The sequence below is a fragment of the Lipophrys pholis genome (genome assembly GCF_963383615.2).
Source record: "Lipophrys pholis genome assembly, chromosome: 21".
Taxonomy (NCBI): Eukaryota; Metazoa; Chordata; class Actinopteri; order Blenniiformes; family Blenniidae; genus Lipophrys; species Lipophrys pholis.
This window is the reverse complement of record NC_137649.1, coordinates 16,591,972-16,662,924: the sequence shown is the minus strand read 5'-3', so window position 1 is coordinate 16,662,924 and position 70,953 is coordinate 16,591,972. Positions and strand designations below refer to the sequence as shown.

General features: G+C 42.2%; 1 protein-coding gene and 1 long non-coding RNA gene across 3 annotated transcripts; one reads left to right on the top strand and one right to left on the bottom strand.

Annotated features, from left to right (window-relative positions):
• Positions 1-43,384: 43,384 nt before the first annotated feature.
• LOC308126752 lies at positions 43,385-51,596 on the bottom strand. The gene is made up of 4 exons (XR_013936458.1): positions 51,385-51,596; positions 46,400-46,547; positions 46,004-46,229; positions 43,385-45,654 (listed from the first exon to the last, which is right to left on the bottom strand). It is a non-coding gene; the product is annotated as an uncharacterized lncRNA (long non-coding RNA).
• vegfab (vascular endothelial growth factor Ab) lies at positions 51,388-64,186 on the top strand. Of its 2 annotated transcripts, XM_080491356.1 has the most exons (8): positions 51,388-52,160; positions 54,165-54,207; positions 55,053-55,249; positions 56,230-56,306; positions 58,234-58,266; positions 60,655-60,729; positions 62,310-62,453; positions 63,911-64,186. In XM_080491356.1, the coding sequence occupies exons 1-8, from the start codon at positions 52,107-52,109 to the stop codon at positions 63,927-63,929; spliced, it is 642 nt and encodes a 213-aa protein (XP_080347482.1). In that variant the 5' UTR covers positions 51,388-52,106; the 3' UTR covers positions 63,930-64,186. The 2 variants fall into 2 exon arrangements, with proteins under 2 accessions (XP_080347482.1, XP_080347483.1); XM_080491357.1 differs by lacking the exon at positions 60,655-60,729.
• The last annotated feature ends 6,767 nt before the right edge of the window (positions 64,187-70,953 follow it).

Below are 70,953 nucleotides of genomic sequence, written 5' to 3'. Positions count from 1 at the left end.
TTAACCCTTGCTTAACCCTTAACCCTAACCCTAGGGCTTTTTATGATCTAAGCTGCATGCTATGAAAACACTTTAAATACAGATTCACATAAAAAACATAAAACCCTAATGAGATCACTGTTATAAGTGAAACAATTTAATCTACAACGAAGATCAAAACATAGCATGCCCGTGCAGGGGAAATAGCTCTCTCAGCCTCCAACTGTGTAACACCGCAAGCATCTTTGGATCCTAAAGATATTTTCATCCTTGTGTTGCTCTTGTTTGGATTTTCAGAAACAGGGTCATGGTACAAACTCCTATTCATGCCAGCCTCATGAGATTAAAGTATGAGAGGAACCGAGGAGCATTGTAGGGACACGCCAAGCTCTTCCAACAGAAAGCACAAGATACAGGTAGACTTTTCATGCACAGATAAAGAGGAAGATGAAGTGTTTGATGTTGGATAGTGCTATCAAGGGAACACTATGCTATTGTCCACTTGTCATGTTTATGTTTGCTGTTTTTTCAAGAATTATCACTTGGCTTTATCTGCTTGAGTGAAAGAAAGATTGAAGACATTTTATGTGAAGGTGCAGTTTCTGCAGAGAGAGAGAGAGAGAGAGAGAGAGAGAGAGAGAGAGAGAGAGAGAGAGAGAGAGAGAGAGAGAGAGAGAGAGAGAGAGAGAGAGAGAGAGAGAGACTGCGCAAACATGCTTCCTTGCGTTGCTCTATAGCTGGACGAGCAACATAACAGACCCAGACAGGGAAATTAAAATAATTAATCTCTCCTTGGTTGTCTTTTCAGTGTGATCTGATGTGTTTCTAATTACAGACAAGCTGTAAACCACCAACACTGAGGTTGGAGGACGACCACCTGAGCCACATCTGCAATAACAATGTTGTGTGACAAACAACCGCAATAAAGAAGGCAGCAGCAAGGATCGAAGTTAACATTTTAAATATTGCCTATTTACCATAATAACCAGTTATGAAGAATCCTTCAAGACCTGAAATGAATTTTAAAAAATCACTTTGCAGAAATTTCCCACACCTGCCTACAACTTTTACATACTTTTACACCCTGTGTGTGTGCATGAATGTGTGTATATGTGGGTCTTTTCTGTCCACAACATGGTGAGTGTACGTGATTCACCGTCTCTCTGTATAGCCTTCTCATATTGTCAGCTTGGATCAGCTCCAGTGCCTTGCGCTCTGATGTTAGATATAGATTATAGATAAAGGGTGGATGCTTGCCTTGTTGGATGGGCCTTGTATGTTTTCTGTTTTTGCTGTACTGTCTGCTTGTTGCTGAGGAAAGTGACGAGAGCTTCAGTCTCAGTGTCTGATTCATGTGAGAAGAATCCAAAGACACAAACAGCTTGAATCTTCAAACACAATGCAGACAGCAGGAGAGTCAGTTGCACATATTTGAATCCATTCCGAACAGCAGATTCCTCAATGGTGTTTGCATTTTTTGGGGCATTTTGTGCTGTGGAAAAGTTAACTGTTACAATTGCCCCCCCCCCCCCCCCCCCCCCCCCCCCTCTACACATTATTAGCAGGTGCAGTTGTGGGAGATGGTGCCAAGTTATTCAACGGTCTGCCAAGAGACATTAAAAGGAAATTTGGCTTGTAAATGTTTTATGAGACAGTAAATGCATTCAAACCTGGAGGGAAGACGCTGCAAATTCGGAAAGTAACACTGGACATAAACATAGCTTTTATTTGTTTGAGAGAAAACTCTGCAGGGCACCTTTGATACTAAATATTTCTGGGACTGCCTCGTGTGTTCCCTTCACAGTCGGCTCAGCACGAGCTGTGAACACAACAAAGTGAGGGCAGGAAAGACACGTTACAAGCATGTTTGCCATCACGGTTCCTTGGTTTCGTGAGCAAAAATGTGAACAATTTCTCAAATGCCACCGAAACTGAGAAGTCGAGCGAAGCTGCGCTGTGGGACGCAAATGTGCTCATCTCATCCCCTGAGCGGAGAGTAGATAAATAGAGATTACGGTCAGTCTGCTGCCACAAAGGACGCATTGTCTCAGTGATCAGGTCCCTCCGTCGAGGACACTTAAGCGGTCACATTCCTCGAGAGAAGCCCCAAAAAAATGTCATTTAAAGTGTCTGGCCACCTCCTCGCCGGCTTTGATATTCAAATGAAACATGGCCCTGTGCAAACAGGACCCTCAGCTAAGGAAGAGGGGGTGAGTAAATCAGATAGGATTTCCCTGAGATGAAAAGAGCTTGTCTGACATTTTCACAGCGAGCGCTGAGGGACCCTGAAGCAATGTTGGTTCGATGTCATGGTGGGAAGTTATTGCTGTGTGGAAAAGGTTAGCATCTTCACCCCTGCTTTCCTGGATAAACTGCTGAAACACAGCATGGCGTGAGCAGATGAGATGAGACCGGAGCGAGGATGAGTGGGCACGGTCACATCTCACAAAAACAAATCCAACCCACCCCACTGCATTCCCCTTTTTATTGTCACACTGCTCCGTTTGTTTTGCTTCTAATGTTTTGGTGGACACTAAAGGGCCCCTGGCGATAGCTTCTGCTGAAGAGTTTAAACAAAAGAAGACCTGGGACAGGGTCATCATAGCAATACCGTGGGATCTGAGCAGTAAGTTTTTAACATGGCACTTGTAGTATCAATTTCTTCTAACTTGCTGTTTCCCTGGATTTCCTTAGGTGAGCTCCGCAAGTTTTCCCCATAATACTTGATTCTCATGCACAATGAATCTGTGGATTTGCTGCATCCAAACTGATCATCACGGTCTGGTATGCAATTAAGGCAAAGCTGTCACTAAGAGGCTTTCCTGGCTGATTAACTTGTTAAGCTTGCTGCATCCAAAGAAGTCAACTGAACACAATTGGCCTATTTCAAGGGAATTAGTTCAGTTTAAGGCTCCGATAGCAGTAAAATGGGGTGAAGAAACAGACTTTATTGACCAGGGAGCAGTGATCAAAGTCTGCATAGGCAGTCGTTCCTGATGTGGGGTAAAGCTTTCGTGCAAGTACGAGGAATATTTATCCATCTGAGTATCAACAAACTCCCCCTCTCCCTACCTCTTCTTTCTCAGCCCTCTCACTCACTGCCCTTCCTGGAGCCACTCACTTGGGTGTACGTGCTAAGCAGCACTAGCGTCACCACCACCGCTGCTCTTTAAAAGGAGGCTCTTATCCCCATTTGTCATACACTTGGCTTACTGAGAGCCCCAGCCTCTATCCTCGCCCTCTCTTTCTCAATCTCTTAGTAGTACTGTGTTCACACTTGGTGGCCCAACAAAAATAAAGACAAATACAAGATCGCACACAGACACACACATACGTGTTTTCATGGTTTCCAGGTGCACTAGCTTACGCCGATTTCCTGAGGAATTACCTTAAAGTCAGCAAGTCAGCTTTAACTACTACTTACTACAAATTCCACAAATAAAAAAAGAAAAAAAAAATTCCTTTCGGGTCTCACGCACAACACAAACATACACTGACACACAACACACACATTGTCTTTCTCATATACACACCGATTGTGTGTATGTGTTGCTCAGCCTGTGTTCTTTGGCTCCTGAGTGCTCCACTCAAAGTCCTTCGCACCATCTTCTTGCATTCTTCTTCCTGCTGGGATGACGTTTTTGTTTTAGTTTGGCACTGGACCTCCTGAGGTCCAATCTCCTTTGGGTGAGTTGTGTTTGTCTGACCTTGAACAGGGTCACCCCCACACCCCCCAATGGCTAACAACCTAAAAGTCAGTTAGAGCGCGGGGGGGGGGGGGGGGGGGGGGGGGGGGTGGTGTCTGAGGCGAACGGACATCAATTCATTTTCCATCATTATCAATGCCTTGTGTTGAAGACAGATCTCGGAATTGCAATTTCTCCTACTCTCATCTGTTCAGAATGGAAGAATCACAATGATTGAATGCGTAAACGAGTGATGCATATGAGGATGTTTTAATATGATACAAGGGTATGTCATTCTGGGCAGATGAGTGTAGCGCAACTCAGACTAGGTTCTCACCATGGCTGCTGCTGCTCTTAACTTCCTTGTTGTGTGCGTTGCTATGACGCCCTGCAGCAGTGGCATTCTCACGTAGACCAGATGGTTTCCCCTCAACTGCGGTCGTTTTCACTAAAAAGGCTGTCTACAGGTGGTCATGTGACTTATGGGGTGACTATTGCTGGAACAGGACCTGCCACACCACATCTTATTAGATATTTCTCCAGCAATATCATGTTATATTCACTCTGACCTATTCAGTTTAGGGCTGCAGTAACTCACTTTTACTCGTGGATAGCAGATCTCACAAAACAAAACAAAAAACATTGGTTGTGGTTTGTGTGCTTTTGTGTGCAAAGTATTTCATTTGGCTGAAAATGATCTTGAAATGCAAACAACATTTTTTTTTTAGTACTGTGGACTTCTTTGTTTGCCAGAAAGGGGGCTTGTTGTTGGAGGAGCTGTCTACTGGTGAGATGCTTCAGAGTCAACCAAAACATTAGAGATCGTACACAGTAAAACCAAAACAATCAGCTCAAGGACATTGAAAAGCCTGGTAGAATTGAAGGGAAATTCAGAGTGTAATTGCAACGGTATGAAAGTTCTTTTATTCATAGATTTATTAATCTATTAGATATAAAATCCCATGTTTCCTTTGTGTGTGTTTGCAGGTAACTCCCTTGGCCTCGCTATGACTTCTCTTCAACAAGTATATTTATGGTCTGATATTTCTGAAGTTCCCCATCAGACTTTGTGCGCAGACGGCTGGCATGCAATGTCTCTTATTTCCTCACTGCACATTTCACCACAGCCATTCTTATCTCAGCATGGCCTCTACATTCTTGCCCTCTTTGTGTAGGTGAGAAATTCAGGTCAAGCTGCATTGTGAAATCAAACAGTTTATGGTATTACCCCGGCTTGCTTTTCAGCAAACATGCCTGAATCACATAAACTCGCTTATTTCAACAACGAGTAAACTGGCTTCCACGTCACTGTCTCCTATCGTTCGTAAAACATTAAACATAATGAGATTGCAGTTTCTTTAAAAGTTGATATTGTCATTAGTCTGTCTCCTACTCTCTTATCGAGTCACATGCAAAGCTCGGAGCGATGCACGGTGGTGCAGTGGTTGGCACTCTCACCTCGTATAGTGAGAAGATCCATACTTGTGTGGAGTTTGCACGTTCCTCCTGTGCATGTGTGGGGTTTTTCCACATCACTCGGATTTCCTTCCACAGTCCAAAAATCATTCCACCACACATACACCAGATGGGATGAAGCTTCATAGTGGCTGGATGGAAGAGGCTCAGAGAGAGAAACTGGATTTCAGACAGGTGGAGCCCAGCAGGGGGCAGTGGTGATTGCCAGGTGAAGCGCTGCTCCTCTCACTCTCACTGAAACCGCCTCCAACCTTCTCCTTAATGTTTCTCTGCAGCAGCCTGTCAGCCAGACCTTGAGTAATAAAAAAAAAAACCAACAACATATTGAAGTGGCTGTTATCAACACAACAAAGACACATGTTCCCCAATAGGCTCATGCCGCTTTCAGACATCATTATGTAATTTTGAAAGTGTTTATCTGTGAATCTTTAAAGATTTATTTGTAAAATGACACCAAAAGATTATAATGACCCAACACGATACCATATGTTCTTTATAAGTGCAATAAAAAAGAAGCACTTGATATGGGTTTTTTTGTTGTTGTTGTTTTTTTTGCCCTAACAACTTCTCTCCCACTACTGAAACATGTTATGTGGTTTCCCTGATGGTTAACATGACCTCCACCCCTTCTTCTCTTCCTTTCCCAGCTAGGGGTCATTCATGAAAACAACTTGAGACTGGCTTTTTTTCTTATTTTTACTACAGCCCTTTTTGTTGTATTTTTACACCAGGCCCAATACATCTTATCTACTGAATGAGAATGTAAAAACCCTACCCGCTCGCCCTCCCTCTGCCTCCCGCTGCCCTCAGTCTGCCTTGCCCCAGTGACAAGAAGTCATACAGTGAACTGCAAACAGTCAAGAGTTTTCTTCAGTCTTTATGCATCGTGCTTAATGAGGAGACATTCAATCAAACAAAGGGACATGATGCAACAAAAGAGTGGACGCTGAAAAGAAGTAATGCTGAAGTCCTTCCATCTCCCATTCACCCGTATGTATAAGGACTGCGCAGTCAAGCACAAGGCAAACTCTCCAGTAAAATTCCATCGCTGGCAAACATTGGACCAAGAGCAGTCAGAAAGGAAGAGCTACTTTTTCCAAGTAGTCTGCCGCTTTGTCATCAAGTAGCAGGACACTCACATGTTTAATTCTTTCCATTCACGTCCAATAATGACTTTCTAAAAAGAGCAGCGTGTGTATTTTTACTGCAGTAGCAACCTGTTCGCTGGCCGTACGCATAAATAATTCCTTTGGTTTCATGATTCGGATGTCAATAAAAGTCTCTTATATGATGAGATTATTTGAAAACCGATTACCAAAGGAGGTATGAGGCAATTTAAGAGATGAAATTCCATTTACTTTCCCTGGAGGAAAGTCATCCGACACAAATACATTTTCATGATGTGACTTGACTCAAACATTAGTTGTGGCAGTCTTCCTGTTAACCTTTGAGTTGACTGAAAACCACAGCACAGGTCTGAAAGCATTCCCCAGAAATCATACGAGAAAATGTTCTTGGCACTCTGCTCTTCGACTTTGGAACACATGCCAGTCGAGTCTTTATCAAATCTTTTGGTTTCTTGCAACCCTGGCTGAGAGCGTCCCCCGGGGAAAAGAACAGTGGTCCCGTGGTCAAATTTATGAAATATTTGTTTGATCAGCGCAAAATTGTTGTGTAACGACTGCCCATGCAGAGAAGAATCATGAAGTGTCTCTCTTGTCAGTTACGCAGGAATATCTGATTACAAATTGCATTAAGTAACACGAACCACCAGAGGATTTCATCAGCAAAAATCCTGAGTGCAGTAAAAATAACAGACGACCATTATATTTGTACTACTTCTTCACATTTTAATGGTAGAAAATGCTTTGGTGGAATAGAATAGAATAGAATAGAATAGAATTATTAATCCCAGAGGGAATATCTTGTAAACAATGAATGTGGCTGTCATGTGAGGCGCTCAATCCATCCAATGGGAGCAGGTTGGGGGTGAGTGTCTTGCTCAAGGACACTTCGACAAGTGGACAGGGGGGAGATAGGGACTTGAACTTACAACCTTCCAATAGAGAGATGACCACTCGCCCAACTGAGCCACAACTTGCCCTATTGTCCACATGTGAGCCTTCCTAGAGACTAAGCGCGGTGAGCTGCCATTACGGCACTCGGAGAGCGGGTCAGAGGAGGAGTGGTGCTCAGGGGTCCACAGTGATAACCCGCCGGCTGTGAGAATCGAACCCGCAACGCTCTGATCCCAAGTCCCAAGGAGTGAGTATGAGTGTGCCTGTCTGTTTCTCAGTGTTTGGCCTGTGGCCTGACCGGGGTGTATCCTGCTTTCACCCAGAGTCAGCTGGGATGAGTTCCAGCACCCTGCAACCCCGAACAGCATCAAGTGGCAGAGAAGACAGACAGATGTCCAACACGTGTCACTAGGTTGCTGTTTGCGGTACATGTAGTAGACGGATATTGCATTGTATTTGGATTGAGTCAAACTTTGGACATAGCTTGAATTGATTTGAAGAAGTATTTATTTAAGGCTGTTTTGTTTCTTTATCCCATGGGTCATTATTTTTTATTAATTTTTTTTGTTACTTCAATCGTAACACTCACATTGTGTTCAGTGTTGGAAATTAGTTTTGGATTGACGCATTTGAATGGAAGTTTCCAAACTGTCCTCCAGATGGTTTAAATTTATAAAACAAATCTGGCTGTTTTTACGTATGTTGTATATTTGTGATTAGAGCTGGACTGTTCTGTGAGTTCTTGTACTGGCTCTGACTCCAGACCAAATCGCCCTTCTCTGCTCTGCGTACGGGCACTTCTCTTCTTCTGTTACCAACCTCATTTATTGTGTATCCATTGAAGACCTATCACGTGTCTTTGTTATAGACGTAGGCTGATTTGCACATTTTCTCTGATAAAATTCTGATGGAAAACTAAATAGTTTTCTGTTTGGTAGCAGTTTGCTCTGACAAAAGTTTAGACTTTAACATCTGGCTGACTTAGAAAGGATGCATCAACTCCCATAAAAGAAAGCCGCAAAACAAAACAGTGTCCGAGGAAAGAACCTGGAAGCAAATCATTGTTATGATTATTGAATCCCCCAACAGCTCATAAGAATCACATTTAAAAAGATCATCAGCATCTGTAAATACACACAGAGGACTTGCATCAGAGGGACTGACTGAAAAGCGAAAATCTAATAAGGTTTGACTGGAACACATGTTGTGCCCTCGTCCCACGCTGTTGGCTGTGCAGTCTTTCCCTCGCCGAAATGCTTGTTTTAAAAGAACCTGTCCAACTGGCAGGAGCCCATTTACAAATGTGGGATCTTTTCTCTTTGTTGTGGTAAGTACAATAATCCCAAGCACCAAGGAGCTCACAAGGGACCTTCGTGGGCTTCGATGGCGGGGAAAGAGGAAAGGATTAAAGACAGGAGTGAACAGAGAGAAAACAGAGCAACACAGTGAAACGCCAGGAGAACAAACACAATGTCCTCTCAGCTGATTTAGGACTCTTTGTGTCAGATAAACACCCTGTTGTCAGAGTCTCCCCATATGCTCGTGAAGAGGAAGAAGAAGAAAAAGAAAACACAAAAGCATCAAAGAGCCCGGACCCTCATGTATCTTACATTTGTGTTTCATTTGATCTTCTATGTTTTTGACCCCACAGCTGTTGGTGAGAGGAGACAGACAGGCCTGGGACGTCATCCTGGTGAGGGTAATCACGGTCCTTTTCACTATTTCACAAGTATCTAATATTTGCACAGCTTTACAATCATAATTATATGTAGTAGTAATGCTAATAATTGACAGTAGAAATATATTCTTGTGGTGCCTCTGTGGGCCAAGTTTGAAGTGGATTGTCTTTCAAGCCCAGTAATGGTGGTTTTATCCCCCAACCTGTCCATGTGTCAAAGTCTCCTTGAGCAAGACATTCAATTCCAACTTACTGATGATGTACAAGCAGCCTTCAATGATGTGCGAGTTGATGGGTGTATATCCTCATGTAAACTGTGTTGAGACCCGTAGATCATAAAGAAAGTTAATTCCATCCATTTTTTTTTTTGTATTATTATAATATAGTATAGTATTATTATACTATATTACTTCTGCTGTTCTTGTTAATCTCATTAATGCCTTTGTTCATTTGCCAATCATTTTACAAACAAATATTTACTTCATAAAGTATATCAACAGAAAACTGCACCATTGAGCAAAGCAATAGGATTTTAAATGAAGTCTGTTTAGAGTTCTTATTCTGTTTAATTGTGCTGAAAAGTAAAACTTAGAACTTGCGCCGTTCATAAGTCCTACATCACTGCATCTTCCCCTCGTGTCCTGCAGCTTCATCCTCATCATCCTCGTTCCTACGAAGTTGCCATCTCTCCTACACACACGAACAAACCATCTCAGCTTCATCACTCTCAATTCCTCACCAAACTCTCCCTCTACTGCGCTTAAATCCTGTCCTCCGATAAGTTACGAATGCCTCATTTTGTGTTCAAAACTGAAAAAAAGTTGTTTTATTTTTCATGATTCTATACTTTGAAATGTGTCAAATCCAAAAACAATATGTGGCACGTGACAATTATCAGTCTTTTAAAGGACGCAGGCCATTTAAAAAGGATTCAACCTGATTTGAAAGACGACATTGTGAAATCATATGGACGACGTGTCTCAATCAACAAGGGATTACTGTTCATGAAGCAACATTAAAAAAACACACACAAACGCACAACTGGCAGACCAATGCATTATTCTCTTTATATTCACGTGAGATGACTTACATTTAAGCGGAGGATCTACATTCTGATACAGCACTTATTATTTACATTTACAATTAAACCAACCAAACAGGGGAGCAACTGCCTGTAGTATGGATTATATATGAAGGGAACATTTTTCCACGGTAAGTGAGGAGCCCTGCTGGTACGCACCACACCACCTGGTAGACGTTAAAGAGATCTATCTGTTGCTAGTTTTAAGTGTTCTGTGTGATTTGGTCACTACCGGAGCTCATCTTCTGCTGATCCCCAGGAAATCTGCAGATATTTGATCAGAGGAAGGTCACTTTGAACGTTCAAAAAGCAGCCGCGTCTCGGCTGCGTGCAGAGCTCGACTTTAAATGAAAGCCACACCAAAGACCGTGACACTAATAAAGGCAGAAACAAGACGCTTGTATTTGTGTACGTCTATAAATACATTGATTTTTCTTGAGTTGGCTTGATAGTGGGCACATTTTCCATGAATGCAGTTAATTACTGAAAAAAATAGATGGAGAATTCTGTCATGATCCAGCATAGAATGGATTCTCCCCACAATTTATTGAGGTCCATGCTATATTTATGTTGCTACTTTGGCCACCGCCACAGGCCAGTTTGGAATTCCAATGCCAATAGAGCTAACTGCTACATATTTTTTTTACTAAGTGTTACTGATTCACTCGTCCTTCAACACCATAAAAACCAAGTCGATTTCCCAGGTTGTCAAACGTTTCCCGAAGAGACTTGACAGTCCATCACAGAGCACTTATGATTCAAGCCCTGCTCATTATTACACGTTTAAATTTGTCCCGTGCAATTTGACAGTATGGTCAGTAAGTGGACCTCTTATATTTGAAGTAAAAAAATAAAAAAATAAAAAAAATTACTCCCTGCAGCAGAAATGTGGCTCTGATTATTGAACCTGTATGCGGAATGAGTGAGTCGGAGGGTGAACCTTGGCAGGTACGGGTGTAATGTGGAACAGATATGCTATATCTTTAACTCAAATGGCCACACTTACAAAGAAGACATACTGTTGTCATCATCGAGAAAATGATGTTAAACTCTTGCGCCCTGGGCTGTGAACGCTGCTGTTCAAATCCTGAATGCAGACAACAGTCTCTGAGGACACAGACAGTATTACCAGCCTGCTGGAGGAGATTCTTTTCCCTGAAGTAATATCTGCTTAGCCTGAAGCAGTGAACCATCCGCTGACAGGGGGTATAGAGCTTGCATGCCACTGGTAATAGGATAGTCCGGCATCATTAACTCATGCACTGTCAAAACATTTGCAGGTCTTTCACAAGTAAGTGAAGGCTCCTACGGCGTTCTTTGGTGGAACATGGCATTTTTTGGCTGCTTATTCTGCACAAAACCAAATCTTTCCACCAGGGTTTGAAGCACAAGTGACTTTATTTGTACGTTTTAGTGGGTTGTTTACGATGGAACATTGAATCGTGATTTAAATGTCTGTGTGGCAGCTGCGTGTTGTCTCCGTGCATGTGTAGGTTTTCTTTGTTTTCGTCCTGTGATTGACAGCCTGTCCACACGTCCCCTGCATGAGCCCAAAGTCGGCCCACCACAGTCCTAAAACAGATGAAGCAGCATCGAATAAATGGATGGATGCTTTTGTCAAATATTACATATCAGTTCAAATATAAGGACTTCACTGCAGTGTTCATAAATCTTCCGCATGAAGCTTCTTGAGCTACGAAGTCCGTACATTCAATTTAATTCAGTTCAATTCAATTCAATCAGCCCTTGCAATGACCCGAGTTGTCGACCAGCTATTTGCAGTGTTAATGAAAATGAGCCCAGATGTAAAATATCGGCCTCGGCCGCTCTGTTTTTGGTCGCATTCGGCACGAACAGCAAATAATTCCTGTCAGACGTCGGACTCTATTTGCTGTTTCTGCATCGTCCTGCTGAGAATTCAACAAAAAGCTGTCAATCCGAGCACTATGTCGAAGTCCCACGCAACCTCTAACCTGACCATATACAGTATCCGAAACTGGACTCTGAACGTTTCACTGGGACTTCTGCCAGACTGCAATCACCCGGACTGCCAATCAAGCCAAACACCCCAGGAGTCCATGTTTTGTAAGAGCTGTTTGTTGGTCAGATTATTGTTCTTAAACTGAGCTTTTCCAGGTACACTCAAACAGAACAGTTCACTTCATCAAACTGAAATTGTATAATAGCCGAAACACTTGTAATATGTTTATATAGCCCATACAACGTCCAGTTAGGAGCACTACAGCGACAGTTATCTTTTGTCCCACACAAGGGGTCTAATGTTCTTACCTCATTCACAAGATATGGCTGAATCCCAACAGTGAACTGAAGGATAATGAAAATCACAATAACCTGTATCCCCATTGACTTATTAAGACATGCACGCAAGGATGTTTATGTTGTATTAAATCTGTATTATTATATCGGTTTGGGACATAGTAAAAATTTAGGGGGACCTCAGGGCACATGTCTAGGGGCTCAGCCTTCACAATCAGCTTTTAAACATGGACGTCAAACAGCATGCGTACGTCTGTGATCTTTTCGCCCGGACGGGGGATTCTGGTGAATCTGCTCCAAGCGCGCCATGCCTCTGTGGACTGGGGCCCTGCTGGAAATTAAATTACCTCTTTTTCAGAAAGGCACGGTGGTCACAATTTTTTCAAAAAACAGAAAGAACAATATTACTTTTTTGATAGCTAGAGATAATGCTGATTATTCGGCACATGCTCCCTTTGGCTGTTGCAGGGTATTTTCTTAAACGCCAGTTTAACTTCCATGCTTCTTGAAACATACTGAGGGCATGTTTTGTCTGCATGGTATAGAACGGATCATATATTTTCACGGATGTTCGTCCAACTTTCTGGCTGTTGCGCAGCAGTGACTGCTTGACCTCTTTAAATCACAGAGCTCTGTTCAGTTCCCAAAACACATGTGGAGTTTAATAAATTTGCACTCATGTGTCCAGTTTGTGTTCCGTCTTAATTTACAATGTCAAAACTAATTTGGGAGTTTATATTTCTTAATATTGCCTGATCAAGTAACAAGGAACTTTATGAATGCTCTGGAAGCTGTTGAATATCTGAAAGGGCATGTTGACAGTTATGATGATACTGTAATGTCTTAAGAGCGTCGGCTCAAGGGCGGGCAGGACACACCACACCACTTACACGTCCATTTCCAAATCAGACAAATATGAGTCACCGAACACCATAAGAAGCAGTAAATGGTGAGAACCCATGCAGGCACAGTGAGGAGACGCAAACTCAACACACAATGGTACTGGCCGAAAATCGATCCCAGGTCATGTTGATGTACTGTTACAGTCAGTCACCAATACACCGGCAGCGGCCACGCAACCCACCTCCACACCTTGAGGAGTAATTTAGGGATTGAACCACATACTTATATTTGGTTCACATATTCATGATCTATTTCATAAATTTGTTAATTACTTTAGCATTGTTCACCTTGAAGTTCACATTTAGGACTCACAGCTAGATGTCTGGTCAGTTTCTCAAAAGATTTGCTCCAACCTCCCTTGATTGGGTGATTCACCCAAATCCTGTCAATGTGCTAAAAGAGTTCAACTTAAAACTCCTGAACGTTCAGATTCTTGTAATAATTTCATGCGTTTACATCTTCAGAAACTCTCTTCAGAAACAGTACTTGACATCCTTTCATCCATTATCAGATTACTTTTAGAGTATGTATGCAGTGACATGTTATTTTCAACACATGCAGAGATCCATGGTCTGAGCAAGGGGTGTCAAACATACGGCCCATGGACGATAATCAGCCCGCAACACGATATTTGCCAGCCGTGAGAAATTATGACATGAGCTGCAATATATTTATTTGACCACCAGGGGCACACAGGGTTACTTAGAAATTCTTTTCTTTCCAGTTCAATTTGTATTATGTGGTGAGTCAGTTCTGGCGACCAGGATTATTACACAGATGTAGAAATGTGTCTATATCAAAGACAATTTCAATCAGCAACATGTGGCCAAATGTTTAGTTTTTTTTGCCTTTGAAGATGTAAATGGTTTAATAAAAAATCTACTTTGCTCTGGAAGTTGTAAAGCAAATGTGTAAATAGTGAACTGAGTGAATTCTGGTATAATAATGTTGACATTGCAGTTCTTTTATTCAAATTTCAGGTTTCACATGCATTGTACAATGATGGATATCTTAATAAAAAAAGACACCGATTTAGATTATAATGCTATTATTTGCTGGCCCAGTCCACTTGAGATCAACTTGCACTGTATGTTTGACAACCCTGGTCTAAACGGTAACGTTTTTAATTTCATTTAACAACTAACTTTTGTCACCAGGTGGCTCTGTCAACTTTCTCTTGCTGTATGTTATGTCATTTAACATCAGCTTGTGTTGTGACTGCATCGTTTTCTAGTCTAGTTTTTTTTTTTACACAAGCAGAGATGTAAAACAATGAAATAAATCAGATAACATACGCAAGGACATCAATCATGGTTGAGAAATCGAGGCGTGTTCATCCAGTTTTCTCAGGATCAGATAACCAGTGTTATCTGATAAAGCATAGCACACTAGGCCGTTTACTTTAACCATCTTCGAGAGTACTTATAAAAATCTGCCGATGGTCTGATTTTTAATGTGCGTGTGAACTTTCTCACTGACCTTGGTGATAATCTCACTCTTGGGCAATACATTTGTTTCTGTTAAAAAGGTTTACAAAGATCTATTTAGAAGGTTTTCTCATCCTGAATGTGACAAAACATGAGTTTCTGAAGTTATTGGAAGAAAAGTTAAAATGCCTCTATCATCAGAAAAGCAACCATGTTCACAAGCTGTCCGTGAACACACTTCTGCACGTTTGAAAAGTTGATTATAATCAAAAATCGGGGTGGATAGTTAGACTTCTGCAGCACGGCGATAAATAGTAAAATACCTCCAATCAAAACAATCAAAGGTCTAAAGGACAGCAAACTGACACCCACTATGAAACCAACCAATGAAATACAAAAAGCATGGTAAAAGACACATGTCTAACCGTTAATCCGACTCACATTGCGCTGGTTAAAACTGACTCATAATTTCTCTTGAGTTAAAGATATTTCCTTTTACATTAATTTCTTGTGAGTTGCTCGTCGCACACGTCTCTGCGGTTTGTGTTTTTAGCAGTCAGGAAGTATTACAAATTGTGTGAGCGATATCCTGATCTCCTGGCCAGGAAGCATTAGCACAGCCATTATGGGAGAGTCATTCGGGAATGTCAAAACCACATCAAGGCAATACGCCTAATTAGTCTGAATCTACAAAGAGGCTTCAATTTTTATGTCCAGACATTAAAGCCAGCGCGATAGTGTTTCAGCTTCCCCGTCTGAAGCTAAGTCAACATAATTCTGTGATTGTTGGTATGTTTTCCCCTCTTTCCATTACTCACTGTTCGACGGAGAATTGCTGAAAAGCAAGTCAACACTGTGCCTGGAGAAGGAGCTGTGGAGTGAAAAGGACGCCACATAAGTCATGTCTTCGGCAGAATGAGAAAAATGCTCCTTCATGTTGTGCCTCGACGGCGTCGGAAGCAGAGCCGCGGCGTGTTTCAGTTGTTTGTTTGCGTTGCTCGGGGGTCCCGGGGACGCTTCGGCTGAAAACTCTTGACAATGACATATAAGAGGAGAATTCTTTCAAGTCATCGGCCCTCTCTCTTTTTGGCTCCCCATGCCTCTCATTCTTGCGCTCTCAGATATCCTGGAAACAAATGACAGCGAGGACGGACGACCCACGACCAGAGCCGCTTTCATGCTCCGTCAATCGGCACATCACAACAAATCCAGACACAACAAGAACACAAATCACACAGAGAAATCAACCCAAAAAAAACCTCAGCAAGCAAGGCCAGAAGAAAAATTGTCAGTTTATTTTAAGAACGCTTTCTAATTCAAGGTTTATGTGGAGTTATAAAATGACGTCATCGCTCATAAAATAATGAAGAAACCTAAAAAAAGAAATCAGGGTTTTATTGTTTCCTCGGGATGAGGTAAACTTATTTACTTTCAGTCTGGGTGCAAAGGTCACAAACTCTCCGGTGCAGCCCCCTATGAAAAGTTTTCTTAACCCACACACAACACACTTTATTGTACTTTTCAGCAATGTCGGGCTGGCTGCCTCTTGGCGATACTGCCCACGCTGTATTTATTTCCTGTCAGATGCTCGTCCTAATATTTCTGTCAGTCCCTGCGGTCCCACCACCCAGACAGCACAGACCCCCATTTCTCTCACCTCTGGCCCCCCACCTGACTCACCCTCAGAGACAGTGACAGCTCATTTCCCCTCCTTACTTAGTCCCACCATATTCTCCCACCGCTCCACTCTTTCTTTTCAACACTACTTTCCCATCTTAATACTGCACCTACTCCATCCACACCCTCTTTCTCTCTTGGCTTTCACATCTGGGAAAAGTTAGGGGGGGTGGTGGAGAAATTTCAGCTTTGTGGTCATTTAAGTTAAAGCTAAAAGGAAGAGCTTTCTTACGATTCTAGACAGAACTGATCATTAACCTTGAAATATTATCTTTCAAAAAATACGTCATGTCAGGATCCAGAGAGGCCATAAATTAACTAGTCATGTGATTACAGGGATCTTGTTATAAATCCTAGCCTGTGGGTGTGTTTGATAGCATCATAAGGACTATAAATAGAGCTAATTCACGATTGGGAAAGAACAGCGGCATGCAACAAATCAACAAGTGCTTTACTGGAAACTCACAGACATGTTCAGGAAAAGGGGTTATCGCCTACATTGATAAGAGGACTGACCAATTTCTTTGGAAATAAAGCTTACAGCATCATCAATATATTGCATTTGCCTTTGTAAAAGGCTAAATATATACATATCAGCGTACAAGCTTCAGTAGAGCTCAACTCTATATTGTGATGACTAAAACGCAGTGACAATTTTGGATTCTTTCAAATTACATTTTTGCTATTTTTCCAATTTTATTTATTTATTTTCTAGACCACATCGAGTAAAATTTAGCTGAAGCAACTAAAGCACATCATTGTCAGCGTGTTTTCAAAGGGCTGGTCCACCTATCACTGGTAGTCTCCCACATACCGGCTGATAACTGCCTCCTGATCCAACTATTAGTCCATATCTCTGGGAATGATAAGAACTGACAACGGAGCTGATACCATTCAGGGGGTGTTCAACTTGATACCTGAGGCTTCATCTAACTGCTGCAGTTGAAAAAAAAAGGGATTTGTGTAAAAGGGGTGAGGAATCGGAGGTTTTAGTGATTGCGTGTGCTCTTGAGTTAAGAGCTGAAAGCATTAGAAGAGGCTAAAGACTTTCCCTAACTAGGAGCTGTGTTACAAATCTGCAAAGTTATGAGGAAATAAGACCGACGTTAAGGACCTCCAGGTGAGCTTCACCTGGTTGAAAACGTTGGGACCACCTCAGTTGAAATTAAGACGCGATACTTAGCCGCTGTCCTGAGGCTGCTGAGCACATCTGGTTAGAGTGCTGTTAAAGGGAACCTGTTAAATCCATTATCATCGCAGAGTAGCTTAAATTACAGCCGGAGAACAAGAAAAAAAAAAACAGCTGTGAGAGTGATAACCTGTAAGAAAAACTCCATCTAACGCTCACTGACACAGGCCGGCAGGTTTACAGGGTGAGAGATTGACTACCCGTTGTAAAACACTATCAGGAAGGGTGTGTTGCTTTGTCAGTCAGACTGTAATGCAATCCTAATGTCACAAGGCAAGAGGGAGAAAGTGGGCAATGACTTTATGGAGTCGTGCTGCAAAGAAGCAAAAAAAAAAACCCTCTGAGAAGGTAGCACTATCGGTCAGATCAGCAAATTACACTCATTTCCATCCAACAAAGTGTGTTTGGGTATATTATGTTATTCTTGACATATGGTTGCTCATAGGAAACCCAGAGAGAGGAAAACCCCCTGAGCTTGCACCGACTAAAAGCTCCGTCCTTGGGGGACGTGCTTTCCAGGAGAGAACTCGTGGGGCCTGACTGGAGGCCAGAGCCGGGACCGCACTCTTAAGGGGGCCCTTTGGTATTTGAAGGATGGAGTGATGACAGTGGGACGTTGTTTGTGTATAAAAAGGAAACAAAGTGAAACAGCTCTGAACATGTCAGCCCGTCTGCTGGTCACCTCAGAGAGAAATGTGTGTTGACCCGGCACAGGCAACTACAAGCCTGGAAACAACACTGCTCCAGTGTGCGGAGGGTTGTGTGCACACATCAGTGATTTGCTGCCTTTACTCTCGGGTGTTTTCTTAAACGTAATTATTCTCATGTTGCAAAACCCAGCTTAGGCCAGCCAGTATATTTTATCTTTAAGGTAATTCTTCGAAGTTTCTATAACTGTTCTGTGGCAATTTCTGTTAATGCTGTTTTAAAAAGAAACAAAAACATACCATTGTTTATTGTAGTTTTTAATCTTTGTGAAACACTTTAAAAGGCTTGTGAGAAAAGTATTTTTTAGCTGAGTGGGGAAACGTGACCATTCAGATTCTTGGTGAACATTTAGTTGGGAATAACCGTTGTACCTATAATAACTGTAGCTGGTCAGGATTACAAAACCTCAACTGCTTGGTTTAACATATATTTTAACCAGAACTGCAAAGTCATATTGTGGTTAGCACTCTTGCCCATTCACGAGAATGTGGCAACTTTGAGTCGTTGTTTGGGCAAAGAGCCTTTCTGCGTGGGGATTTCAAGTTTTTCTTTTAAATGTGTTTTCTTTAGAAACTCCAGTTTTCTCCACTCGTTCACTCCTCGTGAATATGAGTGTGTTACTGTCTGTGTCTCTGTATTTGCCCTCTAATAGACTGGCCGCCTGCCCAGTGTGTACTCACCCTTCACTCATTCAGCTGGGAGCAGCTTCAGTTCCTCACAACCTTTGTGTGGATTATCATATCTTAGTTTCTCAATCTCAAAATGAAGAACTGATGAGAATATTTCCAAGAATGACAGCTTGACTCAAAGTTCAAGTTTGAAATGGAAAAAAATAAAATAAAAAAATCAGAGCATCCTTCACACACGCTCTACATTTGATGTCAGTATGTATACTTTCCTTTGTTTAACTAACAACATGAGATTTTAGATCGATCCATGTCTTGTAAACAACATCCATCTGGGGATTCATGCTGTTCAAATCAAATGACCCAGTTAAGCTGGATGTCCCTGTGTGACACTCTGTATGCTATATTTACAGCTGCTCTGCCATGCACTGGTCATCTTGGCTCCAGCTGCATCGCAGGGACATCATTTTGATCAACATGTGGTATTTTATCAACATATGGTACCAGTAACCCCCCCCCCCCATCAGAGTGCATGATCAGTCCCGTGACCCATTGTTTGAGCACGGCGAGAGACACGGACCATGGAAATGTCACGATGCCTGAGCCGCTCCAATGATGAAAACTATTTACAGCATCTGTCAATCACTTCTGTTACGAAAGCCTCACAAGTACACACCGATACACATGAATAGTAATACACTGTGCATTAAGTTCTCCCCTGTAATGGTTTGTATTGTGGCGCCGATGTCAAAGTCACCTGTTGGAGGTGCTGATCAGGTGGTGCAGGCAGCTGCGGCACTATTTTAGTTAGATAATAAATAGGACAACATAATACAGGCATGAAAAGGGGGTTCACCACTTCATCTGAATGGGTCACAGTGTCTCCATTATGTTGAATTTTTGGATTCTGGTAAAAACATATCCTTGAATTTTATATCTAAGGAAAGCTTTAGCTCTACAGTGAGTGATGGGAATGTATAACAACAAGCAGTGGTCCCAGTGTACTTGTTCAACTTTTTACCTGAACAAGTCTGGAGTTGCCTTTGCTGAACTTTCTGGCTCAACAGGGATTAAAAAAAAAAAAAAAAAAAAAAAGGTCTCTAAGTTTGCACGGAGACATTTTATCCTTTATGCAGCCCATTCCAAGATCTTTTACAGCATATTCCCCTAATGAGGTGTCGTTTAGCCTCCTGTATATGTAAGCTGCCCACCTGTGCTGGCCGGTATGGGAAACCGCCCCTCCTCCTCCTCCTCCTCCTCCTCACTCCTGTGGGAGCCAGAGAGGGTCAGAGTCAGAGCTGCGTTTGTCTCACACTAATCCTCCTTATGTGAGAGATGGCCCTTATAGCAGGACCCAGCTTTGATCCCCCAACAGATGAAGACAAAAAACACTTAAGCTACTTAGACAGCCTCCTTTTTCTTTCACTTCCGTCTTTCGTCTCTCGGCCCGTCACTTCGCCTCGCTGCCCCGAAGATGTGCAGTGAGGAGGGGGTCAGTGAGGTTGTGCAGGGCAGTGGCCCTGAATGGATGCGTGCAGCAGAAGTGAACGTCAGTCTTGAAAGAAGTTGGGTGCAGATGTTCGTTACTCCCTTATTGGTTGGTTGATTATGTCGGTATGATTACAAAATGCAACTAATTCCACATGTACGCAAGCAAAGACAGTGGACACCGTCACAGCGGTCAGACACATGATGTGTGTCTTTTGTGTACCAAATGAACCATTAAGTAAATAAAAAAAAACAGCTGTGCTGTAACTATCACCAAGAGACACATCTGTGTGGCGGGCTGAACGTGTGAGATCAGGCAGCTTGTTTCACTCATCTGGGTGTGCTGCGATGAATATCAGTCAGCACATTTGAACCTAAAAGTGAGTTATCCTCTTCAGTTTCACATAAATGTATGTTTTGCACACAGTAACGATAATTATCGAACTCATGTGACCAAAGCCAGAACCCCTCTGACAAGGAAATGATTGTGTGCCTGTTGATGTGTTTGTTTTCAAACTGCTGTGGCATGAGGGACCTTTGCACTGACCCTGAAACTGAAAAGTATACAGATACAGACGTCCTAAACACTTCATTCAAACTCCAGGTGTCCCGTCCCCCCCCCACACACACACACACACCCACACACACACAAGATAGAAAGGGTAACACTGCCTTCAGAGAGGAAATGATGTACCTCTCCAGAGGACTGAAAATGCTCACATCCTTCACTGTTAAAACATGTATTGTTTACATAATGGCCTCACACACACACACACACACACACACACACACACACACACACACACACACACACACACACACACACACACACACACACACACACACACACACACACACACACACACACACACACACACACACACACACACACACTCCTTGAAGGTTAAAAAGTACAGCTGCTGCCAGATCCCCGTCTTCTGTCACTCTTCGTAATCAGTCTGTCAGTAGGGTAATTAACCCACAGAGTGCGACTACTGAACTGCCTCACTCCATCGAACATTCCTCTCCTCCCCTCTTTGATTCTTCCTCACTCCCCCGTGCTCTGAGACAGGGGGGAGATTGCTCATTTGCTGATCTTGAGGGTCTTTAGGAGTGAGCGTAAAAAGAAGCCCAACTTCTAGTAACTAAACTGTGGAAAACTGCTGTTTTCTAACCCGAACCCTAAGATTTTAGCCAGAGGTTCACGCCAGGTCAAATCAACTCAACATTTCTGTAAGGTAGCGTCAGGCCAGACCCTGATGTTCTTTAACGAGTACTAAAATCTTAAAACTACTAACAGCAGTACCGAGTGGGTCATGGGGTGATAGCATACTCTGCAAAGACATCAGAGAGCGCAGAAAGATCTCCATCCAAGAAATTAACTGCCCTGCAATCATGCAGGATTAAAGCAAAACTCCAGGTTTGGGCAACATAGAACACAGGGGGAAAAAAAGCATTTCTAAATTTATGAAAGTAACAATGGTCAACATCCACAAACTTGGCATTGCTGCGACAATCAACATTTCAGTCACTCAGATTCTTCAGTTTTTACCGGTTTGGTAGAACTTTCATTGTTTGGGATTCTTGCCTGCAACATCACTAAGCAACTCACACGTTTAGGAACGGGCTGCTGCAGCATCGATACAGTGACAAGCCACCATTGGTGGAGACGAATACAGGGTTAAAAATAGAGTCAATATCCGACTTCCTCTCACCAGATGGACACATAGATGACACCAAGTGAATGCCGCTCTGTGTCTGCTGCTGCTGGATGTATGAATAGAAAACTGTGCGAACACGTTCACCCTCTCAGTTTACAAGCCCATGATGATCCAGTCTTGTGTTCACAACTTGTCCTTGCTGTGCCCAAGAGGCAGAACAATTTTCAATGTCTGGATAAGAATATCACACACAGAAGGAGCACTGTTTCTCATCTGTGGCTGACGTGTAACGATGTATTTCAAATTCTGAGTTTTCACAAGCGATCAATATTGCACCTTATCATATACATGGTCCTTTTTAACTGTGAACCAACTCCACATGTCAGTCAAAAAATAAATAAATCATAATATAAAGAATCATGTTGACAATTTCTGCGGATTTATTAAAATACATTGACTCAAAACTTTGGCAACAATTATGTTCAAAGCTTTTAACCTGCAGTTTCTTCTGTACAGGCAGGATTAGCAGTGCGTCATATCAGCTGTCATTAATTAAAGTTTATGTGTGGGAATCTTGATGAAGTAGTACATGTCCAGGGATGAAACACCTTAGGGCAGACAGATGTTGAAAAAAAATGCAATCTTGATTTGGAGTGAAATTAAGGATAACTCCAACTAAAAGAAACTTCAAACACCACACAAACCAATAGCATCCGGACACAAGGTGCAGCATAGATCTCAGAGAGGAGCAAGACAGTAAAGGCACTGATCTCAAGAAAAAAACTAATAGGCTGACAAGGACAAGGCACAGAGACTTAAAACTACTCATAAAAAGTCAGGGGTGTTTGGCTTTGGAGTGAAATTTATGGAGAAATTAAAGAGTTCATGCCATAGTGACATTATATCAAGAAAGTAAGGTATATAAGTAGAAGCATGCAATGGTGATTTACTTATCTCAAAGAATTTACTGATATTGAGCATCAATTACATCTTGACAACGATGTCTCATCCTGTTCACAAGTGGACTTATTGTCTGCTGAGGCGTCCCACTCTTCTTGAAGGACGGCCATCAGGTCATTGAGGTTCTGGGTTACAGGGTTAGGGGCTTCTACACGGCATCTCATCTGATCCCAGAGGTTCTCTCTGAGATTCAGGTCCGGAGAAAGTGCAGGTCCCTCTATTTGAGGTGCCCCAATCTCCAGCAGATGTTCCCTAATGATACCAGTCACCTTCATGAGCTGGAGCATTGTCGTCCACGGAGAAGAAATTAATCCTGTGTTGTTTATGCAGGGACACAATGACTGAATTAATGATGCTGTTCAGGTAGTATAGGCTTGTCAATGTACCATTCACAAAGTGTGGGGCAGTTCTGTATTGACTAGACACACCTGTCCACTCCGTAACACCACCAAAGTTAAGTCTGGTGACAACAGTGGCTGATGCATAGCGCTCTCCTTGACATCTCCAATGTCGTTGGCAGCCATCATTTCTGCTCAATGTGAATCGACTTTCATCAGAGAAAAGCTCTGAGGCCCACTGATCACTCGTCCAGTGTGGATTCATATATCAAATTTCGCTGTTAAGTTCCTTGTTACAAAACAACAAGTTGTGAAGTACTGAAATATTGAACAGTTGGGACATGTGCATCCAAAAGTTTAGAAAACGTCACACTAAGTTCACCTTTGAAGATTATAATGCAATTTAGGTTCATCCTGAAGTTTCACCCCAAAGCTGAATATCCCAAACTTTTAGAGAAGAGCATACGCACAAAGAGAAAGTAGACATGACAACACAAAGGAAGGTAATCGAGTGAGATAGAAGAAAGGCAGAACAACAAGACCCCTGTTATAACAATAGAGACAATAGCATAAAACCCCATAACCCCCATCAGGAACAAAGAGATCAAATGAGCTGATTGAAAAACAAAAAGATGAACAAGAGCTGAGCAGACCACGAGATTATAGGACAAAGATATGATAGTACAGAAACAAAAAAGATATGACCAGTACCTGTTAAAACCCCTATGACATAACGCTGACGCGCGTCATGAGCCAGGGATAAACATGATAGATCAGAAGCAACAGGAGTGGATCCAAGATCAGACAACATGACACAACATGAAACCCCAAAACAAAGTCACCATGAAGGATCTGTGCCTTACGGGGCAATACGCAGTCCAACTGTGCCTGTCTCAGATTATAGATCGGCAATAGCAGCCATTTCTTTGACTGTGCCTTGAAATCTATGGCCTTTTGTTGTGGAGTGAGGGGGGGGGGGGGGGGGGGTGCTCAAACACAGACAGCCTGAGATAATCTTGTGACACTCAGAAGTTTCACCACAGATGTCTCAACCACAGCGCTCAGAATGATTGCTGCTATGAGCTACGGCTACAGCCAAGAGAATTGCAGCAAAAATAAATGTTGAGGTGATTAAAGTGATTCTGTTGCACCAAAAACAATAGTTTGCAGATGCCCAAAGAAGGAAAATGCTGGACGAAGTTCACAATCTGCATACTTCTATTCTCTACAGAGATTTTCCATGGACACAGATACAACTTGATTCATTTTGTTTCCTGAAGGTACGACTGGTGCGCGTAGATAACATACATTATATCACTGTTATTCTTGTATCCCGAATTTGTCGGCTCATTGGAGAGAGACAATGTGAAGTCAAACTTACTACCCAAGTAAGTGGAATACATTATAGTTAGTAATAAACCTATAAGAGTCCTAAAGGCAGAGTGGGGAACGGCCTTTAGGGAAACACAGACAGGAAACAAGGCAAAATACAGAGCAAAACATCAGGAGTGTCCAATAAATGATTTCTGCAAGCTGTGCATACTTGCAGCCAAGTATTTATGTATAGTACCCAATATTGTCAAGTTTAATTCTCAATAGAAATGATTTTGATAAAAAAAAAATTTAATAGTTTTAAGCAGACATTCACCACCAATGGCTGCACCGTGAGCAAAAACCAGAGACGAAAAGGTGTTTCTCTACCAGAAAGTGACGAGAAATGACTAAAAGACTGACACCTACAAGACTGTAGACTTCTCACAGGATAAATTTCTAACTTCCAACCGTAGCTGGCAATGTGAGATCAGTGAGATCAATTTCTAAAGCCCAGCTGTCCTGCTTTCTACTCTCAGTGAGAAATACATGTACGAGCACGGCGGCGGAGTTTGGTGAAAAACCACATGTATCAGCTAGCTTCTCTGGATGAATAAAGGTAAGAGAAAACACTGAGAGAGATGCTGCGGGCCGTTTGCCAGCTCAAAATACCGTCCAAAGTGAAAAAGAGGCTATCTTTAGTTGTTCTTGGCCCTGGCAGGGCGGCTCAGGTGGAACTGGACTGCACGCTCATGAGTTCATACACCATCGTTACAATTTCGCAACTGTCTGTGATAAATGAAAGTGACGTTTCAGCTGGGTGTTGTAAAATCCGCTGCCAAATCATTTCGTGGCAGCTCATGTCACCAGCTGTGCTCAAACCGACGGATACCAGGGTTACGTGGTCATTGACTTCAAGCTCTCTGGCCACCACAATAATGTGTTCCTGTTTTGGGTTTTTTTTGGCTTTTTTTTTTATGTGCATAAACAGATCTTTGTTTTGCTAATTTCGTAGACTTTTCCCAGCAGTTTGAAATTGGGTCATTGTCTCGAACAAATACTACAAATACTCTTTCAGTGGCCACAACATAATTCAATTGTTCTCTTGAAACTGAGTAGAGTTGCCAATGCCAATAGGATTGTATCCCGACACTGCCACGGCTCTTTCTATTCAAAGTGAAAGAGCAGAAAGGCTCAGAATTCTCCTCTGTCCTCCTGTGGTTGTCTCCTATGCCAGAAGCAGAGGTGGCTTACAGTCAGTGCCACATTGGTACATGAGAAGAGTGATGACAAGATTTACTGTAATTGGAAAATGGATTTTGCTGGTGTTTTCCGGAGGACCTGCCAGTAACTTTAGCCAGTGAACTACTCCCATCCAACAGGAACCCTGTGAGTTTACTATAGAAACTGATTAAATATCTTAAAATGGATATACTTCCATGAATGATTTTGCTTTTTAGTGATCGTTCTACCTGAACCAAAGTGATGAGGCGAATGTTAAAGCAGCCCCACTCATTCACTTCTGTGCAGGTGTGTTTATGCGTGCAGTGTTTGGGTTCACTGATTGTTCAGGATCACCCCCCCCCCCCCCCCCACTCCTCTCTTTGGACTATTATCTGCATTGCCTCCTGCAGAATATTGAAACAGGGAGAACTCTCTGCAGTGATTCCTGCTTACCCGGGTTTGACACAAGTCACACTCCTCAGATCCTTCGCCAGGCTCCCTCAAGCAAGCAGCTTATCCAAAAAAACTCCCTCTTCTGCACGATGCTGGAGAGAGTATCCAAATGCCTTTAAAGTAAACCCTGCTGGAAAAGAATGCCAGTGACGATAAGGTTTATGTAATTCATATCTAATTTTAAATGGAAATAAGTCTCAAGGACATGTTTGGATGAAAACATTTATTGGAGAAATGTGATATTCTACGGCCATGTTTGGACCTGCACACCTGCAAAAAAGGCAAATCGGCTGCTCTTATTTTCGTCCCACTGATAACAGTTTTGTTAAATGATAATTCTCTATCCAAAGCTGGCAGAAGTCCACGAGAAAGTAAAATCAACAAACCATGTATGCAATAGTGCCTATTCTTTACCGGCAATGCCACAGTAAAGTCATTACAAGAAGCTTTGCCATTTGTACAATAATTAATGCATTTATACATTAATTGTACCTTCTATATGATGCATAATGAATAATCTTGAAAAGGTTCCAATGTCCCATAAATTCACCGCATTGTGAATGCGTTGTTGTAATCAGCCTGTCGCAGTCTGCGGGACAGTATTTATTTATTTATTTATTTATTTATTTATTTATTTATTTATTTATTTATGAGCCCTGAAGGCATTTGAAGGTTTGTCTCATAACATCATAACTAATAATGTTTTTTCATCACAAATCACTTTTTTGAAAAATCTTTCATTATTCTGAAACAGCAAAAAACAAGAATATAAAATGTGTGTTTAATATATCAGAAAATAAATCAACAAAATAATTGAAAATCCCTGCATCACCCTCCTGCGCCGCACACACACACACATACACGCATGCACATCAATTTTCTTTGTTAGATTATTAAAAAGAGGAAGGGATTACAGTTCAATAAGTTAATATATATCACTCAAGTATCACAAAATATTGTGTGAAAGCCTGCAGCTCAATTAGCAGAACTGGTTTTCCCTGAGTACAAACCAGCAGTAAATTCCATAACATCAATATTGTTTGGTTATGTACAAAACTTTACCCTGAGAAAATAATCTCTGGTAAATTAATCCTACCCCTTCTTTCCACCTTGCAGTGCAGATTACAAGTTGTAGCTTTGACTTGTTTTGTTTTCATGTCGAATGCACCTCCTGGTGCAACTGGGATTCCAATTAACCCGATGCACCTTGTATACAAATACCAACAATGGAAACCAGAAGGTTGCATTCTGTTTACTTTTAATTTTATTTTAATGTGACTAATGCAATTTGATAATCAAACTTTCAGAAATTAGAAATGGTCCAAGCATATGCCCTCATTTTCTTACATTGTGATCTGTGAAGAAAACATAAATGGTTATGCTTTGAACATCATTCCATAGCAGACAATTCTAAAGCTGCTTTTCCTTTAGGTAAAATACGTATAAATAAGTCCAACTTCGGTCAATTAGGACTCACCCACTTGAAAATTGGTGGACTTTTGCTTAAGTTATTAGAGTGGAAAAGCACTGTTTTCCTCTGGCATGAGCAGCACAGTTTGTTTGGTTCACTAATAACAAGAAACAGATATTTTAGTGGACAGATGTGAGCCGGAGTCAGAATCAGGCCACCTCTTCAGAAGACCAGTAACAAATAATGCAACAAATCTCCCCCTCTTGAAGTCATTTGTTGATACTGCAGAATACACACAGATACATCTGCACATTCCTCTCCCACACAAACTTCACTGCACCTGTTCTGGGTTCTAGTAGAAGTGGACTAACACAGGGATGAGCGCCCATAAAGATGGTTTTCTCTTTCTTTTAAAGCAGGTAGTTGGTTTGAGACAGTGTTATGATAAAGCAGTCCAATTGAAACGGATTTAAATTGATGAAAACCTACTGAAAAGTGTGTTTGCCCGCTGCGACTGCAACACACTTTACTATGAGATGTGACGACAGGCTGTACAACTCAGAAGCGTATATCTCTCACGAGACGCGTTACCGAGTTGCATCTTACTTTAGCCTGTGTCACAGGACAATCTTGGCGTCCCGTGCAGCACTGTAACAAATACAAGCTAACAAGCCGTTTTATTAAATTGCCTAAAACAACAGGCGAATCACTGGTCATCCGTCCCACTTCGTAAATCTTCGAGTAGCAGGGCAGTGAAACCAATCCCAGCCGACGATAGTGACAGCAGAATACACATTGTACAGGTCGCCAGACCATCACAGGACAAACACAGAGAGAGACACACACACTACACGCTCATGCCACACCTACTGGCCGTTTTAGTCACTATTTTGTGAATGCCTAATTGGAAAAAAAAAATTTTTCATACAAGGTGATGGTTTTATTCATCGTCACATAAAAGCTTTGCTTATGTTATGTTTAGGTTTTGTGTGAGTCCTCCGTAAAGGACAACAGTATTTGCAAACTGCTTCATTGGCCTGTTAGAAACCAAGAGTCATAAGTTGACATATTAGGAGCAAAATCTCCACAAAAAGTCGGTCTGAGACGCTGACAAAGGTTCCTTATGAATAAAAACTAAATAAATGTATACAGTTATTTACAGCTAAAAAACTAAAGTATATGTAATAAAATTTGCCGAAATTCCATTAAATGTGTTTGGACTGAGACTAAATACTGTAATGTAAACGTTTACAGTACGTTCAGATCCTCCTTGAATCACTTTGGTGACTTGAAAAGCTTAATGAAGTATGAAGCCGTACATCCAGGATTTTCTTTACAGACTGAATGACTCCAACGCTGCAGTTTAATATGTTCTGAAGGAAGTACAAGAGCTGCATAATGGCCTTTTGAAAGCCAAAGGCAAGAGCACCTGGTTCTTTCTGCAAATCATCTTTGATGCTGTCTCATTATTCTTTTTTTTTTTTTTTACTATATTTGGAAACAACAATGGTTTCTTTTCCAAGTTACATCATCTTCCTTCAAGCAAATATTGTTCTACAGAATTAGTTTGACTTTGAAATGCGCAGCCAAACACTAATTCTCCGAATGGAGATATTTCCAAAATGTTCATGTGTCCATGAATACTGACAGACTGTAATGATCGTTTTGTATATTCTGAGTTTTTACCACATGTCCAGTCCTCAGTCTGGCTGTACTGACAGAAACATATAGGCATCATACAGGCTGTCTGTGAAAAAAACATCAACAAAAAAAATACAAATTTGTTGGTTTTGGCCTTCCACTTTATCTTTCATATCCTCTTCCCTACAAAGTGGATATACTTCCATGAATGATTTTGCTTTTTAGTGATAGTTTTACCTGAACCAAAGTGATGAGGCGAATCTTAAAGCAGCCCCACTCATTTGTTGGTTTAGGCCTTCCACTTTATCTTTCATATCCTCTTCCCTACATAGCTATTGTCTCTCCTACATAACGAGACCAAACCACCTCATCATCAACAGCTCTGCCACGTTCAGTTCAGGCTCCTGTCAACTGTCCTGTCTAACCATAAGACACAGTCTCACTACGGTACTGCAGACCTTTCCCGTCTACCAAGCTACATCCCTGATTACTCCTGAGAGTTGTGTCATCCAGACCACCCTGCCTGTGCTCCCTTCTTCACCCCTCATTCACTCAATACAACACAAATGTAGTAAAGACTAATTATATTGAGCCAATAAACTGTGGTGCAAAACCATAACCTGTTTGAGCTTAACTTTTAATGGATGAGATTAGGCAACCCTTTTAAGAAACATGTACTTGGTGATCTTTGCCCTGTCAGCTGGTGAAGTAGCACTCATCACTATAAAGGTGTGATATATTTGCTCACCTCTTTACGTCAGCATTTTTAGAAAGAAGGGGCTTGTCAGACCGCAGCCAGAAAGTTGCTCACTTCATATCTCTGAATAACAGTTGAGGAATGTTCGGGAGATAACTCCCTGTCGATTTATGTGCTATTCAATGAGGTAAACTTGATGGAGGGCATTTACAACGGCCCCTTTTCTTCTCTTGCGTTAACTATAAAAGCACAGACAAGGATGACGCGTCTTTTCTTACTTGTATTACTGTATATTACCCCTCACACTGAGGGAGTTAGCTTTGGGAAAACTTTCACTAACTGCCCCCGCTTCCACTTTCCACTCATATACTGGAAACAGAGACGGGGAGCATCCAAGAAAGCCTCACAATCACACTACTGTTCTTTAAAACACCGCAAACAGAGCAGAGAGACAGAGACCGATAGTTTCTATTTGTGTTACCAGGTCATCCGTGTCATTGATTTATTTTTTAACAATTTATATTTGTAACTAGCACAAACAGACACAGTGACTTTCTTTTTCTTTTTTGGGCGAAGTCAAACATCTGTAAATATGAAGAGTGGCTGTGGGTGTTCCTCCGGAGTAGAAAGATCACTTTGTCTTCAAAATACTGCCCACTAAGCAAGAGCTGACAGTTCGGAGTAATTAGCATCTGCATTAAAGAAGAAAATATGTCCGAATTTTATGTCCCAATCTCTACAAACATTAAGAGCACAGTGTGGGAGGCCTCATCGCCCTTGAAGCCAACCAGATCTACAATCTGTCACTGATAATTCTTTCAACAGGGTCTGCACACACAGCACGATACCCCAGTCTTCAGTACTGAGGCGTCTGCAGCATCATTTCCGCCACTGTCTGCTGCCCCTCCATTAAACCTCCTCAATGGTGGGTAAAAATATAGTTCTTATGAAATACAGCGGGGGGGGGGGGACACATCGGGTATAAACACATGTGAATAAGAGGGACAGAAAGAGAGCGCTTCATCCACTTTGCTAAGCTTTGATCTCTTTAATGGGGTGCTGGCCCCGGTCCAGGTGGGATGTGTCGTCAGGGGCAACGGCACAAGAGGAGGCTGATAAGGTGGCCAGCTCAGACAAAACACACTCCACGTCGGCCCCCTTCGTACTCACCGCAGCTAAAGGAAAGATCAAGATGAAACGGCAAGAAAGTTTCAATATGGAGAATCAGAGACGAATCAGAGAAGATTCTTACATCATGACGCCTTCGCGCTGCAGCAGCATCTGTGAACGAGATCGCTGGTAGAATAAATGTATAAACTATCAATGTTATATTTGATCTGTAAAAGTCTTGCATGATGCTCGTCTTTGAATTGACTCTTTTTTACAAGGGGTGTTATTCTTCTCCTTCCCTCCCTCCTCCTCTCTGGATTCATAATGATTTTGGTAAGACGTTAAACAGGTACTTGCATATTGTCTAGGAGTGGCTTGTGATGGGCTCAGGGGTTAGGGAAGCGAGCTCGTGATAACTGTGGGATCCTGATCAAGGCCTTTATATCTCCAGATTGATCAGGTTGCATGAGGAAGGGCCCCTGGAGGAAGACATGGCAACTCCAACCCCTGAATATAAGGCCAAAAGATAAAGAATAAAAGGGTGGCATGTGTTTTTGAGAAGTTCAGTGTCAGAATAGTGAAAATCCACCTGGTAAAACTGAAAAACATGTTTTGGTAGATTCTTGATCGAGATGTAATGTGAAATTTATCCCCCCCAAAATTTGCCAAATGTTAAACATTTGATCAAATTGAAAAGCATATCTACATTTTGGTTAAATTCCTACATATTTTTTTTTATTTCAAGCCTCAATATAACAACTGCCCTTACATTTAATTCATGAATCAATATCTCTGTTCACACTGTTGCAGTTCTAAGTGTACTTATTGTGCCCTATTCAAGCAATCTGAGCAATATAGATTAAAGCACTAAAGTGTATAGTAAAGACTTATTATTGAATGAAATCATAGTGCCCTCTATCCTTTACCTAATGAGCCAGACATGACATCTATTCACCCCGAATAGTTGAAAATGTTTTAGCTCAGTCCTGTCGACTGCCAGCCTGACAAACAAACTGTGCCTGTGTGACAGCTCACGTCTGGTGAGCCTCTCGTCAGTTGAGGTATGCGCCCAATATGCCACGGTCAGAAATGCTCACAGGAGACCTGCCTTTCAAAGGCCCATGCAAATCCTACTTTTATCTCATCCTGCAGTCTCTCAAAAGCACTAAGACTTCGACAGTTGTAAATGACACAGATGAGTGAGAGCTTTTTACATTAGAATGGGAAACCTTTGTGTGTAATAAGCACAGCAATATTATGTCCATAATACATCGTACCATTAAAATAACAAGAAAAACTGCACCAACAGGACCCGGGTTTAGTTGGTTATTGGTGCAACCGCTTCCTTCATTCTCACTGTGACGTCGGTGTAGCAGGATAATAAGAGCAACAGGACCATGAAGGGTGCAGAGATACCTGCACACGTGACTACTCTGATGTTCATGAGCTTCTCCTTCACTAAACTTTAATTGGCACGCTGCAAATTATCATTTTTCTTTTCCACGCCAACTCCATAAAGTACTAACAGTGTGGGGTGTTGCAGAGAGGGTTAACGGGCCACATGTTAAAACTCATGGGAAGCATATTGCCAGCACGACAGGAGGCTTTCCTCACATTGATGGAGAGGGGCAGCAGAGGAGAGGAGGGAGGGTAGATCAAGGTTCACTGGTTCCCAAACTCCTGTGGAGTTTCAATACTGCCACCCTGAGCCTCCTCTTACCCCTCCTGACTTGCCCCCTTTCTTCCCGTTCACTGCCCTCCAGCACCACTCTCTTGCGCTGCCCTTTCTCTTTGTCCATCCCCGCCAAACCTCCTTACGTACCAAGCCTTTAACGCCTGGCTCTGTTTTATTGTCCTCTCCTATCCCTCTGTCTGTACAACGTTTATCCTTTCTTTCCCTCACACCTTTAACACGTTGCAGCCCTTTTTCTCCCGAACCATAAGAGAATCTTTCCAACACGGCCGCATACGTATAAACCCCTGTGTGCGTCTGCTTGTTGGTGAGGGCTTCTCTCCCTCACATCTCCGGATTTTACTGTGCACAGTAAATTACATTAGATCTGAGACCCTGCTTTATGACTGAGGGTCAATATTGACTTTCTCCAAAACCAGCGAGGTGGGAGAGAGAGACAGAAAGATCCAGATAGCGAGAGCGACCGAGAGAGCTGTCAATGTTCTCTCTGAGGCTTTCTGCTTGCCTTTTCATTTGGGTACCCCTCGCTTTTACGCTATTGAAACTGGCATGCTCTCAAAGTCAACATAGTTAGAGATTTCCTCCCTTCGGAGGAAGCTTTTTGCTGCCATTTGTTTGTGTACCGAATAAAAAAAAAAAAAAAAAGAAGATTAAAAATGGGTTGAAATCTGCCCTTGCAACAGCCGATCGTCCATTACAGAAAAACACAGACTAAATATAAATGCTTAGTCCACAAATTCAGAGTTGGAGAATATGTGAGGGTAGATAAAACTGTAAGTAAACAGCCCATCAATCTGCTTGTTATCTTATAAACTGTTCATATGGAGAATGTTTTCTTTTTTTAAATATGGAACTCTGGAAAGCTTGCACGCCATAAGAAAAGGCCAAATGTTTAAATCAGTAGCTTCATGTAGCCCAGTCTGAAAACGGAGTTTGTTAAGGGGGAAAGCAGATGATAACAAATGATCTGTTCGTCGAAGCGACACAATGTTCTCTATTAAGCTGCTGGAAGAAGCGAGCAAGGAGGCCCGAGAAAGAAAAACTAATCAAGCACTCCGTCTCCAGGGGGCCCACTGCGCCTTGTACGGGTACAAATTGTGCACACAGTTGGGCCATATGCTCACAATCTTGTCAAGCCTGTCGTCTGTCTACATGACATGCAAGTTTTAGCACGCAGCCTTCCTGTGGGTGACAAAAAGTGCAGACCTTTGTGTCAACAACTGTTCCTCACATCCCTACCTGGCCCCATCGGGCCCGTTTAGAAGTGCAGGCAAGCAAAACCACACACACACACACACGCAGACACAAAGACACCGACACACACACACACACACACACACGCGCTCACGCACAACCCTGCAAGTTTCCCCAGACTGCTTTTGTGCCTTTTTACTTCCTTGGACTTCCGAGTCCACTTGCAAACACTCAGATTCTTGTCTTATTCAGACAGAAAATTCTGTGATAGATAGCACCAAGACAAATGGTTATTCGTCAAGATTCCTACCACAGAAAGTTGTAATATTACAAGATGAGTTTTTTATGAGTTTGTTTTTGTATCATTGGCAGTCATTTGAACAATTACTGTCACCAAAATTCAAAGGCAGTTACTTCTCATGTTTGACAAGTAACTGCAAATATATTTGTCAATTATATAGTAACTGATTTTAGTTTTACATTATTTGGGATGGAATTGTATCACAAAAGCAAACTAACATGCTTCAAACGAGTCGACATTTTCCATTTTGGGAGAGTTAAGTTAAATTCTAGAGTTTCTGTCTTAACAGTCTCATGCTTCAGTTGGTTCTTTCTAGTCCAACGTGGTTCTTTTGCTGTGGCTGACATTTTATCTTTTTGGTAAGAGTGCAAGTTCCCTGTGGAGGCAAAGGTTTACTTTGCGTTTTGAGGGAAACCAAAGCTTGAAACCTCAGCCTGGCATTTCACACTCTCCTGTGTAGTTACACATAAAGAAGTCAAAGAGGAACTTCTGTGGCTTACTATAGATGCTTGTCACAGTGGTAAAAATAACACGCCGAGTTTCTCTATCTTGAACTACCACCAAAGAGAAAAACAGGCATCCATCAACTGCATCAGGCTGATCGTCGGTGAGGCTGTGTGTGAGCACTTCCTAATCCATGGGATGAGGTTTATTTGTGTTGTGTGAGACTGGGTCCGTGCACTGACCGCCGTTATGAGTGGTGGTCACTGACCGGTGAGTTAGTGGGCACTATTTCAGTTAATAGTGTTCACTGAAGGGGGTCTCTTTTTATACTGAGGCAGAGGTCACCTTCGGGTCAGAGAAGTGCAGGGTCAGAAAGTAGTGCTTTCGCCTGCTGTGTCCTCAGCCATGTGTAGAATGTGGGTCATCTTCAAAGAAACCTCGACGTGGAGCGGCAGCAGCTTCCGTGGAAGGCTGAATTCCAACTTTAGATACAAAAATAATGTGAAAAGTCACGAATGAAAAGCCTCATTTAACTACCAACCTCATGTTCAGGAAACACTTGTGCATTTTATTACACCTACCACTCTTCTCGTGTCTACTGGTTTTCATTCTAGGTTAGAGTTATTCGGTGCCTTTTTGTGGTCTACGACCAAACTAAAGCACCCAGATTGTCATCTGTAAGTACTTAAAAATGCTGCTTCCCATCACCCAAATGTATGAATGAATTTAATAGGGTAGTAAATAAGATTTTCATTGCCTCCCAGCACATGACGGCCACATGTGCGGAAGGTTGCAGGTGCTTGTATTTATCATCCAGTCCTGACTGGATGCACGTGGAAATTTACAAGTGAAGACGAAGATGCAAAGATTTTTTTTATTTTAGTATCAAACATCCTTCACATGCAGGTGTGTCAGAAATCCTCCAAAATAAAAGCGCCATTAATAGGATCTTTATTCGAATGATAATAGTGCATCTCTGGCAGTGCACACTGGACGGATTTTTTTCAACGAGGCTTCACGGTAACAAAAACCGGGTTTGAATTCAATCCGCGTGCCTCAAAGGTGTATCGTGGATTAAGCCCAGAGTCAAAATCACACACCTACTCTAAATGAGAATGTATAAGAAGGAGGTAAATATGTTGTATGTGTTGTAGGTCAGTCGTGTTTGGAAAATCCTCTCTGTCACAATGGGCCATACTTATATTAATCATGGGTGCTGTTTTTAATAGCATCTTCTAAAATATCTCAACCTTTATGGGAACTGTAATCATGCAACTGTGGAGTTCCCAGGATGTGTGTTTCTTATGAGAGCAGTTATCCACCACAAAGACACCATGGTGGGCACCATCTTCACCAGGCTAAAGAATCTGGTCTCATCCCAGTAATAACACAGAGATCATCCCATTACTATTGCAACAACACGCCATTAGTAGTTTAAAACTAACCAGTCTCTTGATGGTTTAATGAACATAATCAAGAGGAGACTTATGTCTGTACAGTGGCAGGTTTTCCACTCTACACCTACAAATCTATACACAACTGCATTCAGTATATATTAGCCTATTCATATCCAATATGACGAATGAAAAAAGAGGAGACACTCTGGGAACTCCACTCTTGCGGCCTGTTCAATGGCAGCGTCTGGCTCATTTACTGGAAACACAAGAGAAATCTATCCTGATTTTTCTGCCAACTCCTTGCGAAAACTTCTGTGAAAAACTATCCTCAGCTATCCTCGCTGACTTACTGATTCATACTGTAGTACCCCAAAATGTCAAAGTAACAGAGAATTAGTCAGATTAGTAAGGCAATGAATCAATATTAAATTAATAAAATCCTAATACTATATTGCAACGGTGTACCAGAGTGCAGTTTAAAAAAGAGCTACATTTCCCATTGACGTTAATAATTTCCAACATTCATGACTTCCTGTTTATATACAGTGACTAAGATTTGACGAGCAAGTTTCCAGGTTTGTCGGTTTCTTTGGTTTGCGACGTCATTCATAATCATATCTTTTATTAAAACCACAGTTAGACTCATACATTTCTCGCTCTATCTGCACCAATGCATTTGGAGCTCACAGCTCGCTGTATTTCTGGAAGAAGAGTTCGCAGCCTTGTTGCTGTTGGCCTTCACCGCGACTGTGGTGGGAAAAGGTGTTTACACCGGCTGATGAACCTGAACCGCGGCGGTCCTCTCTCCTCCCAACAGCGTACATCAGCGGTTCAGAGACCACATACACAGACGACTGCCTTTCCCTCATCCAAAATGTTGTAATGAAAGCGGGGTCAGATGTTTCTGCTGATTTATCTGATTCACAGAGCTTCGCGCCATTCAGCGTCTACTCCGGAGTGTCTCTGCTGTGGGATGATCATATGGCCTCCCGAGGTTTATTGAGTGCAGTGTTATATCGTTAAGTCTGTGAGCAGACCACACAGAGCCGGCGAGAGTGTCTGTGTCCTCATTAAAACTCGGCCTGGGCAAACCAGAGACGGCCAGTATACACAGCAGATAAGACAGCTCATTCAGATTTACAGCCGTCGAAAGAGGTGGCGGGAGAGAACATGAGTTCATATATTGATTCGTGTCTGGCAGCCAGATGAACAAACTGAGGACAATAAGCGATTTTAAAGGATATAAAAAGGCCGACTGGGTGTTTGAGTGATGGACAGATAGAATCACATATGGCGCGTGAAAGTAAAATGACACGGAGGCCGGTAAATGAGATGGATTGAGTAAAGGAGGTACAAGATGAGACCAAGCCACTAGTAGAACACGTAAATGGGAAAACCCGTCTATTCATCTTTTACATCGCTTTGTCCAACGTAGACTGGCAGAAGGATGAAGCCAATCCCAGCTTACCATGGGTGAGAGCCAGACATACAATAACAAACACTCTCATTCACACCTACGGCCAATTTAGAGACACCAATTACCCTCAAATGCATGTTTTTTTGGGCTGTGAGAGGAAGCACAGAGTAGTGGAAGAAAAGCCCCACACACAGGGAGAACATGAAAACACAGAAAGGCTCCCAAGCCCAGAAGTGAACAGAGGCTATTCTCACGACACCAACATGAAGCGCATCAGGGACAAATGTGAATTGAAAATGTTTTCAATGAAAGATGATGATATTTCCAGTTCATGTCACAATGACGTGTTAATGGACTCAATAAAGAAAATCCACACTGTTAATGTATCACATTCACATGTCTGAGTTCAGCAAAACATCAGAGAAACCGAAATGCACAAGGGAAGCTGCAAAACTACGTCTCTCATTCATTGGCGAATTCCACTTTTAAAGAAAAATGTCAAAGTTTCTTGTCAACACCAGAAATCAGCCTCTCTATAACCCCAGCCTGATCTCTCACCTCGTTCACATAAATAACCCTCCCTCATGAACAGAGGTCAGCGCTGTCTGATCCACTCCACTTTCCCTCCTTGCCTCTTTTCTCTGCCTTGATTTACATCCATCGTATTAAAACCCGGGCATCCTGCTCTGGAAAAACACCACCTCTTAATTTCTCTGAGTAAATTTAAGTGGCATGGGCTCGTTTTGCCGTGTTCAGTGTCAGGTTTTTGCAGACTCCCCAGTGAGTGGGCCCACCTAGTGTGACACTGCACCTCGTAAAAAAAAAAAAAAAAAAAATCAAGCCAGAGTTTTGGGAAAGGATTTTTTTTTTCCCCCCCAAGTGAGTGTTGGGTTTCACTGCCAGTCTGTGGATTCAGTCACAGCGAAACAAACAGTGCTAACAAAGACGAGGCAATCTGGCCACCTGAAAGGAGGTAGACATCCAGAGCGAAGTTCCTCTGCGTTCAATCACACCATCGTGTGCAAACTGGATGCAGATATTCGGTCTGCAGTCCTCTGCACATAAAGAATGGCAACACTTTAGTTTGATTTGACATATTTCAACAGATTTGAAACACGATTTGAGAAAGTTGGTAAAAGATATTTATAAAATGTGTTATGCATTTCTTTGTATGTAATATTTAGGCACAAGGGAGTTTTCAATGCAACATTGTTGGCAGTAGTGGCAATACCACAAGTGTTCCCAACATGAACACAAACCACGCTGGTTATTTTTGTATTTTGGAGTTTGAACTTTTTTAACCTTTCACCATCAGAAACACTGGTGTTTTCTATTCCTCGGTCCCAAACAATAATTTCCCAAATGCAGTGGACTGCAAGAATAACAAATCTCCTCTTTATTCTTCCCTGGAAAAGCAGAAAACATGACAATATTTCACCCTCCCATTCTTCTTGGTCCCAGGGTTTCAGAAGAGGTGTTGGTGGCGATCGTGTTTCTTTCGCTTCCTCTCTCAGCAGGCGTCTACTCCGCTGAAGTGGCCTGAAGCAACATGCGTCATCCCCACCAGCTCCAGAGGCAACTTTTCTGTAGGTGATCTCGACCTTTGCCCCCGATGAATATGGTGGCAATTGTTCTTTTTCTTTTTCAAAGTAGGTCAACGTGTAATTGAAAAATACGTTTAAGATTAAGCTTCAGTGAGCGTAATGGAGGTGCTCCACACGGGATGGAGTTTAAATGGATGGAGAACCGAGGGGGAGATGTAAAAGCCAATGGATAAGGACCACAGGGACCTGGAGTAGTAGAGCATCTGGTTTATTCTTCTACTTTAGTTTTCCTAGAGGACGAATCTATCCATAACAAGGAATTATAAAATGTAAGGTAGGCCTTCATTGGGGGGAAACCAGAAAACACAAGTTTGGTTGCAGCAGCAGAAAATGTGGGGATCATACGTAAAAAACCCATCTATTAATGATTGAGTGAATGACACCAAAATGTTCTATTATAATCCCAGTTTGCAGTTGTTAAACACTAAATGGTAACTAAATGATGTTTTCTTGATCGTATTTTCAGTTTTGTTTGTGAATTTTGAGTATCTGCTGTAGAACTTAGTACTGTGTCTTACATAGTTTTCATCCATTGGTCAGTACATTGGCTTTAGTAGTTCCTCAGCTCCGGGGAAATCAGTGAATTTTAGTCGGTTAAATACGTTTCTAATTAAATTACCAATTACAGAATTACCGAATTGTCTTTAGGGGATTTTTTATTTTATTTATTTTTTTATCAGTAATGATTACAAGGTGGAAGGCGTGAATTTCCAGGAAACAACGGTGTGATGATTTCGTTGCAATGACGACGAGGATTTGCCAAAAGTGTAAACAGAGATGTTTTTGCTGTTAAATGATGTCGAACGAGAAATACTTCCCACTTCCTGTGTCATCGTTTTCCTTACCCACCCACTAAGCTGTTATCCCCGCCAGGGTCACCCGGCGAGGCGTGTCATCCTCCAAAAGAGCCAAAAAGTGTGAGACAAGACAAGTGAAATTACGACTCCTCTAGCGCAACTGTTGAAGTGAAGCCTCTGATCTGCAGGAAGAAAAACTTTAAAAAAAGTGGCATACTTCCAGCGTACATGTTGCAGGGATGAGCCGCAATTGAGCGAGTGTGGTTTTTTAATCAGCTAAATTGATTCAAACATGTTGCAGCAAGGAACTATTTGGCAAAGTTTTGGTCTTTGGAAGATTTCCACCACACAGTCTTTGAAAACAAAAACAAAAAAGAGCACACAAATCAAACTAAAAGAATATTATACAATCAGCAAGTTGTATAAAAGGTCAAAATAAAGTAAGCCGGATTATATGAAATTAAGATTCATTTATTCAAGGCAGGTACACGTGGAGACACAACCACATCCTCAGATGCTTCGCTGAGTGCAAGAGGGTATCGATCGATACCCTACCCCCAAAAAACCAGGCCACGCATCAACACCCACCATCATTTGTTGTGGAGGGGGACAAGCCGAGGTTTACATCTCAATCCCTGATTTATCTCCACGGAATGCAGCCAGGGATTGGCAGATGCCAGTGGATTTGGACCGGAAACTCTTCTTTTCCACGGAGATTGCAATGAGCACCTTGCGGCCAAACCTTTTCCTCTGGTCCAAGTCCTCGCCGCGAGCCTACATCTTTGAGCTGACAGTACCCCGGGAGGAGGCAGTTGAGGAAGCTTTCGAGCGTAAGATGCTGAGGTACTCCATCCAGGCAGCTGAGGCACAGGACAGAGGCTGGAAAATAAAGGTGCGCCCAGTGGAGGTGGGGTGCAGGGGTTTTGTAGCCTGCTCAACATCGGAATCAGGGGAATCAGGGGAGCACTCAAAGGGCTGGCCGATGCTGCTGAAAGGTCCAGTCACTGGCTGTGGGTGAAAAGGGGTGACACAAGCTGGGCTGCTAAATTGAACAGTCAACCACAGGACACACTCCCAGGTCTGATCATCCTGAGGAGGGCCTCCCTCAGCAGAGGGTGTATTGTAATAAAAGTTCGAAACACCTGATGATGCTGAGGTAGACAACTGAATGATGTGTCCTGCGGTTAAAGCCTATAACAGCATGTTCCAACAATTCCCCATGGAATCAGGAGTGGTGCAACACGAGGGACGGAAACATCGAGTCCCGTGATCAAATCATCTGTGAGTTCAAGTATTCACAGATTCCGATGCAGCAGAGGTGACACAGAAATCTTCCTGTCTAAAGTAAAAGTCCCTGAAAACGTTTATATGTGGGTATTCCAGAGGAAATTTTTACAGCATGTGCTTGTGAACATGCATGACGAGTTTCTCATGAATCTGAACGCTCAGTACGCACACCAGCCAGCAAACACCAGCCAGCCTGTACTTTTCCTCTCATAAATTAGGTCGAACGTCACTTCACAACACCAACAAACTCACATTGAAGGACTCGTTACATTCGGCAATAAAAAAACAAACAAAACAAAAAGTGGTGTTTTGTGATGACATGTTCATTGTTAAATGCAGGGCACTCCCTTATGAAGCGGCATCGGCCGTCCTAACGGCAGGAAGTCCGCACACTGTGATTATGGTTGAAGGCTTGGAGCGAAAGGTGGTATATTATCATTAATATCATAACTCTGTACAACATTTTGTGTCGAGGAAAGCGGGTTTGAATTTTGGAGTTTCATGCATTTGTTAAATGTGTGGGAATGTGTTTTTGAAAAGTGCCCAAGTGCATCACTCTGTGCGACATAGTGTCTGAAGCTTTGCTCTTTGGACTGCCATTCTGGTTTTACAGTATATGCGCCTATACATTATGTGAATGTGGGCGTGCATGAGATTGTGTTGGAAGCTCACCTTGAATTTCTGTGTATTCTAATCTCACACGCTTGTGCTCAGGAATGCGGTGAATAGCTTTCACCAGGGGGAGGAGTGGGGCGGGTGGTAAGTATTCTACCTTCCTCCTTTTCCTTGCGGGTTAATTTCCATGCCTTTGACAAGCTGGAAATCTACCTCACCTGTTGAGCGCAGTGTAAACATGTTTTCGGCAACATTCACAGAGACACGTCCCTGTATAATGCGACTTCCCACTAGTTGTGAACATTGGGTTTCACATTGCTTTAGGTGTGGCATCATAACACTGAGAAGTTTACAGAGGCTGCTTATGAATCGAGACGTTTATGATGCAATTGAACAAGTGTGTTGCATTTTATAGGGTTTGGCCCTTTTGATGTCAAGGGTGTAAATACTTGAGGAGTGAGTTCACCGAGAGAGGGCTTTACAGTGCTCGCCGTGTGGTTTGAACATCAAGCAAATATCACATCTTGAAATTCAGAATGAGAAAATGTCAAGCTGAGAGGAAACTTGAAGTGGTGAGATGTTCAGTATTTTCAATAGCGTCTGAAAAGATAATACGAAAATGGAATGTTGTCTGTCAGTCAGCGGATAGAAACTCGTACGTGTGAAGTTTCTCACAAAAGGTTGTCATGGAAAGTTTCATCAGAAGAAAGGCGGTTCATATAAACACCATAACTGGTAAATGGAATGATATCGTGGGATTTTAATTTGTTTTTGAGAAATAATTACACTAGACAGACCAACTTGGTATTGAAGACGGTTGTGTTTGTGGCTTTTTGCTGACCTCTTCCAGTACCACCAGCAACTGGGACAACGAGGTTCCAGCTCTCACAGGCAGGCCCACATATGTTCAGAGGCCGTGGGCTTATGGGAGTTTTATTTGCAGTGAGAAAGTGTCTTTTTTTCAGAGACAGATGTACAAGTAATTGTTCTGATGTCTGTACTTGTTTAGTTGTTTTTCTGCTTTTGGTGTCTTTTGATTTTTATGTCATTGTTTTTTTGCAGAAGTGTGGTGTATTTTTTTTTTTTTAATGCTGACTTATGAAGAGCCTGGCAACCCATTTAAGATGTCCCCCACCTTTGACTCCAGTCCCGTTGCAGCCCTAAGCTGGATGACGGATCAGTTTGGTGTTTCCATGGGTTTCCTCCCAGTGTCCAAAAACATACATTTGAGGTTAATTGGTATCTCCAAATTAAACATTGGTGTGAATAAGTGTGTTTGTGGTTGTCTTAGTCTCAGTCTCCGCCCTGTGATGGATTGGTAACCTCTCCTGAGGGCATCCCGCATTTCAGCCAAATTGGGATCGGCTCAAGCCCTCCACAATGCGAAACTACAAACTCAAATATTCTGAAAGAATTTCCACATAACCCATCCTATTTCTGCCGCAGGGAGCGGCTGAGGGTCGGAGGGGCTCAGAGACCCACAGTGGTGACCTGTCAGTTGTGGGATTTGAACCTGTGACTTGTGCAGATTTCATCAAATCAAACAAAGCCCTTCTCAAACTCACAGCAGGCCATTAAAATAGAAAAGTTTAATGTAGACACGAGGTGAAAGTTTCGTGGAGAAAAGCTCTATTCTTTATTCATTCTTAACCGTTTATGAGGGAAACTGTCAAACAGCTGGACATGCTATATGGAAAATATGAAGATTGCTGCCGTCATTAACAACACCAACCAATTTTAAGACCATTTATCACAGTTATCGGAATAATAAGTTCTTGGACACAATAGTCTAGCATGAAACAAGCAACTTGATCATTCTTAGAAGCAGTTTCCTACGATTGAAAACTTTAAACGGGCTCTTTTGCAAGAAACAGAATATTCTGGCAAATTGCACACGATGGTCACTTTTTACATGGTGGGAAGTATTTAGTGACACTCCATTTGATTTAGAGGTTTAAAGCGTCGAATGTCTATTTGTGTGTGAAATCTGCTCCCATTTGTCTGAGCTCCACAATGCCCTAATTAACCTGAGGTCAGAACCGGAGGTCGCAGGTCAATGTTGGTGAGGAATGGGCCGTTCTGATAAGTAACCGGCGTGTGTTTGTATTTGTGCTTATGAGAGCGCCTGTGTGGCCATCAACAGGCCGGATGGGAGAGTTGTGACAGGCCCACAATGAAAGATACACACAGATAAGACAGTGTGCGTGTGTGTGTGTGAGGAAAGTGACTCAAACCCGGAGTTCCCAAACACACCTGGGAGATGTACCAGCAAGAGATAAAAGCTCTTGAAACATCTACAGCAAATACCATTCATTTAAAGGCTTGACATTTGGGTCCGGATAAGATTTTGCTTTGTGGCTTCAATAGGGAATTGCACTCTTCTACTGTTTAGACAGCGAGACAAAGTCATGGATGTGACTTGCAGATATGTTAAACAACGAGATTAGTCTTGCTTAGCTCAACAAACGAAGACAAGCGTTTGCTTCCCGTCTCCTTCCAACAACTCCGATTAGTTCTCTTTAGTCAGGGCGGCAGTTGTCTCCTGAACATTAAGAACTGAAATATTAGCTACGTGTAACACAAACAAAATTCGCTCCTTAGAGTCAGCTTATGCATTTGTGTTACGTTTTGGTTTTGCCGTTTCACCTCACTGGGCTTCTCAAAGCGTTTTAGATGGTCGGTCACATTCACCCATTCATGCACACACTCACAATCACAGGCCCCTTCATGCAAGGAGCTCGCACACAATTGGGAGAGACGTCGGTTTCTGTGTTTTGCCAAAGGTCACTGGAGTCGGAAACAATTATAGGATGACCAACTCTTCTAACTCACTCGAGGTTATGTAGTTCCCTCTCAGAAAATAAACTTTAGAAAAACCTACAGAACTAACTGCAGAGTCAAAAACTGGACAAACACAGTCGACCTTTTAATAGCTAAAGAGCTGGCGAACAATCAACAAACAGGCCACAATGTTCGAACAAGGGCAGAGAATAGTTAACCAACTGTGGTGATCATAGAGCTACAAAAATAGGTTAGTAGGACGTGAATATAAAGTGAATATAAAGTTTTGTTTCTTGTCCCACGACTTAAATATCCACTGATCAACACTGATTACCTCATGTGATTGGAGTAGTAGTTGCTGGAGGACTGCAGGTGGAAAAATAGTTCAAAAGTTTTTTTATGACTTGAGGCAAAGCTGTTAAAAAAAAAAAAAAAAAGAAAGAAAACTGAGGGTGTGTAGTTAAAAAAAAAGAAAAAAGAAAGGTGAGCTTAACGGATCTCAGTAACCTGCTCTGCATTTTGATTTCAGGCTCGCATTGTGTTGTTACATCAGCCAACACACCCAAACGTCTACCTCAACTATTTGTTGTTAACTGCTACGTGGTGCCCGCCAGGGGTGCCATCCAGAGAGCAGAGGAATTAAATAAAAGTGTGCAAGGGCAATGCAGATCTCACTGGGCTTCAACCAACTCTCACACTGCGCACGGTTTGTACACTCCATGAGGTCATTTTTTGGTTGAATGCTGGATTTCTTTATGTTCTTCACATTGGGTCATGTTATTGTTAATGGCCGCTCTGTTCTGATCTGCAAACAACATAAAAACATAACTTTTCTCATAGTGGTCAAGTCATATGAACTATCAGGTCGTGACTGTTACAACTTTGCACCGAAGCTCATTTCATTCTTTTAATTTGTCCTTGTAACGTGTCATCAGAAGTTAACAATGTTTCTACTAACCATCAGTTTCACCATTTTATCATGATTTCGTCTAAAAAACACAAAATGAAAAAGCAATGTTGAGAAGTCATTCTCCTGACCTCCATTGTTCCCCCGCTGTGCCCCTGAAGCTGTCGGCTGCACCCCGATGAGGCCCGTCCCACAACTCTGAAACCCAAAATGAGAGTTTAGAAACTATTTGCACTTGCCCTCATAACAATGACAAAAAGCATTTTGGTCCTAAAGCATTTAAGACAAAGATTTGGAAGAGAGCTGAGGACTGAGGACTGAGGCCAACGTCCCCATGAAGACTGCTCTGTGGGTTATCTCCTCTACAGTTCCACTCACTCAAAAAAAAAAAAAAAACTCTGCAAGAAAGCCTGCACACTGAAGTTCAGACTGAGGATGAGAAAATACCCTGTGGGCAGAAATAAATGAGCCTTTTGTGTGTGTGTGTGTGTGTGTGTGTGTGTGTGTGTGTGTGTGTGTGTGTGTGTGTGTGTGTTTTGTGACTTACTCAATATGCGTTCCTACAGCTCTGGTCCCGGCACATTCGAACATGATCAATGTTGACAGGGCCAGCCTTTGGTCGGGTGAAAGGAAGTTATATTCTCTTCATTCTCACTCTTTCTTTTCGGGTTTGTTTTTTTTTCTCACTCTCCTCTGACCAAATTGGCTTCTGAACTCTTTGAACTCTCTGACTGCGAAGTACACACTTACTGGAACTGACCGAAGGGGATCAACTTGAAGACAAGAGAGGGAGAAAAAAAAAAAAATAGATGGGAGTGAGCTATACTGTCCTCCGTGTAAAATAAAAAAATAAAAAGGAATAGAACATGCAAGAGGGGAGGAGGAAGAGCTGGTTGAAGCACTTGAACTGTGGCTCTTACTTGAGCTAAAAGCTTTTACTTACCGACCCATCCTCGTGAGAGGACGAAGGGAAACGGAGGCTGGCTGGACGTGTGCTGCGTTTGTGCGGCACGCTCCGCACAGCTGGGCAGGGTCAACAATCACGACACTTTATGCGAGCGAACTCAGCTGCGAGTGAAGTCGTCGGTCTTCTGTGAGCAAAAGGGGAACATGGCATTTCATAAGACGGGAGAGATGCACTTTCTTGGCGTGTTGCGGCCACTCCACATGGAAGAGACGGACAGGAAACGAGAGGCGAGCGAGGCGGGAGTGACGCGCGGTGAAGATTTCGACAAACCAGCGACCGTCGTTAAAAGGGTCCCAACCGGTTAACAATTGGGTCGCCCTGACATGAAGCTCCAAACGGCGTCTTCTCTGATAGGAAACAGACTTTGCGGGGAAATTCCCACCAGCATTCTCGTACCTGCAACATTTCGGTGAATCACACGTATCAGAACGTTGCCGGCGTTTTTTCCGCCTTTCTTCTCAAGCCTAATCTGAGAGACGGGCCCGTTTGCGTGTGCACGCCACTGTTGCAGACATCCAGTCGCGCTTCGGTGAGCTCAAGCACCGAGTCACACGGCGCTAAACAGCCGATGTTATCCGAGCACATTATCGGGGCAGTCAGTGAAGGTTAGTTCCTGAATAATTTATAAAAGGTTGGCGGAGAGGTCAGCAGTGATAACCCAGACAGAAGCACCTTGCAGTGCGAATCACTCCCTTCCACAAACTTCGCGGCAGATTATGCTCCCGCGGACGCTCGCCAAGAGGCAGACACTCAGTCCGGGACTAAAAAGGGAGTGGACAAGATGGAAAGGAGGAGAGGGAACCGAATGAAAGAATGTGTAATTTGGCGCCAGGTGATAAAAGAGGCAGCCGTGGCAGTCGGCCATTAGGGTCTTTGGTAATAGAATGCCTCTTGTTACATTAGACATTTAAACAATGTGACTTTCATTCGCACATGCTCACACACACTCAAAGACACTGTTCTGTCCACAGAAGAAGTCCATTCAATAGTGTCCGGAGCACCGGAAGGCAAACATTTTTAATTACTGTGCAAGTATTCAAGGGTAAAGCAGTAAAACAAAGATCTGAAGGATCATATTTAAAAGCTCTAAGAGTGAGACATTTATGAATAATATCAATAAATAATAAGATTTTTTTATAGATTTTGTCATGAGGCGGTAACGGTTATATTCACAAATAAATATTCCCAGTTTGAAATCCGATCTCAGTAAACCTTTTGTTTTCCCTGCACATGCACGACTTTTTCTCCAAATACAATAAACACACGCCTTTGAGACTAACTGTCGATGCTAAATTACCACTAAGTGTGAATGTGAGTCTGTCCGTGTCCTGTCCAATGTTAAAGCAGCCCGGGATCTGAACCAGCGTCTCACCGCTCTGAATGAGTTTGTGTTGCAGCATGAATCATCTGGTGACACCATCAACCAACAGCCCCGCTAAGGTTTCCTGGTTGTATCTAGGATTTTGCCCAATGTTAGCCGTCATTGTGGACGAGGAAGATAGATTAAGAAAGTACATTTGTATCCTTCAGATTTCAACTGAAATTTTATTTAAATTGTTATAATCTTTCTTTCTTTCTTTTTTTTAATTATAACATTTCTCTAAACAAGATATGCATCAATCCCAGTTTGGTTTTTTGGGGGGTGGGGGGGGGGGGACGGGGGGGGACGAGACATCAACACTTTAGAAATGAACAAACTCATAATTCTGCACTAAAGTCTTCACAGAAGACAAAGCAGTCGTGTTTAGTTACTCAATAAAAGTGACAAGCAGCACACCTCCAGCCGAGCCCCGCCGCTCCGTCTAGGACGTCTATGGAAAAGTACTCGTGCCGCTGCATGAAATCAGCCTGTGATTGCTCATGGCGTGATGGAAAAAAAGGTTCAAACACAGGCCGGTTTAAGACAACATGACTTTCGACGACACTGTAAACAGCCACAACAATTATTCTTCCGTCTCGTTTCCCGACCGAAGCAGCTGCTCACGGCGAGTGCGCCGAGGTATCGGAACACACTTTACTGTCCCCGTGGAGAGGAATCACCCTGGTGTCCTGCGAGCGCGATAGTGCTCGCGAATGTGCGTCAGCAGGCAGCGCGATGCAGGGGAGACTGTTTATTGTACTTTTAGGGAGAAAGAAAAAAAAAAAAACTTTCATTAAAGCGTGTGTTTAGATACGTGTGTGTGTGCCTGGAGTCAGCACAAATGCACACACATGTACTGTCGTCCACTGTAACCTTGCCCTCATGTCTGTGCACACACACGCACACACACAGAGGAGAACGCACTCAGAGTGTGTGCGTTCTCCTCTGTGTGTGTGCGTGTGCACACACACAGAGGAGAACGCACACACTCTGAGTCAGCAGAAACGGGAGATTGGTGACACTGCTAATGAACCCAAGTGTTTTTCTTCAATTTAACGATGGAGCAGGCCGAAGGAACTCCTCTCTGCACTGCTCCAGTTACACGACAGCTGAATCCCCCGTCTTCCTAAAAGATGTCTTTCTTCTGGATACATCACTCACTCTGCTTCTCTGCTTTCATGCTTCCTCATGCCTCGGTTCTCTCCACTGTGCAGTCTCAGTGTCTCCCTCAGCTTTTTTTTTTTTTTTTCTTCTTCTGTTTCTTTCAAACCACTGGATGTGCCCACACGGCATGAGTTGTAGCGAGCACGCCAGGCCCATAGCTGCCACCTCATGTCATTACAGGCTTATCGGTTCTTTCCATTTCCTTAGAGTCTAGCAATCCGTGGGTGATCTGGATGTAGACGTGATTTCCTCTGCTGCAGTGGGCTTTTGGTCCAGGAGAGGGCATCACCACTATATGAAGCTATCAGGCAGAGCAGTGATGGCAGTACAAATTATATCATGTGCAAAGATTATAGAGATGACGGCTCAAAGAGTGTCTAAAAAAAACCCTGACAATTGCTATGATGCTGTTTGAAGTTCACAACCAGTACTTATTGGGCCAACACAGTTGGTACATACTGTACAAGTGTTATTCTTTCTATTATTTAGGGGTTAATCTTAGTCAAGTTAAGAATATATATCTTTAGAATCATGTCACTGGATGTCATATTTCCACAGCAATCAATCAAAAACTCTAAATGCTTGTTGAAGTAGCTATGCACTTATTTCACTATACTCTAAACTACAGTACTGAGGGTACAGTATCATCAGTTTCCAATACATCTAAATAAGTTAATGTTATCTGCCTTTGATAGAAATTAAATCGGTTTCTTTCTTGTTAACTTTCACTTTCAGAGAGGTGGACCCTCCAAAAATACAATCATTTATCTGTTTATTGCCCCCACACACACACCCGACAATGACATTCATTTGGCCGGTCTTGCGATCATCACCTGCTTTCTTTGTATTTTCAATTAGATATCTTTAAAAAACTGCACAGAAAAAGAGAATTTGTCACAACCTGTTTTTGTCCTCAGCTCATATGTACCAGCCATAGACACAAATCACAACGTGGGGGATTGGTGTGGTGCAGTGTCTGCAGCACCCTTACCTAAAAAAAAAAAAAAAAAAGATAGATAATTGTCCCTCCAATATAACAATAGAAACTAAAAAATTCTAAAAAAAAAAGAAAATAATAAAAAAAAAACTGTAGGATCAAAAATTATGACTGTGTAAAGCTATAAATCTACATGACTCAAGTTTCCAGCAGCGATCATATTGATCTACAGGTGGAACTTCCAGCAATGACATGGGATTTGGAGATTTTAGCTGTTGCACACAGTTATTCCAAGTTAGCTCTCCTAAGTTAAAAAGATATGATCTGTATCTTATTCATCCTGATGTATACCGAAACACAACTGTGATAAAACTGCTGTCAGAGAGGACAGTCTCTCCCCTCTTTCTAATTTTCTATTAATGACTTTGATATATATATATATATATATATATATATATATATATATATATATATATATACACACACACACATATATATCGTGCTGTCTCAGCTGTTGCTCTGAGGGGGTAAAAGAGCCTGCGGTCATCCTCGGCCGACCAGGTGGCTTCTGCTGAGCTGGACATTACACAGAATATCCATTCTCTGATGATCCGACGCGACGCGGAGGAAGTCACGAAGCGCGCGCAGACTCCCACTTTCCACAAAGCAGCGTGGTGCGTGCGGGCGTGCGTGCGTGCAGGCGCGCATTCAGTGACGGAGATGCGTTAACACCTCCTGACCGGCGGCGTGCGGCACATCACAGACGGCGGCGTCACACGCCTACGTGTCCGGACACACACACACACACACACACACACACACACACACACACACACACACACACACACACACACACACACACATACACACACACACACATCACGGGTTTCCTCTTTCATGGAAATGGGGGATATTTGGAGCTCGGCCCCCCGAATAGCCACGAGACTGGAAAGTGTTTGCCCCGGTATCACCAGCTGGAACTGGAAATGAGAGAGTGTGTCGCGGATCTTAGCAAATACACGTTTGACCTTTTTTTTTTTTTTTTTTTTTAATAAAAACGTATTCGGCAACAAGCACAGCGAAGGAAATTGAGCGGACACACAAGACGCATCCGAGGGCGTTTGTAATATTTGCGCGTCCGTCAGTCATTTCCGACTTAAATTAATCAAACTTAATTTGCAGTGGAAATTAGGCCATTAACTATTAGGTAAGGCTGTAATCACCCTCGTTTACTAATAGAAAATGCGTACAAGGTGGAGCGTTTGGAGCAACAACATGACAAGTGGATGGTGGAAATGACCCCCCCCCCCCCCCCCAAAAAAAATTAAATAGTACATCATCAGTTGTAACACATCTCAAATTCCCTACTTTTGTTTCTCCCATAAGAGGAAATTTGTAAGAGACTTGAGCAGACTGCACTCCTGAACTCGGCACTTGTGAAAAAGCGACTGGAGAGGTGCGCACAGCGGCTGTATATCAGCCCACTCAGGACACACCTACCTTGCTGTAATAGTCCACCAATCATCCACGTCCCCGGACCGCGGCTGCCAGTCCGACGCTCGCTTCCACGGTCACAGTATGGAGACACCGAGAGACCGAGGAGGACGCGTCCTGTGTTAACGCAGAGAGCTGACCCGCTTCGTGCGCACTGACATTAAAACAGCCCGAGCAATTCAACACACAAAGTTTCGTTGGGACGATCATCTGTCAGCGCGTTTTTTCTTCTTCCCTCCCTCTTCTTTTTTTTTTCCCCCCAACTGAACGTCATCCTGGTCAAGTTGCACATAGGAGCAGGGTGCAAGTTTCAAATGGACAGACACTTGGAGACGACTGGCTCAACAAGCATGGGATTATTGTAATGTGGATTGCTATTCCCTTGCAAGAGAATAAAAGTCTGCTGCGGAACAATGTGAGACGTTGTGCATCTTGGATTCTCGTGTTTCTGGATATCTTAAAAATAATTGGCAACAGTTGAGAAGGAAGTTAATCCACAAAGGATTGTATGCTCCAAACCTTGGGACCAGCATGGATTTGCCGTTACAACCCCCGGCCCCTTACTCCGAGAAGTTTTAGCCGGTCCACTTGTTTTTGTTTTTTTTTTGTTTTGTTTTGTTTTGGGTTTTTTTGTTTTGCTTGTTAAACTTCATGTTTGAGAACAAATCGCCACATTGGCCTGTTGAATTTTAAAACGTCGCCTGTATTTGGATTGGACTTCCAACAACATGAACATTATTGACAGTTTGACACTATTATTTTTGACGCTGTCAGCTGTCAAGGTGAGTGTATACACGGAGAGCAAACTGGACCAGAGAGTAAAAAAAAAAAAAAGACCAAAAAAAAAAGGCATGAATCGATCTCCATTTGCGAAATCTAGTCAGTGGTCATTAATGTGTAGCTTGTCCTTGTCTTTCCCCTGGTAGGTCACACAGCTCGTGTTTAAACAAGCTGAAATGTTTCGTGGCTTCAGGGAGATTTAAAAGCTCATTCAGCAGAGCTGACACCACATAAACCTGGACGCACACGCTCGTGTTTGGTGCGATTATTACGCAAAAAGCGCGTCATGTGTAAGGATTTTTTTTTTTAGATATAATTTATTTAGATGTTGTGAAGTTTGACGCTGGGTGATTTCAGGCCTGCTCCAAAACCACCTTGGAGATATTAAAGGCGCAGCGGCTCAATTCTGAATTAGGACATTAAAGCAGGTTCGCCTCCTCGCTTCAATTAGCGGAGGGACACGTTCAAAACTTTACTTCAACCTTCATTTTCAGAACAAAACATAACACTCATACACTGTGTTACTCGGACGGAGTGGAGCATTTTAATGGCTTTTTGAGAGCGCGTTGTAAATCGTTTTCCTAATAATCATTAATCAAGCGCCGTATAGCTTCGAGCAAAGGTTTCAAGGTAGGAAAAAAAAAAAGACTTCTCAGAAGGGACGCTGCGTATTATTCCCGCAACATGGTTGGACTTTCTGTGTGATTATTTCCACCACGCAACGCTGTCACCTTAAATGAAGTGTTAGTGTTTTAGGCAGCCACAGTCCTTCTTTGAAGCATCTTATACGATCCGAACCCCCTTCCTGAAGTCAACTAAAGTGTTTATTTAAGCAAGTGGTGGCTTTAATGACAGCCAACTCAGCCAATCGACGCTGGGAAGTGTCGGGATGATGTCTCTTGCTGCTGAATATCAGTCGACATATCATCACTTACTTAAAGACCCGGTGTTCGCAGCTTGACACCCTGCCATTAATAATACAGTATTGAGTGTTTTGGAGAGAGCCTGGGGTCTCTCGGTCCCCTCTCACGCCACCAAAAAGGGGGAGGAGACTACACAGCAGCACCCAGCCATTTTCTTTTTTTTAAACTTTTCATTAAAGAATCGAGTTGAGTTTCTGAGCTCTCCTCTGGACGCAGGCTCCCTCTCTTGTGCCGTTTCCCGCAGGAGCAGGATCTCATGCAACACCGTCCAGATATTGCGCGAGTCGCGCGCGCGCGCGCTCCCATGTGGAAACGCAACAGTGAGCGCCGCTCCGCGTGCGTACGTGCGTGAAAAACCGCGGTGCGTAACGAGGGGAAAGTTGCCAAAAAAAAAAAAAAAAATCCTTTGTGGCTCGACTGGTGTGGTGACAGCTACAGGGCCGGCTCTGACAGCTACCCCCTGTGAGGGAAAGTAACAGGCTGGGAGCTTTTACCGGGTTTAATAGCGGCGGTGATTATACCGGGTTGCCTAGTGGCGGAGGAGGCGCACGTTCCAGGAACAAAAAAACCAACACAGCGTTTGTTTTAGGCTTACAAGATTTTGATGTGGTACTTTATATTTCAGTTTTATAGGAACTTTCCAATCATATATTAGCTTTTTTTTTTTTTTTTTTTTTTTTTTAATACAGAACGTGATAACGAGGATAATAGACACGCTTTAAACAAGTTATGTCTATAACAGCTGAACTATTTTCCATTCAATAGCATTTCTTGGGAGTGTGATAGAGATCAGACTCTTGAAAGCTATTACAAGAGGAGTATGAAGATTTGACTGTTATTGTCCACCACACTGCTGCGTCAGCCAACCCGAGATTAGATGCTTAGTGTGGGTTTTCATATTGTGGCAGTGGTCAACAGTATTGTCAAAATGCAAACATATCTTTTGCACAACTGTGGATAAGTAAAGGGCATTGCCAGGGTCTTAAAAAAAAAAAAGAAAAAAAAAAAAAAGTTCTTGCACAATCTACTGTAACTAATGGCATGCTTCTCCCCCCCCCCCCCCCCCCCCCCCTCTTCTTCTAGAGTGCCCACATACCTAAGGAAACAGAAAGAGGTCCACATGACGGTAGGTGTCCCACAGGGCACCGTGGGAATACAGTCTGCCTTGGGCTCCCTGGTTGGCCTGCAGCCAAAACAGAAATGGCTGGTTCAAATTTCACCTTGACATTAAAGGAAAATTATCGCCTCCTAGTGGGCAACATTGGAGCTTGACCCTGCAGAGATTTAACCCCTTCAGAATACCCTCACTCTTTTTTTCTTCTTCTTTTTTTCCCAGTACACGAAACCAGTTTCACCCTTAAATCTCATTCGTTGGACATGTTCACCCTGAGCAGCATTCCTTTTCATTGAGGTTTAGCTGGGGGAATGTTATGGTGACCAGACCCCTTTTATAGAAAGGAATGTCACCCTCTTGGCCTACAATTTCATTTTTGCACAACCTCAGCATTGGCCAATCTAATTTGGACAATCAGAAGCTGCACTAGGTGATATTGTTCAGGCCTGGTATGTTTGATTTGGCGTCCCAGAGGCCCGTCCGTCTGGGATTGTTTTAGGCTCTCTAAAGGCTTTGAGTGATGTTTGGGAGGTGTTGTTAGTCTGTGTGCTAATATCTTTCTCAAGAGCAGAACTCCAGCAAAGGCTAAGTGAGGGGAAGCACTTATTGTAAGACTCTGTTCAAGCAGAATTGCAACAGTGGGGTGACACAGCTGACGGGGCGAATGTGGATGTATAGAAAGAGTAGTTGATAATCACAGTGGGAATTTAAGCATGTAATCAGAAGGCAGACTTATACAAGCTAATCCAGAACTAGAAGTGAAAATGTGCATGTACAACTCTGTTTTGTTTCTTGACAGCTTGGCGGGTTACGGTGCGTTTTTTTCTAATCTGGTCCAATGTCCTTCTGTCACACAGTGATCCCTTTAATGGAGGTCTACAACAAGAGTTTGTGTAAGCCTCGAGAGCTGCTGGTAGAAATTCTACAGGAGTATCCGGAGGAGGTGGAACACATCTTCATCCCTTCCTGCGTGGTGCTGACGCGCTGCGCCGGCTGCTGCAATGACGAGATGCTGCAGTGCATGCCAACGTCCAGCTATAACATTACGATGGAGGTCAGAAGCGCTGTTTGCGGCAGGAACATTGAACCCTCGGGTGATTTGTTCCCTAGACTGGTCGATAATTTGAAACTCTTTATTCAGCCAGACAATGTCCGTGTATTTTAAAAGAATTATTTTTGGTCAAATGTCACGCGGGCAGGCCGCACAGGCCGCACAGGCCGCTTAAGTGTCCCTTCTGAGTGGCGCAGAGCTTTCAAAGGACTTGGCATAGAAGCCCTTCAAATCGGTCCAAGTACACATTGCTGAAAGCCTGCTTAGGTGCGACCTTTAGGCTAAAAGGAACCATGTCCTCAAATGAAGAGCTCAGTTTTCATTGTCACCTTTTCCCCAAATGACAAGCTTTGCATATATCTCCTTACCACCTTTACAGGTGAAATCTTTTTTGAAAAAGCAAACTTCTGCTTTTCGAGACTGCATTTATCTCTCTTTTCGTTGCCGCTTCTTTCATTCGAAAATGTGGTAAACATTTTTAATTTCGGTTCAATATCAAAGCACGAAGCATTCAACAAGTCTGCGACTTGAAGCATTTCACATTTAGCATCTTACGACGAAGCGATCCTTGTTATTTTCCATCTCGCTCCTCACTACCTTCACATGCTGAACTAAAGTAGTAGGTTTTCGGCCTATCAAGACTTGGTACCGCCCAGCTCTTGATTGGCTGGACACTCTGGAGCCGTCTAATCATGCAACGGGCAGAGCAGAAAATCACAGAGCTTTTCAGAAACTCCTACATTATCTAAAGTTTGACACATAGGTGTTTACGCTTTAGCCGTAAAGTAGATTTGTCTTCCTCTCGTGTAAATACCAAAAAAACAGAACTTTGGATTCTATCTGGAAGTTTACACATTAACATATTTGAAAGATCTGACCTTCCACTGAGCCTGGCCTGTCTACTTTGGGATTAATATGTATCTGCCTTTTGTACATCGAACGCATTGACTGACTGGTAACAATCTCTCTTCTTTTTGTTGCAGATAAAAAGAATAAAACCCCAAAGGCAACAGAATGACATTTTCATGAGCTTCACAGAACACAGCGCATGCGAGTGTAGGTAAGAAACCCTGAACGCACATGCACACGCACGCACCACTACAAATCATTGCTCCATTGTGTAGCAGAGCAGAGGCTGGCCAAGCAAGCCATGTGAAGTTATTGTTTAGAGTTTGCCCCCCGACACATTCAGCGGATGCATATCAGGTAAAACTATATTTTATCTTTCACTTCATTCACTCAAGGCGATGGTATCGAGGCTGGAGCAGGTTCAGACGCATCGCGGCAGACGCCCTCCATGTTGTTTAAATTTATCCTCATTCCATCGCAGCACTTAGGTGAAGCAGATACATTTGTTGGAAAATGCAGGACCCTGATATTCAGTTGTTTTTTTTCCTCCAGCGACATACAGGGAACATCTCTGGAAATATGTAGGGATCGCCTTAGCTGGCTGAGATAAGTCTGGTGCATTTTTCGTACGGCCTCTTGTAGAGATGGGGTGATTTTTTTGTCTTTTTCTTCATCCTATTTTTATACATAAAGGATCAGTGGGTACTGATTTATCCATCATGTGCTAATTTGTGTCTCTTCTGTTCGTGATTAACTCCTGTTACAGTTTGTTCTTAAATTATTTTCGGTCTCATATTGGTTACAAGCTTGATAGTTTCAGTCACTGAGCTTTCAGTCACTAAAAAAACTGCAGAATTAGATTGTGCCTAAAACCAAAACAAGTGTCATGATCATCGTCATCATCATCATCATATACACACACAGTCCATTTCTTTGAGCCCATCTAGTTTCCTCATAAATCTACACTTTTTTTTTCCTTATTCACAGTTAATATGAAAGCAGCTTTTTTGAGTTGTGTGACATGACTGAACAGACATGCATCCTCCTCCCACGTTTCAGTCAAATCAAAAGAGAAAACAAACTTTGCCATTGTGGCTCGGGGCCGAGTGGCACCGCCGTCACTTTGCGTTGCCCGTTTGAGATCGCTGCTCCCAACTTTTAAAAGTTTTACTGGAATGAGGCCTCTCCCGTTGCCCCGTCAAACCTCTGACCCAGCGGAGGTTTCATGCTGAACTTACTGCTGACTTACTGCAGTGATGACACAATATGTCACCGTGTGGTTGTAGCCATAAATCTTTAGGACACCTGTAAACTATTTTTAAAGGCTTTTATCAGTCCATTCAACGTAGTTTAGAATTTTTGACTTCGATAGATAATTTCATGATGCAGAGTGAACACTAGACACAGATAATTACATGAAAAATATCAATAGAAGCCCTCATCAGCAGCCTGAACACAACAAACTATTTGCTTCATTGTATAGCTTTTAAATGATCTTAAAACTTTAATTGTTTTCATGAAAAGCTTAAAGCATCGTAGATTTAATAATTTGTACTTTGTTCAAACAGTAATAGCTTTGCAGTGGGCCATGGCGATATTGAGTACCACCTAAGACTAGTGGACCTCAAAGAGATCTCCGTGTGTCAGATAATGGACGTATGAAGTAGATACTCAGACGTATTCTGGTGGCGTTGTTTCATCAGTCCGTCCAGGAGAAAATTGGCTGCGAGTCCGTGACCTCCTGTAAGGAAACATTGTTTCCTAACACTTTTGGCTAAACTCTTGCCACAACTCTGTGCCAATGAATTTATTGCTTCACACTGTTATCAGCAAGCGTTGTCACATGGACATGAATCAGACCCTGTGTGCGTGTGCGTGTGTGTGTATGCGTGTGTGTGTGTGTGTGTGTGTGCGCGCGTCCCAACTCAGTGGTTTCCCTTACTTAGCGAGGTATTTGAAAGTGAAAGTCCCTTTTATCACAGTTTATAGTAAGGTGGATGCCGTACGGCGATTTGAGAAGACCGACATGTGCAACCACATGCTGATGGAGTCTTATGGTCTCGATATATCTATATATCTGTTTACCAGGAACAATCCCACGCCGTGATCTAATTTGTTGTTGTGTTCCTGCCTTTCAGGTTAAAGAAAGAAGTGAAAGAACAGAAAGAAAAGTGAGTACAGCCTTCTTTCTGCATGGGAATTGGGTATTTGGAGGGAAACAATGGGCACATGAGATTTGATCTTTTCCTGTTTTGCTTTGTAAAGAAAAAGAAAAAAAAAAACTCACTCTCAGTCATCTGCACTTCCCAGCCTTTACGACATTATACTATAGGCTCTTTTAAACTGATTTGCTTCCCTTTAATCTCTCCTCTTTCTCTCACACAGATAAAACAAACATGCACACTAAAACACGCCACGAATAGCAATATTTCATTAAAACAACAGCGGAAAGGCCACATGAGAACATCTTATAGTGTGCACAAATTATTCTGCAGCTGTAAGGTGATAAACATGGACAATGTCAATTAATCTCACTAAAGTGAAATAGTGACATTTGTTGAGGGCCATGGCCTTTCCACACCTGTCCTTTACACGTTTCCTCCCCTTTACATTCCTCCCCGCCCTGCTTTAACGTTTACATCCCACTTAACGTCTATTACTTCTGTTTCTGCCTGCTATGATATAGATAACAGTGTTTTTGAAGACGTTAAACTTTTGTGTTTATGATCCTTTCTCGAGTGATCCTCCCTTCACGGGCTACAGATGTCAGTGTGCTAAGGGTCACTAAAATGCTTTAATCTTCTTTCTGTGAATAGCTGTTAATATTTTTCCACTGCCGGGTTGCAGTAGGTTTGTGTTTTTGGTTTTATGCCAGGTTGTCCGTCATATATATATATATATATATATATATATGTAGGGTAGCTTTAAGACTGTCTCTTTAACCCTGCCATAACTGTTTATGAGTCCGGCTTTGTTGTTTTGCTTCGACAAAGTAATGGTCTTCAGGTCATTCAACTTCTGTTTCTGATGCTTGACGCATTTTCCTTTTATCGTCAGAGAGTCATCTAAGAGGTTGCGCAACTAGTCGCCTGTCAGCATCCACAGGGAAACTCCATTGTCACTTAAAAATAGTAAAATTGTTCTTACACAACAGCCATTTATTTATCTCTTTATTTAAAAGAACATTGTAGAATGGTGTTACAAGAAACCATTGCAGAACCAGAGTCAGAGGTGGCAGTTTTCTGCTGTTCCGGTTAGGGGACAGAAGGAGAGAAAAAGATAGGACAGACAGACAGAGGTGCCCTCAGTTAAAGGGTAGGTATTCAAACCCTGGATCGAATCATGATCTGCAGATGATTTGCATCGGTTTGATTCCTTAACTTTCCATTTAGCAGCATCATCAACGCATGACTGAAAATTAGCAAAACTAACAAACCTTCTAGATTCAGTTGTATTTATCGCTCAACATTTGCTGTATAACAAAACTTCGAGGCACTTCTGTGCTGAAGTAAAACCTCCCAGAGCTGCGAGCATGGCTGTAAACTCAGAGGGTACGTTCTATCAAAGGCAAAATAACATCCGTCTGCAATAATTTGGTTTTGAAGAGCGAGACATTGGTGAATAAATGAAAAAAATGTACGACTGAATAATGGAGTAGCGAGAAGTGAAATGAGCTCAAAGGTGCAGTCACTTTATTAGAGAAAAGGAATGGCCATTAACAAAATAAGAGACAAATATATGATTGTATTGTGAATATAAATGTGGAGAGAGAAACATAATCATTGATTTATTTTAAATTTTTTCCAAAATGTTGTAATGTAAGACATGGCAAAATGTTCACTAAAATCCACCCTGCACCTGGGAAACCACGTGCACGCTTCGTAATCACACACCGGTGCGCTCTTATTGTGTCGTGGTCGGAAACACATTGAATCAGCGCAAAAGAGCTGACCTACATATTCTGAAAGATGCAGTCTGAGCATATTGTCCTTGTGACTGCCCAAATTTCTACCCGACATGAGGTTTTCTCAAATCGTCACCTGCTTTCTCTCTCTGCAGGGTCGTTGAACTTCATGTCTTTTGAAGGCAAGATGGACAATAGATAGACCTTTTCACAAAACATGAGATTTTTTATTTTTTATTTTTTAATCACATGCATAAACTACAGACTTTATAGGAGACGACATAGCATTTTAGATGCGTCTTCACAAAGCAGAATACATTTCAATTGCGTCACCTTCGAAAAAGATCATGTTCGTTGAGTCGGCTTTTTCGAGAGTTTAGATTGGCATCGTCCCCTAACTGAGGTGAAGTCTTCAGACACTGATTGTCTGATTTAAAATATGTAAGATATAAGTTCCAAGCAAGTTGGTTGGAAGCAATTTGCGACAAACGGCAATAAACTGTCAGAAAAGTGATTATGTGCTTGGTTCTTTGACTTATCCACATGATTAAAAAAAAAAAACAACCTGTCAAATAATTTACACCAGTTTCAGATCTGAACACATGAGTCCATCTCTCAGGAATCTCTCTGCGTTGTTGTCCTGTCTCTCTTGCAGAAAATCCAGGAAAGGCAAGGGCAAAGGCCAAAAGAGAAAACGAAAGAAAAACCGTGACAAAACAATTCACGATGCGTATGTCAGCTCCGCCTTCTCCACCTACCTGCACCTGAGTGTTGCGCTTCTCATAGTCAAGCTTATTTGGGAGGAGCTTTTTTGCCCCTTTTAAACGTGTACCATTCAATTTTGCCCGTCAGCCACACCAATTAGCATGCTGCTTCCCATGTAATGTCCTAACTATGTCTCGTCAGCAATGCTCTTCCGTGTCCCCGCTGCCCTGTTTCTTAACCTGTTGTGGAAACGTCGCTTCAAGCAAAACTTTACATAACACTGATAACCGGGGAAGTACAGCAGACATGATCATATCCTACCTCGCAAGAAACGAACCATAACCCATCTCAAAACCTTGAAATCTCCATTTAATCTTGTCCCAAGCTAACCAGCACAATGTTTCGAAGAATGTGGCTCTCTATGGATAAGCCTGGACCAATGTGTGGGATGAGATACAGCAATGTTAAAGATAAGACACGGTAGAAACCTGAGGTTCGACTTGCTTCTAACATCATGTCCGGTATCTACTTTCGTGATTTATAATGGGCATGTTCAGCTGGAAAATACTGACTTTAAATCAGCTCCAGAGTGCAACCTGAACCTTCTCCTGTAGCAGATCACAGATCCACCAGCATGGCATTGCAGACTGTCTTGTACTCTTCTGGTATCTGTGCTGGGATCAGCAGGATCGTAATCACGCTCCTGTGTTCAGTGTTGAGTCTGTGCCGCTTTGCTGTGTCTCGTACCCGTCTCCCTCTCCCCTTTTTTGTTCTTTTCATCTTTACAAACTGGTTTTTTGATGTCTTGTGCCTAATGCTGGTACTTATTTTGTAATGTGAAGAGAAAAAGTGATGGCTATCTATTGCTTTTGTTTAGCAAGTACTGTTTTTGTTTCTTTGTTTGCCTACTCTTGTCTCTGAAACCATGAGAGAGAGAAAAGAATCATTTGATCAACACTAATATGAAGATGATCTCATGTTTCTTCAGTGCTCATACTGTGAACAGATTCCTGACTGTATGTACATTTGTAATTTGTATTTCGAGATGTCAGTGGAGTATCGTAGCCTTCGTCTCTGCTAAGAAATGTAATTTAGACCATCTTCCAACCATGTTTTTAATCTCATGTCTCTCTGTGGGGAAACGTAGTCTTCAGTTTTCACTCAATAAAATGAAGTTTTTCTTTACGGTGCACCAAACAGACCCTCGAGTCTTCTTTATCAAGCGCTGGCTGTTTGTAGGAGTGAAAGCAGAGCGTGTGTAGTTCAATGCCACTATATGCTGCTTTGTTTTGCATGAACTGGTCAAAAGCTTCATTCACTGCATGTCTAACGCATACAGGACATTTGCGAGTTCTCCAATCGAGAAGGGAGGGACGGGGGGTGTGTGTGGCGGGTAATTTTACTGCTTGAATTTTTGTGCAAACCCATGTGCAATACAACCCAAGTGTCACATGCAGGGCAGCTTGGCAGTGGCTCGGAGAAGCAAACCGCAGCATATCAAAGGGCTGACCTGAGGTCGACCTTGCTTATGGATGGCAATAGTACACTGTGATAATCCGCCTCTCCCTCTTCCTCCCATCTCTGTCTGTCTCTCTGTCTGTCCAGTGTTTGTGAGCCATGTTGTGATCACTGCTCAGAGAGGAGAAAGCGTTTGTTTGTACAGGATCCGGCGACCTGCCGGTGCTCGTGCAAACACACAGACGAATACTGTAAAGAACGCCTGCTCGAGCTCAACGAAAGGACCTGCAAGTAAGTGCTGCTGGTAGATCTGACAAACTGGTTTTGGTGCCAAAAATAATTTGAGTTTGCAGTTTAAACCCCTTAGTTGCACTTGTAATAACACAACTAACTCAAAGCTCATCATAATGTAGCTTGTTAACAGTTTGATCACTGAGCATACAGTACGTATATCCAGTGTCACACAGGAGACTGCCGTCACGGCCCCTTTCTCCCCTCGTTTCTTTTACTAATAAATCTTTGTATGTCTTCTGCTCCAAATTGATAACATATTCACTGGAAAACCACAATAAACCACTACAAATCTGAACGTTCCGACTAGTGTCCAAGAATTCCGATGTCTCTCAAAGCCAAAAATACTTGCGTAACAACGCCTCTGCAAACTGAGGCTGGCCCAGTGGTGAGGTCTGAACATAAAAAAGAAAAAAGAAAAAGCATGGACATTTTTAGACTGCACAGACAAAAACTATAAAAAGTGAAGGACGTGTTTGTGGGTGTCATGGAAGAAACACATTACAATGATGCAGAATGTGAATCTTAAACATGCACACACCCACACACACTGAGGTGAGCTGAGAAAGAGATATTGAAGTTTCTATAGCTGCGTTTGAGTTCGGTTTCCAGCCATTCCCATACAACAATATTTATCATTGAAGTCAAGGATTCCCTGTTTGGTCTACTCTACCACTTCCTGTTGTATTTTAAAGTAATATGGAGAGATGTCTGTGGATACAGGTTCCCTACAGAGGTCACAAGTCAATGGGCTGGATCCCAGAAGGATAGAAGTTCAGTTAAGGTTTCCAGAAGACGACGTTCATAAAAGTGGGCTAGATGTGAGGTTATTTGGTGTAAATCAACTCAATGGCAATTCTGATAAAAAAAAAAAAAAAAAAAACAGATCACAAGTGGTTTTAATAAAATTGCAAACTTTCAATACTTCTTCAAGAAATAAAAAAGTAACCAAAACAATTTTTTTTTTGTATTTTAACCAATATGTCATTAACATCAGACTGACAAAGGACAAAGAATCAAACCTGTGGTTCATATTGTGCATTTTAATGTCTTTTAGCTCATGTTTTGTTTCGCGCTAACAATCTTATCAGCGCAACCACAGAAGACTAGTGTTTCAGGAAAAAAACAAGAAAAAAAAAATCCTCTGTACTTTTACCTGCCTCGTACAAAGGAACAGACTGACCCAGTTAGCAAATAGCTTGTAAACAGTGGAAGATTGAGCAGCTATGGAGTCTGATCCTGATTCCCTTTCTATGGAGGTTGAATGCTGCCTGTATTAGTGCTTTTCAATACATTTCAATTCTATTGTTACACATGGAAGAAGACCAACGAAGCTGCAATAACTTACGTTTCCATGCACTGTACATTAATATATAGTATGTACAGTACAACATATTTGGCCAATCAGATGGAGACCTACTGCACTAAATACCAATTTTTCTGTTCTTCTCATCTAGATGTGACAAGCCAAGATGAGAGAGGTGGGAGCACCAGATGTACAAGATGAAGAACTATTGTAGAGATATTTTCACAGCACAGCACTTTGACCTTTGAACCGTAAGCTCTTCTTTTCTGTGGAAAGCATTCCCCTTGGACTGACTGAGAGAGAACAAAAAGAAAGACTGAAGTTTCCTCCCACTGTAAATCTGTGTGTATATAGACCATGACAAAAAAAAAAAAAAAAAAAAAAAGAGTACAGAGTTGTTATGCTGCTACAGATACAAATAACTAAACCCATCATTTGACTAAAAGCAAAATAGCCGCCATGTGGTTTTGCATTTCTAACAGGCTTGCAATGCAGGTGTAGTCTTATTGTCAATGTATGTATGCAATTACTTCACTGGATAAGAGTGTACTGTGGTTGTGTGTCAATCATAACATGCAAAACCTCTCAAATCTGAGCTATATTTAACTGCTAAAACAGCGGGTGAGCCTGAAGAGGACATGGGTGTACTCTCCTTTCAAAAAAAATGATGGATGAACTGTTTCTGGGCGAGGACAGCAGGACAACGGGGACAGTCGATGGACATTTGGAGCCTGTCACCCAGTGATGTCGTCTCCTTTCCTCTGAGGACATTTCAGGACAGATGTGGACTGACTCTGTGTCACGACCGCAATCAGAGGAAGCTCCGGAGTGCCATATACTATTAAAGGGATACTGGTCATCAATATAGCCAATATACCCATATTTAATTTGGTCTATTTATGTATGCAGTGTTATGTACCTGTGGCTGTCCTGTAGTCCCCCGATGTGTAAGGTCACTGATGGCTCCTCTCAGCATGGAGGCTCTCTGTGCTTTTCTATGAAACAAACAAAAAAACAAGAAAAAAAACATCTAATTTGTTGACATTCCCTAAATGGATCATTAGTACTGACGTACTAATGACATCTCCTCTTTTTTAACCCCTCTCATCAAAGGGTGTGGGTGCTGTGTAGAAATGTAACTTGTGTGCGTCTGTGTGTGTGTGTGTGCGTCTGTGGCTGTCTGTGTGTGTGTGTGTGTATTTTCACCCACTTTTGCTGATGTGCACATCTGTGTATGGGTGTTAGTAGGCTGTATTTAAGTATTTAAATAAGTAGCGGACCTGTGTTTTGTCCGTTGTGCAAGATGCAAATACGAATAAACTACTGCTAGCAGCTCGACATACTGTACACTACCACATCGCCACCACCATCACTATTTTAAATTTGGATAACAATCTGCATTGTTTCTGCCATCAGTCTTAGAGCCCTTTTTATTAGTTTGCTTTGTCTCTTCCTCACTATTAACATGTTTTCTGTGTCTATGTAAAAACAGTAATGCATATTTATTTTGAAATCATATTGATTTTATATAAAATAAGAAAAAGGTTGCTGTGTTTTGAATGCTGTGTTTCCCAGAGATTTAACAAGGCAGCAGTTTTCCATGTTTTTTTTTTTTGGGGGGGGGGGGGGGGGGGGGGGGGTTGTGCAGAAAGCTGATATTTACACATCTAATAAGGACATCTACAGAATGTCGTATAATCTGAAAGAAAATTAAGCAAGAACATAAGGAACGACAGAGAGGCAGATATTCAGCCTAATGAATAAAATGGCACTTTGAAGCAGTGTGCAATAATTTCATCGGTGACTATATAGGGAATTTAATAGGTTAAAAAAAAAAAAGACTTCAAACTAGTGCAACTTCAGTGAAGTGAAGTTTGTTTGGCACGTCTTTAAGATTTGGTTTTAAAACAGGAAAGGTTTTTTTGGGGGGGGGGTTTAGGATGGAAACTTTGAGACCGAGTTAAAACAGTTATGCAATTATTAAGCTGAGCGATATCTCGGCTCAAGCAACAGCTTGGTGAAAGATAGGGTAGGAATGTGTGTCGGACCATCTCCTCTCATAAGAACACAGTTTATATCAAAAGCTCCCTAATCTCACTTTGGTCACATTATTTTATAGTGCCCTGCGGTGGTTTGACATCTGTTCAGCATTCACTTTCAGGTGTAAATGCTAAACTAACATCAAGTTTTGGCTGTTCGTCTACACAACGCTTTTGTTAAACGCACGCAATACGGTCATATCAAACAGCTCTCCTGCACGCATGGGTTAAGACTGGCAATAACGCCAGATCCAAGAGTAGTGATACATGAGTTTCAGAGTACTCTTCCAACAAAGTGTTCCTTCACTACACCGTCACCTGGATCACGCAGAGACACATTTCTTACATACACCAGGTACTGTGCGGATCTATACAACCATAAAAGACACTTTAAATAAGTTGGAATGTTTAAATGGTACTCTCCGCTGCGTGCATGCAGGGCTGGTTGTATTACAAGGAGTACAGCACCAACGAATGGCCTGGCATGCAAACTACAGCCCAGTTCTGGTGTTTTTTTGTGTGTTTCTGTTGATTGTTGGCAAAACGCTTCTGAATGCAAAACTTTCTTTTCGAAAACAAAAAACACAAACAAAACGATGGGTTTTGTGTAAATTGGGCCCCATGCTCATTATCGTAGTATACAAAGCAAATTTCCTGCATCAAAATCAATCCACTTATCGAAAAGTAACACAAGCAAATGGCCTTGATTAAAAAACAAGGGCTCAGGCATTCTGTGTCTTAACCGTACCATGGACACTGATATCAACACAGGTTGTGTCTTGTGCAAATGTAAAAGTTGAGTTTCATTTCATCACTTGACAGTTGTAACACTAATATCCATTATCCTAGGAACGTTTTTCAATCTGTCATCACAAGACCTTTTACCTTCGCACACGGGTATGTTGTCTTTGGCGCTTTGTACATAGATTTAACAGCAACCTTCATGTTTGTAGTTTTACTATAAAAAAAAAGGTACATTTTCCGTTCCGTTTTATCCGTATAGCATGTCACCGGGCCCTTTTAATTCAGCAGGGAGGACAAAGGGTCAGTTTGAGCTCCTGGTGAATGGTATAAGTGACTTGTTCGGTGACACTTGAGGATTGGCTGATCTCTCAGCCCCTGAGCCAAATCTAAACCCTATGAATGTAGATTAAGCGAAGGTTTGGGATCTTTGGCCATGTTTGTTTTGAAACTTGCTCCCACTTAGCCCCGTTGCTTCCAGCTTGCTGCTGGATTAGCTCTCGCATGGTGCTAATACAGCCCAGCAAACGCTCTGCTCTCCCTCACTCATACTCTTTATGTGCATACCTAAATATAAAGCACACCATATAATCCCTGCAAATTGCGGGGGCCCCCTTCTCAGGGTAAAACACCCCAAAGAATGTCATAAACCATCTAATCTGTGATTTACCAGGAACCCAGACTATAACGAGCAAGCGAGCCGCCTGTTGAGTTTGTCAGCCGAGCTGCATTGTTTTAGCGGCAGTTTAAACAATTCGGGAAGTCCGAAGCCTCCTTATTGGAAGACAGTTGTGCCACCCACAAAGGTATATTATATACAGAGCATGTTTCTCACAAGTGAATCTACACAACATATCATTTGAGATAATTATTGATTCAAACAGGCTTTGTTGAAGTAATCCTCCAAAATATCTTGAAAGGCATGAATCACACTAGACGTCCGCTGGTTTATGATCCATGGAAATTACACCCCCCAACAAAGGACAGGACAGGTTTCCAGTCCATCACAGGACAAACACATGATCACAATCACAAATACAACTTATGTAGAGAGAACAGTTCTACTGAAATGCATGTCTTTGGACGGTGGGACCAAACCAAAAGACTTTCATGGAAAGAATCAGGGCCTTCACTTACAAGAACAAACTGCTATGGGCAGTTTTTAATTTGTTCAAAATGCATCCTTTAAACATATGCGCCAGCCGACCCTAAAACAATGACAGGAAGAGAGTTTCAAACACTATTAATCCGCTCATCTTTAAAGCATGTTAGCCGTTTTACAATGTGAAAGAGGGATTTTTTTTTAATACCCGTGTATTTCTTTCATCTCAGAAAACCTCTGTGTGGAAGAAATATTTGTTGCACTATTAAACCACAACGTCAGATTACATTGGAGTGAGGAGCTGTAAAACGGTCTTACGTTGACAATGTCCTGAGGTACACTCTGTCAAGCCAAGTTCATTGTCGTGCAAATGGTGAAAATCCTTCTAATCTAATCTTTAAACATGCAAACAACCTAATAAAGCAATATATACGTGTTTAATAAGTACAGTTGGAAGTAAAAGCAAGTTGCAAACACAACACTGAATAACAATTGCATTAGAAGACCAAATCAAAATGTGATTGTATCTGACTTTACCAGGGGACATAGGCGCCAATTGATATTTTTGCCCGTGGGTGCCCAAGTAATCACATTAAGTCACATAATTCTGAGTGTAGAGGGTTGCTCACTACTTATGATCTTACAATGGATTTCCTTGTGTCCTGATAATCCATGATATATAGGCTCCACGGTTAAAAAAAAATCCTTGTAGAAATCCATGTCACCGATGTATTCGTGGTGGTCCACTGGTGGAATTCTCGCCTGTGAACCGAGAGGCCAGGGTTTAAATCTTGGCCAATGCAACAGATCATTCAAAAAGTGTATTCTCAATTTTTTTTTTTTCCCTTTGATCAGCTATACCCCAGTGGGTGCTCAAACTTTCAGTGAATGCTCAAGTATCGGCGCGCCAACGGGATCGGAGCCTTTGCAATGGGACTATTCACTGCTGCCATTCTTGATGGACATGGAAAGGTAAACAAGAAACAATCACCACAGATGATTCACAAAATCGACTAAAGCAGGTTGGATTCAGAGTTTTCTACTACGAGTTAGGATTCTACTATCTGAACATTTGAACAGAAACCCAGACTTAGGCCAATCAATGCTTTTCCAATCTGTGTCTCCAATAAGAAGACCTACATGTGTCGTCTTTGACATTTTGTGTCTTCAGACTTGTTCTGTTGCTTATTGTAACGCAGTGATTTGAATTGCTTTCAGGGTTCATTTGGATCACAGGAAACCGAAGAGCTGAACGGGCGTGTTTTTTTTCATCCTTTTTTTGTTAAAATGAGTGATAGTTTAGTGCATGACAGCCACAGTGAATAATCAGTTCCACTCACACTCAGCCCAGCTTGTCCAGCAGCATACAGAGTGCCTTGAGTCACCGCTACTCTCCTTATGCATGAGTTGAAATGCCTAAGCCGCGAACGCAATCTCTTTTCTACACCACTGGTTAAATATCTTCATCATTTTTCATTTGAATGCAGTTTATCCGCACAGTTCCTAAGCAGTATGGGTTTTCACAATAGATGGATTGAATATCTTTCTGAAGTGAGCCAAAAATTGGAGTAGGGGGTCCAATTTAGAAAAAATCTTATTTTATAATTGTCAATTAAAAATGACTATTTGGCCACAGTTGGCCACCGTTTTTACACATCAGGTAGAAGTCATGTCGGCATGTATTTTTGTAATCAGCAAACTCAGATCAACATTAGCATTACATTTGCTGTTGTCTACGAATCAGTGTAGCAAATTTTAGCTCCTATAAATATAACCTTATTCAGTGTTAAAGCCCTCGCTGACATTGGCAAAACAAGCTTTCTGTACTTCCTACTGACCTCGTTGGTGTTCTTTCTGTTTGCAAATTTTCCACTTGTTCGAGTATGAATCTTAATGTGGTGATGAAACGCCACATGCAGGTAAGTCCATAACTATGCTGTCAAGTCAAGACTTCATAAAACATGCCCTCCGGAGAGCTCTCTGTGGAGTCATCAGTGTGGGTGGCATCTTTAACTAAAATCCATTCAGTTGTTAAAGAATCTTTAATGTCCATATTTGATTCTTCAGTAAAGAATGAGTACATTTTATTCTGACATCTGAGTAGTTTATGAGATTCATGTAAGATATATATGTCACGTTATGCAATGTTTAATTTCAGTCATTCAAAGAATTGGTTTACTCTCCCTCCAAACGAGAAGCATAATAAAGATACGAGACTGAAACTGAGACGGGATGAGGTCAGATTCATGAACAGAGGGCCAGAGTGAGAAAGGTGGCAGGTATTAAAGTCCTGCCCGCTTTTTAGACCTGTGGCAAGGAACGTGCGCTCAGGCAGGTAAATTGCTTCACGTTCCCGATGCACACGGAGAAGTCACGAGGCGTGTCCACAGGGCAGGCATAATATGTGCTCACTCACACGTACTACTTCTTTAAGGCCTCTGATCTATATTTACCCAGGTTTCTGACTGATTGTGACACTGAAAAATATCCTCTGTGAGTCATGAGGCAAGGGAACCGGAGAGGGAAGGAGGGAGGGAATGAGTATAAGACTCAAATCTGTTTAAAGACGGATCACTGGAGTGGAGTGGAAAAGAGACTAATTGAGCAGAGGGGGTGGGGGGGATATAAGCTGGATGGAGTGAGGCATGATTGAGAGGGAATAAGGTGAACGGATGGGGAGAGGTCAGGAGCTATTAGAGAGTTACACTGCATTTCTGCCGTTTCATTCATAATGTTAAAAGAGAGCAAAGTAGGGCTATTATAAGAAGATATGTGAAGCACTTTCTTTCCTCAGAAAGGTTTTGCTGATCGCAGTCTCACGCGGTACCGACCAGACTGGTCAATTGTTGCTTTGCGAGCCTGGCTGCACTGCACCCACTCAAACGCTCACATGGGTGTAGTCCATTTTTACCCTCATTATCACAACATTACCATTCACTAGGCACCACCGCAAGTGGGCTTGCATTTGTGTGCGTGCGTATGCATTTATTCAGATATTACGCATGCAAATGGTTCACCCATTGATTACATTTATTGATCGACTGTTAGGTCCCTGGATTTTGTTAATCCCCCCATGTCTCATTTTCATTGTTTATAAAACCGCAGTGATATACATTTTCACTGGATTGTAGGACATGTGAAAAAGTTCGTTTCCTGACAAAAATAGACACCCCCGCTTCTCGCCCGCACATGTCCATTAACTATTACAGCAGGAGCACAGGGTTGGGAGGAATCAGCTTCTGCATAACGAAGCAGTGCATTATCGATAAACACATTATAGCTGATCCATCAGTTTGCTGAAGCCAGGACAAG

Excerpts from the sequence above, each read along its gene's own strand:
- vegfab (XM_080491356.1), top strand. The coding sequence starts at position 52,107 with ATGAACATTATTGACAGTTTGACACTATTATTTTTGACGCTGTCAGCT. Across the intron at positions 55,250-56,229 it reads GCTATAACATTACGATGGAG|ATAAAAAGAATAAAACCCCA; the intron begins GTCAGAAGCGCT and ends TTTTTGTTGCAG. Across the intron at positions 56,307-58,233 it reads CACAGCGCATGCGAGTGTAG|GTTAAAGAAAGAAGTGAAAG; the intron begins GTAAGAAACCCT and ends CCTGCCTTTCAG.